We start from the raw sequence: 72,089 nt of genomic DNA, 5'->3' as shown, positions 1-72,089 counted from the left end.
CCCCTGGCACAGTGCAGCCAGTTTACTGGTAAAGCTTCAGGCTGCCTTTCTGTGCCCAGCCCAGTTATGGGTTGATTTCTAGAGTTCCCTTCTGCCAGCAGCCCTGTGGACACCCTTCCACATTCGCGGACTATGCTGGCCCCAACGGCTGTGGATTTTGTGGGGCGCAGACTTCCTCTGAATCTCTAGATCCTGCTGCGCGCGTTTCTCTCTTCAGCCTGGATCACAGACCTCATCTTTCTCTGGGCGAAATCTGACCTTTCTGTGAGAAGGTGCAGAGCTAGTCCAGGTCCCCGTATTCAGACTGCTTGAGACCCGGTGTTTGTGGGTTCGCTGCTGGTCCCTGGGTGTAGGGTCCAGTGAGGTATCCGATTCTTCCTGATTAAAGGTAAGGCTAGGCTTCCGATCACAGCCACTCTCCCCTTCAAGATGGCACAGTCTCTGCGCCAGAGCCGGTCACTCCAGGAGAGATTTCAGCAGCAGTGGAGGCTGTGCGGTCAGGGGAGCCCAGTCCAGCAATTCTCTAGTCCCTTGGAATATAGCTGTCCCTCACTCACAAATAGACACTCCCCATATGTCCACACACTCTCCTTTCATTCTCTCACTCACACACTATCTTGCAGCCTGCCTTCCCGTGGGCAGCCATCTCCCTGTCCCAAGAACTCTTCTTTTTAATAACTACAACTTCAATGCAATTATCACATCTTAAAAATTAATAAAAATTAACAAAATCGGTGTTCAGTTAATTTCAGTTAGGATCTATGTAAGGTCCCCATATATTGCAACTGATTGATACATCTTAATTATCTTTGGGTGCATAGATTATCTTTCTCTCATCCATTTTTACACAGTATACTTTTGGACTTTTATTATTATTGTGCTTGGAGTCACGGGAGCTTGTGGGAATGTACATGATACTAACAAAAAGGTCTTTTGAGGCCTTTTTATGATCCAGGCACTATGGCAAGTGCTTTGCATATTTTATCTCATTTAATCCTTAAAACAGCCCATTGAGTTAGGTATTATCAGCCCCATTTTACAAACAGAAAGCTGAGTGTTAGGGATATGAAATAATTCGCTTGGAAAAGAGCTGAGATTCAGAACCAGGTAATTCTTATTCCAAAGTACACGTTCTTCATTCATATCTAGGCTATACTGTCCAAGTAAATGCATTAGGAAAAATTAATGCCATCCCGAGTATGGGCTTTATTTAATTTTGAAAAAAAATATTTTTATTGATTTTAGAGAGGAAGGGAGGAGAGATAGAAACTTCAATGATGAGAGAGAATCATTGATTGGCTGCCCCCTGCATGTCCCCCACTGGGGATCGAGCCAGCAACCTGGGCATGTGCCCTGACCTGGAATTGAACCATGACCTGGTTCATAGGTCGATGCTCAACCACTGAGGCATGCTGGCCAGGCTGTGCTTTATTTTTATTGGTACCTTTATGGATGTTTGAGATATATCTCAGATTAACAAAGGAAATTGAATGCCATCATAAAATGTCCATGTTGCCATCTAAATAAACAGATATGTATTGAGCACCTTCTGTGTACAAAGAACTGGGTAGGAGCTAAGCAAAATCAGCAGAAAAATTATATTTGATCAATGCTTCCAAATGCTCACAACCCAGAGGTGAGCGTGAAGGAGACAGACAAATACACAAGCAGATGCAATGGAAAGAGGACTGTGGTGAGCGCCATCATAGAGCTACAGATAAAAAGTGATGCAGAACAGAGAGAGAGAGAAAAAGAATTCTAATTTGGGGGGATTAGAAGTTGTTGGAGAACATGGGAGCTGCAAGGCCCTTGAATGATAAATAGGATGCTAGCAAACAGAGCTTAGGTGGATGGGGAGTGATGATGATGAATATTAAAATGTAATGCCACATTCTGATGAGGTTTATTTGGGGCTTCTGTTTCCCCCTGTTGATTCTCTGGAAATGCACAAAATATTCTTTGCAGCTTTCTCCACAACTCAGCAGCTTCACCCACCCCCACCACCTTCCCAGCAGGATCCAGGTTGGGGTGGCATGTTGACCATCCATAACTGCCGATGGTCTCTTTGCCGGTCCCTTTTGAAGGCCTGGGGTTGCTTTTGGATCACTAGTGGCCATGGTCCCCGTGGTCCCTGCTGCCATTCACCTCACCAGCCTGCTTCTGACCTAACGCTTCCGTCGGCTTTGCCGAGGTCAGGCAGCTTGCCAGCTCCACCTTGGCAGGAGCCTCGGTTCCCGAGATAACTAGCTTTGTGCCTCTCTGATTACAACCTGATTACAACCCTGGATTGTTCTTGGTGAGCAGCGAGGGCTATCAGTGCAGGAGGCGGTCAAACCCTAGGTGCTTAGTGGAGATCCATCTGAGATTTCTCAGGTCTGTTACATTAAGAAAAGAAGCTCTTTTATTCAGTACTTTACAAGACTATTCCATTTTACATCTTTTTTAGAGACTCCTGTTTCTATGGTTTTCTGAGGTTAAGCAAAAAGGGAATGCTGAGTGGCAAATTTTTCATTTTTATTTTGTCACCCATCAGCAGCAAAAGCTTAACCTCTGGCTGCCTGAACCCTTTCCCTAAGACCAATTGTTTCCTTCCCATCTCTGTACACACACAGCAGTTATCGTGTTCTCAGAAAAGACAAATAGGCTTCAACATTAATAGAAGAAAAGCCTAACTGAAGAAGTAAATCTAATATTCACTGCTCCCCTCCACACCATATATGACAATAAATGTAAAAGCCAAAGGCAAAATATGTCAATTATCCATGCAACAGTTCTCACAACTAGGGAAGAAAGTTGGGTTAATAATACAGCCTACAGACCCTAACTTGGAAGATATCATGACAACTTCAACATCAGCATTTCTATATTATAATGACTTATTATTATTACATTGGTTGTATGTGGTAGTTACTAGGTCTATCCTTCAAATATTTCTGGTTTTCCTCCCGGATGCACCATAGTAGTATACATTTCAGAACTCTACAAGTTAGGTGTGGCCAAGTAATTTGCTTTAGTTAAAAAAATGTGTGTGCTGGTAGCAGATGCCACCTCCAGACAAGCTTTGGGAGCCAATGCGTGATGCCCCATGCTTCTCTTTCCCTCTGCTATGGTGACTGGTGACTGTGACTGGTGACTTTCAAGGTGGTCAACCTCGTTCCTCTAACGATAACAACACTGGGCAGAGGCCCCAGCCAACTATATGATGGACATGAAGCATGAGCTAGAAAACAAACTTCTGCTGTTTAAGTTACTGAAACTGAGGTTGTTACCACGGTATTGTCTTGACTTGCTTGACTGATACACAGGGTTTCTTAAAAGCTTCCGAGGATTAAAAAAATGAGCTTCCAGATAACCTTTTATATCTAAAATAACCTTTTATACCGTTTATACCTTTTTGGCTTGATGAGAGTGATAAAATATCCGCTGCAAATTTGAGGGACTAATGATAATTTTGCCAAACTTCCTTAAAAGCTCATTTTCCAATCTCCTGGTAACTAACATAATATCTAATATATTACATATAATATATGTAATACATCACCCTACAACAAGTTTGCTTTTCCCTCCGGAGAGTATTAACTAAAAGTTTTATAAAGTGACAAGGCAATATGAAGTGCCCTTGTATTTAAGATTTAATATTAAAAATTTCACATATTAAAAATTTTGGTTCTAAGACCTCCTATGCCCATATTGTACAAGACTAGTCCTTTTAAGATATATTTGCTATAAGAACTTGATGCTCAAGACTGAATAGGCGAATCTATTAACTATACAAATTTTTGCTAGGTTTCATTGTGCCAAATTTATATTTTAGCGCCCTCTGCTGGAAAATGTGCACCTCTGATAAATATAGGTGATTTTTTTGATGTGTGCTTTTCAAGTATAGACTCTGAAGAATGTCTTATTTATAATCTGTACTAAAAGAATTTTCTCCTTTAAGCAAATATCCTTTTGATAAACTATTAATCTACAAATGGTATTTGTCTATTGTAGATCCTATAGAAGAATACAGATGCACATGCATTTATGTATGTATAATTTACACATTCACAATGTTAAAAAGTACTAAGTAAAAATTAGAAATTTGTAAGACCATAATCCCCTGCCCCATGCCTACATATGCCTGTGCTTGCCAGTGTCCAACTCTCTACAATGTCTTCTGAGTTATGTACCAAATCTCAGTCAAAATATGTCATTCATTCCATAAACTATGTAACAAGCACCAGTGCTAAGGGCAGGAGTTCCATTCTGAGCTAAAAGGATGTTAAATCTGTCTTTAGGCAATTTATAGTCTTATTGGGCAGCAGAATTTCACCAAAAGAAAAGATCAATAAGTGTTTAATTACGAACTATTGTTACAGAGAACCGGAATAAATCAAGCAATGCTCAGAGAGTTGGGAGTCACACTTTATTCACCGCGGTGGGCTTAGAGAAAATGAATTCAAATTCTAAGCAAAGCTACAAGCAGAACTTCCCTTTTTATTAAAGAGCCAGCCCTGTGTGTGCTTAGTGGTTATCTCGCTGCTGGCCTTGAAAACAACACAGTTCTATCCAATTAAAAAATACACCTGGCATGGCATTGAGAGTATGGGTATATCTAGTCTCTGGCCTACAAGGTCAGACAGCTAAGTTTATCTTCCTCATTATTCAAGAAGGCTAAAGCAGGCTAGAAAGCAAAGTTATTTTTTATAGAATAAGCGGCCGTCTAAAAAATAGCAGAGAATTCCAAACAGTAGTTTTACAAAATAGGGATTAGCCTTCTCACTATGAGATGTGCTTTGAAAGAGTATGGTTTTCTGTGAATAACAATGAGAGCTAACTTAAGTTGATTAAGTCAGAAAGCAGTAACTGAGCTGAGATAAACTGTGTCCATGGACAGGTGCTAACCAGATAAAGAGCAGGATGGGTGGGAGGAGGAAGAGTCTGCTAGGCGCGAAAGCAACAAGTTGAGAGGAAGCCTGGGTGGTCCCCGGAGTAAAAGACAGGAAGGTTCGGGTGAAGAGATCAAGGGGAGAGGGGAGGGAGAGAAGGCAGAGCCAGACCAAAGGGCTTTGTGAGTCCTAGGAGGCAGTTTTGCGCTGGTACTTAAGAATTATGGGAGCTGGTGAAAAGGGGAACTGGAGGGTAGGGTAGATGCTATAGGCAGGACACCATCAGCTCTGTGTTTCTAAACAAAATTACTCCTCTGGGTTTTGGAGCAGAAATAACTAATTGGATATAACAAGAGTGGTTTCCTTTAGACCCTAGAATTGAACCTAGTGCCTGAGCCTGACATTGAGCTCTCTATAACTTGGCACTATCTATTCTTTCAATCTCACTCTCCCATAGATTCTATGTATTGGTGTTTATTGTTCCCTGAGAACATCATCATGCTCACTTGAAATGCCCTTTCTTTTTCTCCTCTCTCCTTTCTCCACCCACAGAAATGCCATTTGTTTTTAAAGACCAATGCAAAGCCACCTCCTTTGGGAACATTTCTCTGCGTCTCTCAAAATAAATTCTGCTTCCTTGACACGCTCTTAACATAGAATCTGCATTTGTACATGTTTTATCTCCACCCCATGACATTGTAAAAAAATCAAAAGGACAATATCCTCTTCATCTTTGTACCCCATCCCCATAATTCCTAGATCATTGGTTAAAACTAAATAAATGCATTTTAAAGTAATATTTCACTATGCATTTCACTGTATCCCCTAATAAATGTCATTAAATCTATCATAGACACAAACTATGAAGGATATATCCACACACATAAATCCATTTAGATGGGCACTCCTAAGAGCAGAAAGGGCAAAAGGTTAATGTTTTGCTTGGGTTGAGAGAGAGTATAGCAGAAAATATATAGAGAAAGAAAAAGGGCAGGGGGGGGGGAGTGAGAAGGAATAAGGAGGTGAATTACAGCAGATGGGCAAGCAGGTGAGAGACAGAGTAGTAGCTGACCAGAGAATGAAGACATAAATAATCATGCTTATCTATAAACTGAAGTCTTGCTTCACAAATCTTATATCTTTCTCATACATTTACACTGAGTTGGAAGAACGCATTTGTAATAGTCTCAAAGAAACTATTATACATATATACACACATATACACATACATACATATACTCATACATACATATACATAGGTATCTACAAATATGTACACCGATGCATATGTACACACACACACACACACACACACACACACACACACACACACACACAACTTTTACTTACTATTCTCCCTTGTCATTTTATAGTTTTGGGAAAAGCTCTATTAAATCTAAGTTGATGATGTTGTTCCCCTTGCTAATATCTAAAAGTCCTGATTGTAGGGAGGCAAAGGATGAGATCAGTGCGTAAGTATCAGCTATGGATCTTGCAGATCCTGATGAGTCGACCTGGGTGGAGCCTGAACTTCTCTTTGGTTGCTGCTGAGTCTGCTGGTCAGTGTACCACACTTTGAGTAGCAATAGACTGAGGATTTCTGGTAGTTCTTTGGCTAATTTTTTCGTTGGAAAAATTCTCCACTTTTGGAGGTATTCACCTGTAAATCACCTATAAATCACTTATGCTTAAGCTATATAGTTTTAGATGAAAACAAAACAAGACATTGCAAGGCCAAGGATTCAAAAGTTAAGTAGCAATCTTAAATATAATCTAGAGTTATTCTTAAGGCAACAAAAGCTGGCAAAGTAAGTTGTAAGTGCTAGACTTGAAATTCTAAGGGTGCACTTAAGACGAGATGTACAACCGTTGTTGAGTGAAGGTTTGGTCCCAGTCTCACTGGGATATAGACTAGATCAGTAGATATCAACGCTTTTTGTTTGCAACCTACAGTAAGAAATGTCTTTTAGGTTGTGATCATGTACAAAACAAAAGTTTCATAAGTAAGACAATATCTTACTCTATGAAATACACTTTGATGTTTTTTATTCTATTACATTCATTAAAAATGCTTCTCACAACTCATGAATGCATGGTGGCTTGAAGTTTGGAATATCTGACCTAGAGGACGCTTTCAGCTTTCTTTCTTTTTATTTTTGGTCACTATTCATCGGAAGAAAGTCATGAGACTATGTTGCATGGTCTTTCTTACGGTGAAGACGGAATGTTGGAAGGAGGGCTTCCAGGGTGGGCTGGATGGCAGAGAAGACCTGCTATGTCTTCCAGGAGCCATCTGTATTACAGGAGCCAGTTGTTTGATTCCCCCCAATGTACAACATAACTATGTGTGATTCTTGGAATTTTATGGAGGCAATCTGGAGTATCTCCCACCCCTTTCCCAACAATAACCACTTACCTTTTACTTGAGCAGGCAGAATAGGAGAAGGGTTAAGAACATGGTCTCGAGGCTGACTCTCTGGATCTGAATCTCCACTCCCTTTTTTTAGCTATGTAAATTTGGGTTAGTCATTTAACCTCTTGTGTTTCAGCTTCCTCATCTATAACATGGAAATAATAGCCCTGACTGGAGTGGGTCCGTTAGTTGGGCATCCTCCCGTGCACCAAAAAGCTGCCAGTTCAATTCCTGGTAAAGGCACATGCCTGGGTTGTAGGTTTGATCATCAGTTGGGGTACGTGGGGGAGGCAACCAATCGTTATCTACCTCTCTCTCTCTCTCTCTCTCTCTCTCTCTCTCTCTCTCTCTCTCTCTCTCTCTCTCTCCTTTCCTCTCTCTCTCCATCAATAAAAACATATTTTAAAAAACTGCTAAAATGGGAATAATAATAACTCCTACCTAACAGAATCAAGATGACAATTAAATGAGCTAACACAGTAGACAAGTTGTACTACAGGAATGTTATTAGCCACTGTTAGCCAGACTTTAATTAAGTTACAATGTAAACTTTGAGCTTAACTTTACATTTTCATGATAAGGAGGAAAGATACTCTATTGATAAGTACTTTCTAAGCAGTGGCCTGAAAATAGTGGCTTGAACTGCAATATTAAATACAATTAAAGTGTTTCTGATAATCCCCAAATGCAAGTTTTCTGCAGTCCTGATTCAAATGGATATGAAATAACTTAGTTACTGAACTGATTAACTTCCTAAAACTAAACTGGGGAACAAAGAAATTAAAATTTTTGTACTAGAAAATAAAGATCCAGTGAAGCATCACATTTCCTTAGAAATGTAAGAGGGTTTTATTGTTCAAAAGGAGGGAGGCAGATTCCATTCTGTGTATCACCAAGGAAAATATGACATGATTTAATAATTTTTTATTTTTTATTAGTGCCTCCCTTCCCCCATTGTTACTTATTATTATTTTTGTGTGTGTGTGAGTCAGAGGTTGCTATGGTACTTTAGAAATAAGATAGGTTGAGCTGCTAAAGGAAATAAATATGATTATGTTATAGACCAAATGTTTGCCTCCCCTAAGTTCATATGTTGAAATCCTAACCCTCAATATGATGGTATTAGGAGGTGAGGCCTTTGGAAATATTTAGGACATGAGGGTAGAGCCCTCATAAATGGGATTAGTGCCCTTGTAAAAGGAACCCCGAAAAACACACTCTCTCTTTTTTTTCTGCCATGTGAGGACACAATGAGACCATGGCCTTCTATAAACCAGGAAGTGTTTCTCACCAGACACTGAATCTGCTGGTGCCTTCATCTTGGACTTCCAGCCTTCAGAACTGTGAGAAATAAATGTTTGTTATTTAAGCCGCACAATTTATGGCATTTTTGTTGTAGCAGCTGCAACTGGCAGAGACAATATCCACTATAAATGTTCAACCTATTGTGAAAATAATAATATAGTTATCTCTTAAAATTCTTAATTAGTTTAGCTTTTCCTTATAAAACTAACAAACTAACCTAAACAGCTACAATAAAAAACTTTTACACATATGGTCTGCAATTAAATATTCTACCTGCTATGGGAATGGTTAGCCCAAGAAGGGAAATGTATGTGCTTTCTTGCTCATGACAGCTGTTGCTATCTGTGTAGATAAAAATCTGTTGATACAGTTATTTGTTTAAGTTGCTATTGGGAAAATGGTGTGTGTTCAGTGCTTAACTGTAATTTAATCAAACCACTTCCAAGACGTAAGCCATATTTTTGTGGATTTCCTTAAGTTTAAGATGAGAGTAGAGGATAGTCGTGTATTTGAAATAAAAATATTTTTCCAAATAAGGTCTAAAAGGAAAATTGAACTCTTCTCCCTGGTTTCTCATTCCTGTTAGGCAGAAAGCTCACCTTTCTTAGGGATATCTCTCTCCCTTCCATCCCTCTGCCCTCCCTGTGCCCTTGCCTAGGACTTTGTTAGCCTGCATCTGCACCCCTGTGGCCTCCTTAAGATCCCCTAGAGACTGTACAATTCTCCTCTACTCTCCAGCTGGGCCTAAGAGTTAAACTGACATAAGACAGTTTAACAGGAGAAAAGCATACACACTTTACTTAGTAATTTTTACATGCACATGGGAGGCTTCACAAGAAAAATGAAGACCTAAAGAAGCAGTTAGGGTCCAAGCTTATATTATAGGTTGAACAAGAAATAGTAAATTGTGAAAATTTGACAAGACAAAGGGGTTTGGACTAAGGCAGTTAATCATGGAGACGTGGCTGGGAAGATAAGGGTTACTGTAAGAAGGCTGGTTTGTACCGTTTTCTCTTGGCCTCGATTCCCCATCTGTGGTGATAGGAATGTCTTCCTTCCTCCTGGCACAGGAGGCACCTTTCCGGTGGCAGTTTTTATCTCCCGCTTTCAGGAAGGAAAGGGATGTCAGAGTGTCCTTCTTGCATATACTACTTTTCATCAATATGCCTAAGTGGCATATTTTGAGGTAACATGCTCAGAACCCCTATAAGACCTAAGATTTTCCCAACATATCCTCGACTCCACTGCTAGGCCTAATATTTTGTGTGTGTTCTTTTTGTTTTGTTTTGTTTTTTTGTTATTCCAAGATGTCTTTTTAGGCCTAATCTTTTTTAAATCCTCACCAAGGATATGTTTCATTGATTATTATTGTTATTATTATTATTATTATTTTAGGGAGAGGAAGGGAGAGGAAGAGAGAAAGAAAGAGAGAGAGAGATAAACATCCATCAGTTGCCTCCCACACACACCCCAACAAGGGATCTATCTTGCAACCTAGGTATGTGCCCTGATGGGGAATGAAACCAAGCTAGGCCTAATCTTTTTTAAACACTATTTCAATCTTGTTCTATTCTTACACTTCATCACTCCTTTAACTTTAACACTCCCAAATATGCAGATGGCTACTTGAGTCCTGACTGCTCTCTTGAACAACCTCCAGACACCCACTAAGATCTTTCTGCTGAACATCTTTATCCAGATGTCCCACCATCATGATCCAAATCTAACATGGCAGTATTACCTATTCCCTAACTCAAAGCTTTCTGTTCAGTATAATGACTTTCAATCAGTCACTGGGGCCAAGGATCTGGAAGTTATCATTGGCTCTCTCTGTGGCCTCAGGAGAACAGACAACTCATTGGTCCTGTCTTCATAGCGTTGTTCCCTCTGCCCTTCCTTTGCCACACTCAGTGTTTAGGTCTTGTGTCTTTTTGCCCAGATGAATAGAATGTGCAATATTATGCATGGAGAATGTTGACCTTTAATGAAGAGATAATAATATATCTAGCTAGCAAAAATAGGTTTATTTAAGAACAACAAAAATTTGCAATTCAGGATGCATGGTCTAATGGTGAACCTCTCAAAAGTCCAAAGAAACAAAGAAGATGAATGTTTTTTTTTTATGAACTTGGGGTGGGGAGCGCTATTGTAAACAAAGAGTTCATTGTAGGAAACCAAGTTTGAAGCATGTATAGTGACTTTTCATTGGCTGAGTTATGGCAATCTCCTGTTGGCTAAGCTGTTACTGCATGAGGAGGGATCGTTTCTTATTCCTGCTGAGTATCACTTCTTTTAGGAGGTGCAAGTATCACTTCTTTTAGAGTATGTCTTAACAATAAATGAGAAAATAATTGCTTTTTCCTGTTGGGGTGAGTAGTATGTATTGAGTGTCATGTGCATGAGAGTCCTCTTCTCCATTTTAAATGTGGTTTCTGTTTATTAATTTTCATATGAACATAACAAGGAAATATGAGAAAAAATGTACATTTTTGTTTTAAAAGGTAAGAGAACAAGCTTGCCTAACATTTACTATAGGGATTGACCCTGTGGCTCTCACTTGGTCCATGTGATATATGGTCATATGTGAAATAGAATAATAGGAAGTATCCCGAGGGCATAGTAAGAATTCCACTTTTGATGTATCACAATGCATTGCTGTTTCCTTGTTATGAGTTGATTCCAATGGGCTTAATTTTGTAAAAGCAAGACCTTAACATAGTAAACATAGTAAGTCATTACTAGACTGGCCAGGCAGTCCTTTTGTACCACCCAGGAGTTTTCTGTTTTGTTTTTTTCTTGGCAAAGCATGTACTAGTACAGACAAGTTACATTTTTTTTTTTCTCTTAAAAGATGGTGTTGCAGGTTGGGTTTCTGAGAAGGAAATTCTGAGACACAGCCTGCAAGATGATTATGAAGGCATGCCCTTGTTTCAACATGAGTAAAAGGAAGGAGAAGAAGGAAGCAGGACTGAGAAGAGGGAAAAGACAAGCTGCATTGCAGGCCAAAGGCCCCTTGGCTGACCCCACGGGAGCTCTGGGGCTAGATTGACCTTCCAAGTTGTGCTTAGGCTGAGCCGGCCAGATCTTTCTTCCCATGCATGGATCAATCCTGGTGGAGGCCGCCACAGGACGGGGTGTGGGTGAGGCAATCCCTGAAGTGCCACCAGCACTCCCTACAGGTAGAGCCACACTCTGACATTGAGGGGGGCACATAAGGATGGTCCACCCAAGAAGAGAACTATACAAGGTTTGCTGGCCTTTTCTGCAACAAAATGATAGAGTGGCTCTTTAAAGCATACTACATAGCAGGCAGTTCTGGGGGAAAAAACACATTTGATCTGTTTCCTCAAGATAAAGAGGATGGCTTAACAATAAATGAGAAAGTAGTTGCTTTTGAAAGAAATGAAGCCTATTGAGAGAATATTTTGAAAACACTTCCATTATTTTATGACTTAATTGTCAAAAAGTACACATTTATGTGCCTATCTGCACACACTCTTGGAGCCAGATTTTTTCACTTGTTTAAAAATTTTCCAAAGAAACAGTTCCCATGGATTTATTTTATTTTATTTTAGAGAGAGAGGAAGGGAAAGGGAAAGGGAGAAAGAACATTTGTTGTTCCATTTATGCATTCATTGGTTACTTCTTCTATGTGCCCTGACCTGGGATCCAACCCAAACCCTTGGTGTACCACGATGATGCTCTAACCAAGTGAGCTACACAGCCAGGGCTCCCATTGATTTTTAACCTATTTACAAAAGTAATAAAAATGCATCATCTTCCAATTAGTGTTTGAGAACAATTAACACAGGAGAGATGGAAATTTACTAGCTAAATATCAACAAAAACCTTTGTATAGTAAGTAGATTGGGATTGAAACAACTTGTATCACAATGTAGAAAGGTGGTCAGGAATGCCCTGCTTTAATTTGCATCCCTGGATATTTTGAGTAATTTTTTACAATCCTGACAAATATTAAAATTAAACATTAAGATAAACCAAACTTAGATCATTGAGCTGCTGAATTTCAAAGTATTAATCATCCTCAAAAGATTTTTTAAGTAATGGACACTATTTTGTGATTGTTATGGGTTGATCAGTGGAAATCCTCACCTTCAATGCTCCAAGATGAGTGACTTAGAAATAGGGTTGTTGCAATCATACAGGTATTGCCCCCTTTTCAAAATTTTGCCTTACCCCACAAAAGACCTACATTAGTGCCTGTTTTCACTATTTGGAAGAAATCCAAAGAGTCTTTTGCTTTTAAAAATAAAGGGGAAAAACAAAAATAGCATTCAATGTGTGTTTTGCAGCAAGCCCTCTCAGAGGCAGCTCGGGGCAGCCCACACCCCGAGCATCGAGGGTGGCACCTTCAAGCTCCTTCCCCACGAACCAAACTCAGCATTTCAGCAAACTCGCCAGGGCTGTGGACTGTATCTGTGACCACCTGCACTTTATCTCAGTTTACACTGTGCATCTATCTGTTAGCAAGATGTATCCTAAGGTATCAGAGCTCACAAGGTGTTATGCTTAGTGTAAAACGGGCGTAATTAAGGGTATTTGGTATAATTTGGTCCGTTATCTTTGGGGTCTGGGAACAATACAAATTTTTCCATATAAAGTAATAGTATTGCTTCTTCGTTTTTTTTGTTTATGAAAGGTGTCATAGGAACTATTCTAATTTCAGATAGTGTGGGAAACCTGTAATTAGTTAAAATAACGACTGTTGATCTTATAAAAAGAGAAGGCAGTGGCAAAGAGGGAAAATAGCCAGGTGAAGAGGAGGCAAAGATTGGGTGTATGCTGCCAAGGGTCAGGGCATGTTGGGGCTGGGGGAGGCAGTGTCCAGAAACTAAAAGGGCCAAGGGCATATCCTCCCCTAGAAGCTTTAGAGACGGCATGGCCCTGCCATCACTTTGATCTCGTACTTCCAGCCCCCAGAACTGTGAGAGAATACATTTCTGTCATTTTAAGTTACCCAGTGTGTGGTACTTGTTACCCTGGCAAACTAAACATGAGTATTAATATTGTTGCCTATCATTAAAAATAAAAACTTAAATACTTTATTTCATTTCTAGCTCTTTTTTTTGTAAGCAAAAAAGCATGTATTAATGTGTGTGCTCATAAAAACATTTTAACAAGAATGGCAAGCAATAAAAAACTGTTTGCTTTTGTGCTGAAAATTACTTTTGAAAGGTTATTTGTAGTAACAATTTGAGACCTAGGATGTTGAGCTTTTTCATTTGTTTCAGCCAAGCCTTGGAGCTGTAGTAATCCAGGATTCCCTTAATCCAATTTCAGGATTTGAACTTTTAGGGGTCAGGTAGATCAGGCAAAGCTGACCAGGCTGAAGGTTTATTTTTGGTTCCTCCTTCCTCCTGTGGTGCAGCCCTCTGGTGTCTCCAGGCACCCGAGCCTGGGCCAGCTTCACCAAAATCCCCAGCATGCTGGAAAGCACTGCTCAGCCTTCTCTTCAGGACCTTCCAGTGCTCCCCTGGGTAAATGAGCCCTCAAATGCCAGCTCACTAACATCGCTGGATTTCCATTTCTGCCTATTCCCCAATCTTGGCCCAGTTATCACTTATTATTTTACTAGAGGCCCAGTGCATGAAATTCGTGCATGGGGGTGTGTGTCCCTCAGCCTAGCCTGCACCCTCTCCAATATGGGACCTCTCAAGGGATGTCCGACTGCCCATTTAGGCCTGATCCCAGTAGGATCAGGCCTAAACGGGCAGTCGGACATCCCTCTCACAATCCAGGACTGCTGGCTCCCAACTGCCTTCCTGATTGCCCCTAGCCCAATGGTTCTCAACCTTTCTAATGCCATGACCCTTTAATATAGTTCCTCATGTTGTGGTGACCCCCAACCATAAAATTATTTTTGTTGCTACTTCATAACTGTAATTTTGCTACTGTTATGAATTGTAATGTAAATATCTGTGTTTCCCAATGGTCTTAGGCAACCCTGCTAGCGGTCGTGACCCACAGGTTGAGAACTGCTGCTGTAGAGCCTCCCCTGCTGGCCTGATCGTCCACAACTGCCCTCCCTTGCAGGCCTGGTCCCTCCCAACTGCCCTCCCCTGCTGACCATCTTGTGGCAGCCATCTTGTGTCTACATGGGGGCAGGATCTTTGAACACATAGGGGCAGCCATCTTGTGTTGGAGTGATGGTCAATTTGCATATTACTCTTTTATTAGATAGGATAAAGGCCTGGTGTATGGGAGGGGGCCGGCTGGTTTGCCCTGAAGGGTGTTCCAGATCAGGGTGGGGGTTCCCTTGGGGCATGGGGTGGCCTGGGCAAGGGGCCTGTGGTGGTTTGCAGGCCGGCCATGCCCCCCGGTGACCCAAGCAGATGCCCTGGGGTCTGGGATTTATTTATCTTCTATAATTGAAACTTTGTAGCCTTGAGTGGATGCCTGGGCCCGCCAGGGTGTGCAAAAAGCTTGGCTTCCTCCATTGCCAGAGAAACCCAAGCCTCCTGCTCTCTCTGTGGCCACAGCCATCTTGGTTGGGTTAATTTGCATACTCGCTCCTGATTGGCTGATGGGCATGGTTTGTGGCTGTAGTGGAGTGATGGCTAATTTGCATATTACTCTTTTATTAGATAGGATTAGTTCTTTGACACTTAGAAAGATTTATTTTATTATCCTATATAATAGAGACAGAATATGCAAATTGACCATCACTCCACCACAAAGATGGCTGTGCCCACAGTGGAGGGGGGCGGTTTCCATAACACAAGATGGCTGCACCCACAGCGGAAGCCAAATTCCCGTAATGAGCCTTAACGAGCAACCAGCAGGGACCTAAGGCTGTGGCCCCTCACTGCCCCCATGGGGCTTGACAGGATCCTCAGACCGCACCTCCCCACCCCCCACCCTGGCACAAGGCCAGGGGACCTTAGGCTGTGCCCCACACCTGGCAGAGCTTGATGGGGGACCTCAGGCCGTGTCCCCCACCCCGGCGCCAGGCCGGGGGACCTCAGGCCATGCACCCTGCCCTAGTGCCAGGCTGGGGGACCTCAGGCCGCACCCCCGCCCCGGCACTGGGCCAGGGGACCTGAGGTCGCATCTCCCACCCAGCAGGGCTTGACAGTGGACCTCAGGCCGCACCCCCATCTGGCGGGGCTTGACAGCGGACCTCAAGTTGCACCCCCCACCTGGCGGGGATTGATGGGGGACCTCAGGCCACGCCCCCGACCTGGCGGGGCTTGACAGGAGATCTCAGGCCGCATCCCCCCCCCCCCCCCCCGGTGGGGCTTGATGGGGTCCTCAAGGCACGCCCCCTGCCCCAGCGCTGGGCCAGGGGACCTGAAGTTGCACTCCCCGCCCGGCAGGGCTTGACAAGGGTGGGCCGGCCGGGTCTGGATCTAGCCCTATGCAGGGAGGGGCAGTCAGGTTTGGGTCTCCCACGATTTTGAGATACATCTTGTTGGGTGGGAACTTGACTCTGGGTCCTGTGGTGTGCCTCAGACTCTGACAGGAGGAGTATTTTGATATACATTTTACTAATTTTCTTTTATCTCTGACACTTCTATTATAGAGAAAAGGCAAATAGCAATATTAAAATATTTCCTCTAATTAATCCCCTTTTAATGTGCACAAATTCCGTGCACCTGGCCATTAGTATATATATTTAAATATATTTGTATTGGCTGGTCCGAGTGCAGTGGTGCCCACAATTAATTGATCACAGCCAGTTACAGATTTCTTTGTTCCTTCTCCACTCCCACTGCTTCACTTGACTAGCCTAAATATATATATATATTTGTATTGATTTCAGAGAGAAAGGGAGGAGAGAGAGATAGAAATATCAATGATGAGAGAGAATCATTGATTGGCTGCCTCCAGATGCTGCACACTTGGGATTGAGCCCGAAACCCAGGCATGTGCCCTGAACGGGAATCGAACCTTGACCTCCTGGTTCGTAGGTCGACGCTCAACCACTGAGCTATGCTGGCCAGGCTAGAAAGATTTTTTAAATTTAGATTTTTAAGTTGTATTCAGCCAGAGGCTTGGCCCCACTTATCTAGTCTACCTTTACCAAAAGCACAATAAAAAAAGGTCCAGAGACCACTCTTCTGGACTATGCCAATGATCTCTTTACGTCTCCAATCTTTCCTCACCCCCAATCTCACCTCTACTCTGCTGACAGATCTATGTTTTAAAAACATTTCCATCAAGTCATTTCCTTGTTCAAAAAAAAAAAAAAAGAAAGAAAGAAAGAAAGAAAGAAAAGAAAAGAAATAAAAAAGTCTTAGTGACTCTCACTGTGTGGTGGCTTTTACTATGTCAACTTATCCTGTGTGGTTCTGGATCAGTTAGCCATTAGAGACATTTTGGATGCTATTTGGGAGATAGAAATGAAGCAACTGCTAATTATTTTTTCATTGTTTTAATGGCTGGTGGAATGTGCCAGGCACATTGTCTCTGATCTGCAGCTAGCCCACCTCGTGCGAGCAGCTCCATGGTGAAGGGTTCCAGCATCGTCACCCAAAGAATCAAGGTTGGAGGTGAGGCGAGGCAGACGTGGGTTCCAGTTAGTAGGTAATAGTTGCCTCCTTGGTCCTAGTTCACCCTTGCCCTTGTCCACATCCAACTTTCCTTCCCCAATTCCAGTATAGCCACTATAGGCTCGGCACTAGACCTGGAGGCAATTGCCTGCATGGACTGCCCTGCCTTTATTCTTATAATAATTGCTGTTAATTCTTATAATAATTTATTTTAATTCACACAATTGCCTTTGATTTTTACAACAATTCCCCTATTACCTTATTCCATGTGCACATGGTGGTTCTGCTTCTCTGATCAAACCCTAACAGCCTGTATTCCAAACGAAGTAAAAATGAATTGAATAACACCAATCCTGCTACCCAGTTCCTCCATTGTATATTAGAATATATTAGGTTATTGAGATTTGTAGCTAACATTTATTGAAGACCTCCTAGGTGCAGGGTGCTTGTTAAGTAAGCTTTTTATAGCATCTTATTAAATTCTCAAAACAATCCTCTGAAGAAGATACTAGTATTATACCTATTATACAAATGTTTACAAATGTCACAGAGGCTTAGTAATTCAATCAAGTCAGAAGTCACAGCCACAGCCTAATTATAGAACAGGAGTTCTCAACCACCTGTACTCCAAATTCATTAGAACTGAAAGAAATTGTCTTTTCCATGGACTCTTAAGGACGCTCACCCTTTCTCCACATACATACACAAAATGCATTTTCATGACTTTAAGACTTTTCCCTTAATCTTCCCCTTTTCTCAAGAACTTTCCTAATGTCATAGCCAGTCTTGTGGTAAAACAGAGACAAAATTTCAAGCCAAACTGACCAGGGTTTGAATGTCATATCTATCCATTACCTACTACCAACTTTTTTAGATTCCCTAAGCCTCGATCTCATCTATAAAATTTCTATGATATATGTGTAAAATAAGATTTAATATTGTCACTTATGTACATACCTGGATCCCCCTGCTGGAGTATGGATTTTCAACTTTTAAAAACTATAACCCACAGTAAGAATATATTTTGCATTGCAACTGAATTTACACACTCACATTCACACACAGATAACTGAAACAAGTTTCATGAGTACTGCTTGCCTTTACTACTTGTACTACACAGTGATCTATTCTACTCTACTCTATTCTATTCTATTCTATTCTATTCTATTCTATTCTATTCTATTCTATTCTATTCTATTCCACTAGAGGCCCGATGTGCAATAATTCATGCAAGAGTAGGCCTTCCTTCCCCCAGCTGCTGGCACTGGCTTCCCTCAGCTCCCGGGACCCAGGCTTCCCTCCTCTAGCCACCGGCAGGCACCCGGGACCCGGGCAAGATTCCCTCTGCCCTGGCTTCGTCAGGAAGGATGTCTGGAAGACATCTGGTCTAATTAGCATATTACCCTTTTATTATTATAGATTCTATTCCATTAGTGGCTGGTCGTGACTCACTAAATTGATTTCATGAAGCACAGATGGGTCAACATTGAAAAAATGCTGGGCCAGTTTGGATTCTTTTACGTAGGTGGCATATTTTGTTTATTTTTTTATTAGTTTTGGCACAGAGTAGGCATTTGGTAAATACTTGCCATAGAACTGGGTTTTCTTGAGAACAGGAGTCTTGTCTTAGTTACCTTGTATGTATCCCACATTTAGTATAATTCTCCCCACAGTACTTAGAGAACAAATGTCTAAAATTCAGGCCTATTTCCAGGCTTTAGAGATCAAACGTTTGGATCAATCAATATGTGACAAGCACCTACTATGTGGCAATATGTAAATGCCAAATTCCTGGCTCCTTCCCTTAATTATCTTTTTTTTTTTTTTTTTAAATTTCTTTATTGATTAAGGTGTCACATATTTGTCCTCATCCCCCCATTCCCATCCCACCCCTCTCCCCACGCATGCCCCAATCCCCTGTTGAACTAAACCGTTGGATAGGCTTATATGCATGCATACAGGTCCTTTGGTTGAACTCTCCCCCTCCCCCCCACCCTCCCCCTACCCTCCCCTATCCTCCCTCTGAGGCCCGATAGTCCGATCGATGCCTCCTTGCTTCTGGTTCTGTTCTTGTTCCTCAGTCTATGTTGTTCATCATTTCCCCTAGATGAGCGAGATCATATGTCACTAGATATATACTAATAAGAACTGAATGTGAGACGAGCAATAATAGTTATGTTGACAGGCAAATGAATCAATCTGTAGCGAGCTTCCCCCTGGACCAACAGTTCTTTTGAGACCCAATATCGATGTCCAGTAGTTCCTTATGTGTACATGTCAGCACTGACCCCTCAGCTCTGGATGGTGGACAAATGGTGGTAATGGAGGTCCGACTCCCTCTGGTTTGGTCTCGGCCGAACCCAGGGGCACGGCGTCACCCGGACTAAGGGGCACGTGGCCTCACCCATACCCAAGGGGCGCGTGGTCTCACCCGGGCCTGGGACCCAGCCTCACCCGGATGGATCCAGGGGCGCACGGCCTCACCCGGACCCAGGATCTGGCTTCACCCGTACCCAGGGACGCTTGGCCTCTCCCAGACCCAGGGGCACGTGGCCTCACCCGGGCTTAGTTGCACAAGGCCTCACCTGGATCCAGGGACACATGGTCTCTCCCGGACCCAGGGACGCTTGGCCTCTCCCAGACCCAGGGCCACTTGGGCTCACCCGGGCCTAGGTGCACGAGGCCTCATCCGGATCCAGGGAAGCATGGTCTCACCCGGACCCAGGGACGCTTGGCCTCTCCCAGACCCAGGGGCACGTGGCCTCACCCGGGCCTAGGTGCACGAGGCCTCACCCGGATCCAGGGACACATGGTCTCACCCAGACCCAGGAACGTTTGGCCACTCCCAGACCCAGGGCCACTTGGGCTCACCCGGGCCTAGGTGCACGAGGCCTCACCCGGATCCAGGGACACATGGTCTCACCCGGACCCAGGGACGCTTAGCCTCTCCCAGATCCAGGGGCACGTGGCCTCACCCGGGCCTAGGTGCACGAGGCCTCATCCGGATCCAGGGACACATGGTCGCACCCGGACCCAGGGACGCTTGGCCTCTCCCAGACCCAGGGCCACTTAGGCTCACCCGGGCCTAGGTGTACGAGGCCTCACCCGGATCCAGGGACACATGGTCTCACCCTGACCCAGGGACGCTTGGCCTCTCCCAGACCCAGGGCCACTTGGGCTCACCCGGGCCTAGGTGCACGAGGCCTCATCCGGATCCAGGGACGCATGGTCTCACCCGGACCCAGGGAAGCTTGGCCTCTCCCAGACCCAGGGGCACGTGGCCTCACCCGGGCCTAGGTGCACGAGGCCTCACCCGGATCCAGGGACACATGGTCTCACCCGGACCCAGGGATGCTTGGCCTCTCCCAGACCCAGGGCCACTTGGGCTCACCCGGGCCTAGGTGCACGAGGCCTCACCCGGATCCTGGGACACATGGTCTCACCCGGACCCAGGGACGCTTGGCCTCTCCCAGACCCAGGGCCACTTGGGCTCACCCGGGCCTAGGTGCACGAGGCCTCACCCGGATCCAGGGACACATGGTCTCACCCGGACCCAGGGACGCTTGGCCTCTCCCAGACCCAGGGCCACTTGGGCTCATCCGGGCCTAGGTGCACGAGGCCTCACCCGGATCCTGGGACACATGGTCTCACCCGGACCCAGGGACGCTTGGCCTCTCCCAGACCCAGGGCCATTTGGGCTCACCCGGGCCTAGGTGCACGAGGCCTCATCCGGATCCAGGGAAGCATGGTCTCACCCGGACCCAGGGACGCTTGGCCTCTCCCAGACCCAGGGGCACGTGGCCTCACCCGGGCCTAGGTGCACGAGGCCTCATCCGGCTCCAGGGACACATGGTCGCACCCAGACCCAGGGACGCTTGGCCTCTCCCAGACCCAGGGCCACTTGGGCTCACCCGGGCCTAGGTGCACGCGGCCTCACCCGGATCCAGGGACACATGGTCTCGCCTGGACCCAGGGGTGTGTGGGCTCTCCCAGACCCAGGGGCGCTTGGCCTCTCCCGGGCACGGGATCCAGCGTCATCCGGGTCCAGGGGCACATGGCCTCACCCGGACCCGGAGTCCGGCCTCACCTGGACCCAGGGGCATGTGGCCTCACCTAGACCCAGGGACGTGAGGCCTCACTTATACCCAGAGGCGTGTGACCACACCCGAGCCCAGAGGCGCGCAACCCCGCCCGCACCCGGGTCTCAGCGGGGCCCCGTCTTCCCGATCCCAATTCCTGCCGGTCAATCCCCCCTCAGCAATTCCCCTGGCCATCCTTCCAGAGCTCCAGTATGGCTGCTGCAGAACTCGTCGGGCGGCGGCTCGGCGAAGCTCCGGTGCACCCGGTGCATGGCGGTGGGCCGGTCTGGCATCGCTGCGTCGGCCCTTGGGTCTGCATCGGTGGCCGGTCGCCGAGCATGCGCACCTGGCCGCTTCCGGGGCGTTGAGATTCTTGACGGACTCGGAGGTCAGCAAGCGCGGAGTCTCCCACCCCATGTCTCATAGGGGCTCGTCTGTCCGTGCTTGGCTGCCAGTGGAGCCGTCCCCTCAGCCGGAGACTGCCGGGGGAACTGCGCCGAGCACGTTTCAGGCCGCTGTTGTATCGCCTGAGCCATAGTTCTTTTGTGTCGCCTGAGCCGTAGTTCTTAAAGTGTGGTCTTTGGGTCACCGGCATCAGCATCATCCCTCATACCCCTCTTTTATTCTAGTTGTAGAGCATCTACTCAGCCAGCCCTATGGTGGTCTTGGATGGTGTCTGCTCTGCTCTCTTGTCGTAGTCTCAAAGTTGTTGTGGTAGGCAACAATCAGGCTTCCGCCCTATGCCTCCATCTTGGTCCTCCTTTGTATAGTTAAGTCTTGATTGTTGTTGGTGTCACTGGGGGGGCTCTCTTTGTCTATAAAGGAAGAGTTGCTGTGCAGGAGACACGTTTATGGGCCGGGTCTTGGTGCAGCAAAGCTTTGGCGCTCACTGAATATTCCTGTTGAATGTGTCCCTTATGCACGTGGTTGAAATCTGGTGTCATCTCCCACAGACCACTAGATGCCCTCGTTTCTGTGTCTCCAATGGGGTGTAGATCAGCTACTGCCTTAGGCACTCAGCAAGGATTACAGCAAAAACTGTAGTTTCTTCCTCCTGTCTGAGTGGCCCTGGAGCAGTCCGACTAGAACAGCAGTTCATCTGGTCCGCTGCCAGAGGGCAGGCCACCCACATGCATAAGCCGTTGCTTGGGGCGCAGGTGTGCCTGCAAGACTTGCGGGGCAGGTCTTCAAAACGTGCGGGGCGGGTCCCAGGGCGGGGCGGGGTCTCAGGGCGCCAACAGGCCATGGTGCGGTGAGCCGCGATGGCTGTGAGTCTGGTCCTTCTGCCTTCCACGTATCTAAGTCCCCTCGTTCCGCACTCCAGCGCAGCAAACACTGATTGCTGGGCGCACCTCCGCAAGAGTCCCGCCTCTCCCCGCAGGCATCTGGGTCTCCCGGGGTTCGCCAGAAGATGGATTTCAGGGTGATGGAGAGCTAATCTCCCCTAGGTTTGGAACAAAAGCCCCTTTCCCCCGCCACCAGCCAGACCCACGCGCCTCCACACCTCATCCCCTCCGATTTCGCTGGGTGCGAGGCAACAGAACAGCCTTTAACCTCCGCCGCCATCTTTTTCAAACTTCCCAATTTTTACTTCTTAATCCCTTCATTTCAGTCAACTCTACTGAAGTCTAGCGCCGCCGGGAGGTGCACGGAAAGGGCGCCCGGGCCTCCGTCCGGTGCGCGGTGCGCGCGTCCCGCGGAACCAGGCGCACGAGGGCCGCGCGGCTGGGACGGGCGCTGGGCGGCCGCCTAGCTCCAGGCACCGCCATCGCCGCGTTCCGGACGTCGCCGCCACGGCATCCCCCCAATTTGTACTTCTTAATCCCTTGAAATCAGTCAACTCTACTGAAGTCTAGCGCCGCCGGGAGGTGCACGGAGAGGGCGCCCGGGCCTCCGTCCGGTGTGCGGGGCGCGCGGCCCGCGGCACCAGGCGCGCGGGGGCTGTGCGGCGGGGACGGGTGCTGGGAGGCCGCCGGGCTCCGGGCGCCGCCGCTGCGGCGGTGTCCCCAGCGTCCCGGGCCGGGCGGCCTGCGGGGGCGGCGGAGTTGCGAAAGTGAGTGAGTTTCCCAGGGTTTCGCCCGGAATGGGGTTCAGTGCAATCGGAGCCGGCGCTCAGCGCACTCCGGAGCCTTTATCTCCTTCCTGCCAGTGAACGCCGGCCAGGTCATCAGCCGCCCCTTCCTCTCCGGTTCCATCCTCCCCGCAGGCGCGTGTGCTCGTGTCTCCGCCCGTTTCTCCATACCTCAGGCTTTTACGGCTTCCCCGACTGTCCCCGTGGCCTTCTCCTTCCCCCCAGCTGTGGGCATTTCAGTCCACCAACTTTCCTGTGGTTCTGGACGATGTCCGTTCTGACCTCTAGTTGTATTTTTGAAATTGTTGTGCCCGGCTGCAGGTTAGGTGTTTAACCTATGGCGCCATCTTGGTTCCCCCCCTTAATTATCTTAAAAGCAGTGTGGGGTCGTTGAGGGGGAACAAAGAATACATGTTGCCCAAATGAAAAATTTAAAAAATGAGTAAGACATATGGAGGCCATAATATCACCTTTATTAATAATGAAGACTAAGTCAGAGAATAATGTGAGAGCCAGTCAGGCCTGTTAATTAACCCCTAATTTGAGGCATTGCTGAAGTGGGGTGGCCCTCCCTCATGCCCAAGAAGAATGTGGGAGGAAAGGAGCTCAGCAAACCTAGTTTGTTTTTTCTAAATGTACTAATTAGATAAGTCACTCCTCCCCTGATCAGTGACAGAGGGAGTAAAAGCATAGAGAGACTAGATATATTATTACCAATTGAGCTTCCTCCTTAATGGAAGGAAATAGCAGAGGAGTAGATGTTCCCTTTAAAAAAATCATATTTTGAAAACGACATATATAGGTGAAATGCTAAATAATATATATGTATATGTATATGTATATATAAATTACTACATAATATAAAACAACCCAAGGAATATCAAAGGTGGATACCTAATTAATTTTTAAATATATTTGGCACTAGTGTTTCTCAAGTCTGACTGTTTATCAAAACCTGGAGGACACTATCAACAATAAAAAATATATATAAAGTGTGTCGGGGTGTGTGAGTGTGCACATTCTGAGTGTGTGTGTATTTGTGCATCAGCAGTCCTGCAGGTCCTGGATGTTGCGGACAGTATGAGGCGAGTGCAGTTTAAATATACACACACACACACACACACACACACACACACACTAGAGGCCTGATGCACGAAGATTTGTGCGAGAATAGGCCTTTGGCATCACTTTCGCTCTAACCGGAGCCGCCTTTCTGCCTTTGCTCCAGCCAGAGCTGCCTTCTGCCTCTCGCCTTGTCACGTCAATTTGCATATTCCCTCCTTATTGGCTGTGGGTGCTGCCATCTTTGTCGCGGAGTTATGATCAATTTGCATATTCTGTCTTTAATAGATAGGATCCTATATAATAAAGGGCTAATATGCAAATCGGCCAAACAGTGGAACGACTGGTTGCTGTGACATGCACTGACCACCAGGGGGCAGATGCTCAACACAGGAGTTGCGCCCTGGTGGCCAGAAGCTGGGCTCAAGGCTGGTGAGCGCAGTGGTGGTGGCTGAAACCTCTTCCACCTCTGCGGCAGCGCTAACGATGTCCGACTGCCGGGTTAGGCCCGCCCCCCATGGGGACAACCCCCAAGGGCTCCTGGACTGTGAGAGGGCACAGGCCGGGCTGAGGGAACCCCCCTCCAGTGCACAAATTTCGTCCACTGGGCCTCTAATATATATTAAATTATTATTATATTTTAAAAATTATTTTATTATGTATTAAATTAAATTAATATATATATTTTAAAAACAACAAAACAAAACACCCGGAGGACATTAAATAAAACAGACCATTTATTCCCTCTTCCCCACCTTTAGTATGCCCAGCATGAAACCTGTGATCTGTTTTTTAAGCTACCTGGGTAATCCAAGTGTACAGGTAAGGCTGAAAGCCATTGCCTTAGATGAGCTAGACAGACAAACGAACAGGAATTGAGAGGTTTTCTTTTTTTTTTTCTTAATAATATATTTTATTGAATTTTTACAGAGAGGAAAGAGAGGGATAGAGAGTTAGAAACTTCGATGATAGAGAAACATCGATTAGCTGCCTCTTGCACAACCCGTACTGGGGATGTGCCCGCAACCAAGTACATGCCCTTGACCGGAATCGAACTGGGACCTTTCAGTCCGCAGGCTGACGCTCTATCCACTGAGCCAAACCGGTTTCGGCTGAGAGGTTTTCTTAATGAGGAAGTTGGACAGACATTGCAGGATAAGAATTGAGGTGGTTAGAAAGGAAGGGGCAGAGCATTTTATGCAGGAGTGAGAACAGTAAGTAGAAGGATTCCAGAAATAACTGTGGCTAGAGTTACCTCAAATCTTATTCTTGAAAACCCTTACAAAATTTATCTTTAGAAAAATGATCTACGCTAATATAACAACTGATAAGACATATAGCAACACAGTTTAATAGAAAAGATCTTGGACTTGTGAGAGTTAGGAGACTTTGTTTCCTGGTTGTGTGAATTTGTCCCAAACACAACGTCTTCATAGTTAAGATAGTTAAGACTCATTTGTAAAGACAGGAGTTCCTAAAGCAGTCTGGGGAGATGGCTGCAGTCTTCCCCATTTCAGGAAATGGCACTGCCATTCATTTAGAAGCTTTGGCTAAAAAAACCTGACAGTCATTTTTTATTTCTGGTGAGAACCAGTCCCCACTAATCCTGATAATTTTCCTTTCAAAAAACATATCCCTAATTTTGTCCACTGTTCACCTCATTGACTATGACCCCAATCCAAGACACCTTTTACTTGGATTGCTCCAGAGTAGGGCCTGAGAACTTGTGTTTCTAACAAGTTCTCAGATGCTGCGGATTCTGTTGGTCGGGAGGCCATTCTTTGAGAAGCACTGCTTTAGAGCAATGGTTCTCAACCATGATTCACAACAGAATCATCTGATCTTTTAAAAACAACTGAGCTTGCGCCTGACCTCCACTGATTCTGATTTATTTGGTATGGGGATGAGGGCTGGCCATTTGTAAGTTTTAAATCTCTGTGGGTGACTCCAAATGGGCATCCAGGGTTGAGAAACACCACCAAGGCTAAGTTTGTTTGCTCCTCGTGCCTTTTGCACTAGCTGCTCCCATTACCTGGTGCACTCTTCCTCCTAGGTCTTTCCATGGCTGAATCCTTCCTGTCATTTAGGTCTCAGGTTAAATGTCACTTTGTCAGGTAGGCTTTCCTTGATCCTCTAATCTAAAACAACACCCCTGTCTTTATCACATCGTCTTGCTTGTTTTCAATATAGGAATTAGCAGTTCCTGAGATTTCCTTATTTACACTTATTGTCTGTATCTTCCAACTATAATAATAATCTTGAGCATAAACACCTTTGCTTGTCTTACTGACTGCTGTCCTCCTGGCACTTACAACAGTTAGTTACGTTAGGCATCTGTTAGGTATTCAACATATGTGAAGAATAGAGAGAAAAGCCTTTAAAATAATTTCTTCCAGTTCTGTTTCTTCAACTAGATTTTAATTAAATGTGTTTTATTTATGCAACAGAATTGAACCATCTATTAAAAAGGCATCAGTTGATTAAAAAATACATCTTAGTTGCACAGGGCTCATTCTCTCCTCATAGAAAATTGTATTAAATCTTCTGCAAAGTCATTATCCCTTGATATTTTCATATATAGTATGGATTTGTTCATAATACTGTTGTGTAGGGAATTCACAAACATTTTCAAATATATCCTGACATGGTGAGGATATATTTAATAAATCCAGAGATTGGTGCATAGATTCTGTTTGCCTTTTTTTTTTTTTTTTTGAGAGAGAGAGAGATTGGAGAGGGTAAAGGAATTTGTAGAATGGAAAGGTATTGCAGGGAGCAAGAGAGTCGTAGGCAAACATGAAGGCTCTATCTGGTTCTTTCTAAAAGTGGACTACACATTTATTCTCCCTTTGGGGGGCACCTCCTTAATGAATGAATGTAATCTGGCGGAATTGAAGACTTTTTAATTTCAGGTGGAGAGAGAAAACTTGAGATTATGAAAGTGTCCTGTTTCATAGTGGTTTGTTCAAGCCAGTGCGGCAAAATCTTCAGTTGTGGGTCATCTGTCGCTTGGTCTCAAGGGAGCAGCATGGATTAAACTGACAACTGAGGTGCATTAAGGGCAAAGCAGATGTCCTTAAGTCCACCGCGGACCATTTCTAAAATACATTATCTTTGGAAACATACATTTGTTACAGGGAGAAAAGGAAGATTCCGAGCCTCAGGCCGGTGTCTCCGGCAGGGATGTGAGTACTTGCTCAAAAGTCCCAAGTAGACAACCAGCGCCCCCAGCTATACAGCTCGGTTCACAGGCAACCAGTTTTTCAGGCAGCTGCCACCCCTTTCTTTCCTCTCCGTGCTTCGTCAGTCATGGTTTTAAACAAAACGGCTTTGTATGTGGAGTAATGGCTCAACTAACTCTGGCGCTTTGGCACAGACAACTGCGCGGGTATTGGGAACACAAAACCCGCAGTCTGAAGACAGAGGTTGTGGCTTGAGAAAAACCAAAGGCAGAGAGGGGGAAAGAGGGAGGGAGAAGCAAAGCTGCTGAATCGGTGGTGTATTCTGGGAGTTGTAGTCCCTGTGGGACAGCTTTCTCCAGCCTCCACCGGGCTCTGGACTTCATCTCCCAGCCGCCCCTGCGCCACGGAGGAGGCCAGGGGTGGGGACTACGGGGGTTGAGCTGCCGCAGGGGGAGGGGGCCAGGGGCTGAGAAGCAGCTGTTAGCGGCTGCCGGGAGACGTTATCTGCCGTTCGTTAGGGCCGAGGAAACCCTCGGGAGGGCGGCGACGAGGGCCGTGCGATCGCCGCGCGTCCCTGTGCCTGTGCTCTCCTTCCACAGGCGCGTGGTGTCCGCCATGGAAGCGCATCCGGTCGCCGCCGGGGTCTCCCGGCACCGCGTCCCAGGCTCTCGGGAGCGGTGAGGGGGTAGCGGCATTCCTCGACACGCCTCTGCCCGCGCTCCGCCCGCCGCGGCGTGAAGAAGGGTCGGCCGGGTTGGCCCGCCGGCCGCGGTGTCTGCCCCGCGCCGCCCCGCCCCGCCCCCTGGGGGCGCCCGCCTCCCATGCCGCCCCGGCGCCGCGCTGCGCCCGGAGCCCGCCGCTGAAGCCGGGGACTCGCGCGCCCACCGCCCCGCCGCTCGGAGCCGGACGCCCCTCCGCCCCCAAGATGTGGCACAACGTCGGGCTGACCCTGCTGGTGTTCGTGGCCACGCTGCTGATCGTCCTGCTGCTGATGGTGTGCGGTGAGTGGGCATCCGCCGTGGGGCAGTTGCACGCTGCGGGACACACGCCAGCTCTCCTCGTGTTGCTGACTGGCTTGTTCGGTCCGGTTTAAAAAAAAACACACACAAATTAAGGCGTGAATGAACAAGTGTCTGAAAATCATCTGTTGTCCGGTTACCTCTCAGGAGTGAGCTCAGCGGAGATGTGCCCCTGACCTGGGACAGCCGCTGGCATCCTGGAGAGGGAGAGAACCGGACCCAGGTCTGGGCATCTTCACTCGGGGTTAAACCAGATATTGCTTCACCGGCAGCGGCTGCTCTTGATTGCCATTCTTACCACACTCTGCCCAGATTTTAACCTTGGCCTGTATTCGAAGGTGAAGTGATTGGTTACTCCTTTTTCTTTCTTTCTTTCTTTCTTTTACAGATTCTGACCCTAAAGATAAAGAGAGGTTCCACTACCTTCATTCAATCAGGAGTAGGATCAGAGTTGGCTTTGAAGCACAGGAGAAATTGTTTGTTTACTTGGAGTTCAGGCTTAAACTAAATTCCAAACAGAAATGTTGAGACTAGGCAGAACTTAAAAACACTGGTTATATTAAACTCCCAGGGTCGGGTAACCCAACTCTTAGTTCTGTAATAATGGTGCTATTTTGTTTGCTGTGAGTTTTTTCCTTCTTGGAAGGACTTGGACATAAAACTTTCTTCTCAAGGTACTGTTAGCTCAGTTTTAGATCTTTTTGAGTGTTTTTTTTATACACAGTGATTGATAACCACAAATATTTTAGCAGAGTGGCTCGACAACTGTGAAAATTTGGGAGGTATTTCAATGTCATCGAGTTTATTTTTTCATAATTGCATTGAAGTATGGGTTCAGATTAATGCAATAATTGGTCAGAATTCAAAATAAATACTATAGGGTGTATTCATTACATGAAAAATGTACTAACTGAGTTGGGTTTGGAGAGGATATGGATGTGTTTGTGCATATGCATATATATACATATATATATATATATACACACATATATATGTATATATATGTTTGTATTTACATACTTGTATGTATAATTTTTAATTTTCTTGCTTTACTAAGGCACCAGAGTAAAGTTTCTAACTTACAGCCTTTCTTTTCTGATGATAAAACAATTGAAAAGACTTTCTTAATTTCCTGCATTTGAAGTCAAGATTTTGGGCTAGTTGGAGGTGTTTAGGATACTTGAAGTAAGGAAAACCAGACCTTTGTTATTTGGATATGAAGAAGGAAGAAAGCATATACTTTCTTTTCTAATTTGAAGATGCAGGCTACCTGGAGATGGCAGTGAAACGTATAGACTGTGTGATGTGTGACAACACCCTTGGTAGAATATTTGCCAAACTTGCCTTTGGGACATTAAAATTCCTAATTGCTACAAATATCAGACTTTCTCTTGAGACAGACTAGTAAGCCCAGGACAAGTGAAATAGGGAAACTGAGACAGATAGTTAAAAAATCTTGATGCCAAGCAGTTTGTAGACATCTAGCAGATCATGTCTTCCCTAAACCAAGGACACTTAAGGGTAGTTTGCACTTCTCCTCCCCAAATAAAGGGTAAATAGCTTAAATCACTCTACTCAGGGAGACAGATAGTGGAAATCCAATTAGTGCTATTTGCCAACCACACCCAAGGACAGATGAAGTTAAGAGAATAAACCTCATTTTGGTACATCAGCATTAATCTGATGAATAATCTATTGAGACCCTCCCCTAAGATTGTCCCTAAACACCCAGCCTTTTCTTTTTTCAATTTAAATTATTTTTTATTTTATTTTTAAAAATTATTTATTGTTTAAAGTATTACATATGTCTCCTTTTCCCCACATTGACCTCTCCCCGGCTGTTCCAACCCCCAACACATGCCCTCACCCCCTTACTCTCTGTGTCCAAGGGTTATGCTTATATGCATGCATACAAGTCCTTTGGTTGATCTCTTACACCTCCTCCCCCTCTCTCCCACCTCCCTTCTGAGGTTCAAAGGTCTATTCTATGCTTCTGTGTCTCTGGATCTATTTGTTTTTGTTAATCAGTTTATGTTGTTCATTATATTCCACAAATGAGTGCGATCACGTGATATTTATTTTTCTCTGGCTTATTTCGATTAGCATAATGCTCTCCAGGTCCTCCATGCTGTTGCAAATGGTAAACGGTCCTTTTTTATAGCAGCGTAGTATTCCATTGTGCAGATGTACCATAGTTTTTTTAAAATATATATATTTTATTGATTTTAGAGAGGAAGGGAGAGGGAGAGAGAGATAGCAACATCAATGATGAGAGAGAATTATTGACTGGCTGCCTCCTGCACGACCCCTACTCCGGTATGCAACCCAGCATGTGCCCTTGGCAGGAATTGAACCTGGGACTCTTCAGTCCGCAGGCCGATGCCCTATCCTTTGAGCCAAACCAGCCAGGGCAGTACCACAGTTTTTTAATCCACTCATCTGCAGATGGGCACTTAGGCTGTTTCCAAATCTTAGTTATTGTAAATTGTGTTGCTATGAACATAAGGGTGTAAATATTCTTTCTGATTGGTGTTTCTGATTTTTTGGGATGTATTCCTAGAAGTGGGATTATTGGGTCAAATGAGAGTTCCATTTTTAATTTTTTGAGGAAACTCCATACTGTTTACAACAATGGCTGCACCAGTCTGCATTCTCACCAGCAGTGCACAAGGGCTCCTTTTTCTCCACATCCTCACCAGCACTTGTCATTTGTTGATTTGTTGATGATAGCCATTCTGACAGATGTGAGATGGTATCACATTGTCATTGTGATTTGTATCTCTTGTATGATTAGTGACTTTGTGCAGGTTTTCATATGTCCCTTGGCCTTCTGTATGACCTTTTTCGAAAAGTGTCTGTTTAGGTCCTTTGCCCATTTTTTGATTGGGTTGTTTATCTTACTTTTGTTAAGATGTAGGAGTTCCCTATAAATTTTGGAGATTAAACCCTTAATCTCCAAAGGCAATAACCTTGCCAATATGTTTTCCCATGCAGTGGGCTCTCTTGTTGTTTTGTTGATGGTTTCTTTTACAGTGCAGAAGCTTTTTATTTTTATGTAGTCCTATTTGTTTATTTTCTCCTTAGTTTCCATTGTCCTTGGAGCTGTAGTGGTAAAGATATTGCTACAACATACGTTTGATATTTTGCTGCCTATGGATTCTTCTAAGACTTTAATGGTTTTCCGTCTTACCTTGAAATCTTTTATCCATTTTGAGTTTACTTTTGTGTATGGTGTAAGTTAATGGTCTAGTTTCATTTTTTTCCATGTATCTGTTCAATTTTCCCAACACCATTTATTGAAGAGACTGTCTTCACTCCATTGTATGCTCTTGCCTCCTTTGTCAATATTAATTGAGCATAATGGCTTGGGTCAATTTCTGGTTTCTCTGTTCTGTTCCATTGTTCTATATGTCTGTTCTTTTGTCAGTAACAGGCAGTTTTGAGAACAGTGGCTTTGTAATACAGCTTGAAATCTGGTATTGTTATCCCTCCAACTTTGTTTTTCTTTCTTAAGATTGGTGCAGCTATCTTTTTTTATTCCAGATGAATTTTCGGAGAGTTTGTTCTAGGTCTGTGAAATATGCCATTGGTATTTTAATGGGAATTGCATTGAATCTATAGATTGCTTTGGGTAGTGTGGACATTTTAATGATGTTGATTCTACCAATCCATGAACATGGTATATTCTTCAACTTGTTTATATCTTCCTCTCTTTTTTCAGTGTCCTGTAGTTTTCAGAGTACAGGTGTTTTACCTTCTTAGTTAAGTTTATTCCTAGGTATCTTAATTTTTTTGGTGCAATGGTAAATGGGATTATTTTTTTAGTTTCTCTTTCTGTGAGTTCATTATTGGTATATAAAAATGCTGTAGATTTCTGAGTGTTAATTTTGTATCCTCCTATGTTGCTGAATTCATTTATTTAATCTAGTAGTTTTTTGATGGAGTCTTTAGGGTTTTTTTTTTTTTTTTATGTACAATATCATGTCACCTGAGAATAATGACAGTTTTACGTCTTCTTTTCCAATTTGGATACCTTTTGTTTCTTCTTATCTGATTGCTATGGCTAGCACTTCCAATACTATGTCGAACAGGAGTGGTGAAAGTGGGCATCCCTGTTCTTAGGGGAAATGGTTTTAGTATTTGCCTGTTGAGTATGATGTTGGCTATAGTTTGTCATATAAGGCTTTTATTGTGTTGAGGAATGATCCCTTTTTATCCCATCCATTCAACCATCTTTTGTCTTTTGATTGGAGTATTTAGTCCATTTACATTTAAGGTTATTGATAGGTACTTGTTTGTTCCCATTTTTATTCTGCAAACCTATGTTCCTTCTTCCCTTTCTATTTCTTCTTTTTACAACAGTCTCTTTAGCATTTCTTGCATTGCTGGGTTGGTGGTAATAAATTCCCTTAGCCTTTATTTGTCTGCGAAGCTCCTGATTTCATCTTCAATTTTGATTCATAGCCTTGCTGGATATAGAGTATTCTTGGATTCAGTCCCTTGCTTTGTATTACTTTGTATACTTCATTCCATTCCCTTCTGACCTCATGTGTTTCTGTTGAGAAATCATTTGATAGTGTAATGGGAGATCCCTTGTAGGTAACTTTCTGTCTCTTGCAGCCCTTAAGATTCTTTCTTTGTCATTAACATTTGCCATTGTAATATCGTGTCTTGGTGTGGGTCCTTTGGGTTCATCTTGTTTGGGCCTCTCTGTGCTTGTGTGACTTTTCTTCCCCAAGTCAGGTAAATTTTCTGTCATTATTTCTTCAAATAGGTTTTCTATTCCTTGCTCCTCTTTTTTACCTTCTGGCACACCTAGTATGCAGATGTTGCTTCGTTTCATGTTGTCCCAATTCTCCCTTAAACTTTCCTCCTGCTTTTAATTTTTTTTTTTCCTATTTGCTGTTCAGATTGAGTGTGTTTTTCTGCCCTGTCTTCTAACTCGCTGATTTGGTCCTCTGCTTCTTCTAGTCTACTGTTGTAACCTTCCATTGTGTTTTTTATTGCCACTATATCATTCTTCATTTCCTCTTGATTTTTACATATGTGGTTGATTTTCTCATCCAGCCAGTTTAGGAACTTTATGACCCTTACTGTGAACACTTTCTCTGACATATTGTTTGCCTCCACTTTCATTTAGTTCCCTTTCTGGTGATTCCTCCTTTTCTTTCCTTGGGGGATTGTTGTTGTTTTTTTGTCTCCCCATTTTTGCTGTCTCTTTCTGGCCCTGGGCACCCTGCTTGAGGTTTGAGAGGTTGAAGACCCTGTCTGGCCAATGGTCCAGAAATCGTTAGCCCAGAGGCTTTATTGTCTCTGCTCTGAGTTGTATCTCCTTCTCCCATGGATCTGGTCCCTCAGTTATCTGCTTCAGATGCTCGGGGTGGTGGGAGCGCGTGCACAGTTCCTCTCATGTGCGACTCTCTGTGAGGACCCAGAGCCCTCTGGCATGCAATTTGCTGTGTAGCCCAGCACTTGTGGCAGGGTGGCGCCCTAAGTCCCTCTGGCAACATGCTTGCAGCATGGTCCTGTTGCCCCTGGCTGGGCACACTGTGTTGCTCTGGACTGCCCTGGCAGCACTCTCCTGTGGCCCGGAGTGGGACGTGTGCTAGGTTGCTCCGGGTGGCCCAAGCAGCAAGTCCCTGGGCCCAGGGTGGATCGTGCATGGGTTGCTCTGGGTCACACAGTCCTTGCTTTCCTGTGGGCAGAGTGAAGCGTGAGCTGTGTTGTTCCAGGTTGCCCCTCCCCAGTGTAGAGTGGGCGCAGGTTGCTCTGGGTCACAGTCCGCGGTCTTCTTGGCCCAAAACACCCAGCCTTTTTAAAACCCCTCAAAATGAAGGTCCAGTGCGTTCTCCCTCCACGAGAATCCCTTGCATTTTGCCTCCTCTCCCCCTCCTCTTGCTACACAGGCATGCACCTCCTAAACTCTAAGGCTTGCAACCAGGGCATCAATGGGCAGTGGCAGTTCATCCTGGGCAAACCCCCTGACTCTGTCTCAAGATCCCCTTTTCTCTGACTTCTTAAGTGAGCCAAAGCAGTCTCATTTCCCCAGCCCTTCCTTGTTTCATTGTCCCCAGTTATAATAAACATTCTCTAAAATTCACCTGGACTTGTATTGTGAATTTTTTCCTGCACAAAGTCCAGAACCCACACACTCCTAGCTGGCCCTAGGCAGACCCACTCAGGGCCAGGTCCTCTTCCTGGTAACACTCTCAGCTCTCATTAGCTATTTGACTTTGGAGAAGTAATCCAAGATTTTCTGTTGGAAGAACTAATGATGGTGGTGTAGGTGGCAGAAATGGCACTGGATGTTAGACCCATGGGGTCAGACTGGACCTGGGTTCAGCAATCTCAGTACTTGAGTTCTGGCTAGGAAAGAATTCAGAGCCAAGACTCAAACTGTAAGAGGACATTTATTTATAAAATCACAGAGGTGGTTATAGAGGTAGAGGAAGGGCCCTTGGAGCTTGGGAGTGAGGAAGCTGATGGTAGCCTTGTGTGTCTATGTGGGGGGAGGTGAGGGAGGGGAAAAGGAAAGGGAAAGGCCAGGCTGGCTCCCAGGAGGGAGAGCAAGCTAGGTCCTCCCTCCTAAGGGTTTTAAGGGTGGAAATTTTAGGGGAGGTCCCAGGAGAATATCTCAATAGAATATTCAGCAGTTTTCTAGGTTGTCCTTTTAGGGTTGTGGTCTCCATTGATTAATTGGCTGGCATTAGGGGAGGGGGTCATTATTCAATGCAGCTGGTCCTGAGTATAGCTCTGGCTGGTTTTGTTGCTTATCTGGGCCTCAAGCTACAATACAACTGAGGCCTAGGTGTTATCTCTAGGATACAAAGGTCAGAGGGTCCAAACTGCATGACCAGTGATATGCTAGGGGAGGAAAGGCCACTCTGGGGGTTTTGGCGGGGAGATACCACCTTACAATTGTCCATTGCTAGGCACCCAGGGCTTTCCGTCCCGGTGACCTTCTGTACCTGGCCCATCATCCTTGCTCTGCTCATGTTTATCTAACTGCCTACCACAATGGGGTAGCTTTGTGTTTTGACTAGGGTGGGCCTGGGGCTTGTGGAGAGGCGGGAAGGATCCACCCAGACTTGAGGGAGAAACTAAGGCCTTGTATTAGTTTGCTAGGGCTGCCATAACAAAATACCACAGACATGAAACAACAGAAATTTATTTTCTCACAGTTCTAGAGGCCAGAAATCTGAGATCAAGGCGTCAGTAGGGTTAGTTTCTTCTGAGGCCTCTCTCCTTGGCTTATAGATGGCTGCCTCCTCCCTGTGTCCTCACATGGTCTTTTCTCTGTGTGTCTGTGTCCTAATCTTCTCTAATAAGGACAACAGTTATATTGGATTAGGGTCCCATCCTTATTAATTTATTTCACCTTAATTAACTCTTTAAAGGCTCTATCTCCAAATACAGAAATACCGTTGACTTTGGGGGTTAGGCATCTATGACACAGGTCTGCCCCATGGAAATCATAGCAAGTTTATTTTAGAACTCTGATTAGTCTCTTTTACCCAGTGAATTGATTTTCAAATTTCAAATTCCTGGGGAGGTTTTCCTTCTGTCTCTATTGATTGTGTCTACTTTGTCAGTCTCTCATTCATTCTAAAATGTTTTGCATTCTCACCATTCACTGAAGTGCCTTTGTCAAGGTCAGTAACAAATGGCTTCCATATTGCCAAGTCTGTGGTCACTTATTAGTCCCAGTTGTACTCAACCTTTTACACAAGTGAGCATTCTTTCCATGAAACATTTCTCTTGGCTTTGTACATATACTTTCATGGTGTTCTTTCTACCTTTGTGGCTAATTATTTGTCTTTTCCTGGCTTCTCATCCTGTAGAATTTTTAATTTTTTTTTTTATCACAACTTACGATAGGAAATACATTTTATGTTATTCCCAGTACATTCATAAGTATGTAAATTATATATATGTATGTATATATATCCATCAATTTATATATACATCTATCTACCTGTCATCTCTATGAAATAAAAATTTATTGCCCTTTCTCCATGAGATGCATGGTATTTTGTATTATATTCTATAATATACTATGTTGTAATGCAAACATATTTCTGTTTCCAATTTCTTTCCTTTCGTTCTCTATCTATATAATATGCTAGAGGCCCTATGCATAAAATTTGTGCAAGATTAGGCCTTTGTAGCCCCGGCTGCCTCGGCCCTTGCAGCCCTGGTTTTGTCCAGAAAGTTGTTCCACTGTTCAGCCATGCGGTCGATTTGCATATTATGTTATTATTATCGATTATCTAGTCCTAGAGACTTAAATATAAACTAACTCTAACTAATGACTAAAGTTAATAACTTCAGCTTTCACTTCTCTCCTCCATCCCAGGCATGTGCATTAAACTTTTTTCTTTTTTTTCCTTTAAGAGAGAGAGAGAAAATTGATTTATTGTTCTGCTTATTTATGTATTCATTGGTTGCTTCTAGTATGTGCCCTGACCAGGGATCAAACCCACAGCCTTGGCATATCAGGATCATGGTCTGATCAACTGAGCTGCCTGTCCAGGAAAATGTTTTTTATTTTTTTAATATCCCCACTTGGAGATCTAATAAGCATCTCAAATGTAATACAGGTGGTCCCTAACTTACAATGATGGTTCAATTTAGGATTTTTTGACTTTTTGCATTTACAGTGGTGCAAAAGCCATATGCATTCAGTAGAGACTGTATTTTAGATTTTGAATTTTGATCTTTTCCTGGGCTAGCAATATGCAGTTGTATACTCTTGTGAAGTTGGGCAGCACAGTGAGCTGAAGCTCCCAGTCAGCCACAAGAGCATGAGTGTAAAAGCTGATCACAAGGGTAAACACCACTGGTACTCTACAAGTGTACTGTGTTGCGTTTTTTGGATATTGTGTTTTGACATCCCGTCATTTCTACAAAACGCCATTTGTGTCTCCTGTTACTGGTGAGAATAGGAAGGCAATTACCCTTGATCACATTTAAGGTAGGCTAGGCTAAGCTATGATGTTTGGTAGGTTTAGTTTATTAAATGCATTTTCAACTTGTGATGTTTGTGTGTGTGTGTATGTGTGTGTGTTTGCATAACCCCATTGTAAGTCGAGGAGCATCTGTATATCTAAAACAGAACTCTTGATTTATACCACCTGTCCCTCCTGTCCATCTCAGATGTTACCGGCAGCCAAGGATTTGGGTGTAAATCTAGGTTTTACCTTTTATTTACTTTCTATCCATCTTCCCTTACAAACAGCCACTCCAACTGGTAGTCCAATTTTATCTTTTTAAAAAATCTGATATGGGTCAGGAGCATGGTGCAGGACGCGGGCTGAGAACAGCAGCCTCAGTGGCCAATAGAGTGCTTCTGATTTCATGTATTTTTGCTGAATTCGTAAAAGAGGCACGTCGATGATGGATTAACAAGAACATTGAAATTCTATGCACAGTTTCAAATTGGAGCATATTGAATTTTTACCCTAGTTCAGCAGCTTTGCTGCTCACTTAAATGCAGATGAATGAAGACCCCATTTGGGAAGACACCTGGCCAGCGGTCCAGAGCTGGTGCAGGCCATGCTGGTGTATCTGCAAGCAAGATGAAGCAAAGGACGTCCCACAAAAAACACTGGAGCAGCGTGGGGCCGAGTAAGCCCATGTCCCAGCCTCAGCAGAACATCGTAGGCTGCAGGATTCAGCATGGGTGGAAGGAGGGCAGTGGCCCTGTCACCCAGTGGCAAGGACCTGTAAACCCTTCTGTATCTTATAAAATAAGATGGATTTGACTGTGTTTATGGACTAGAACTTAATAAAGATGAGTTTCTGCACTGGATGTCCTCGCTGATAGAGTTGCAACATCTCGAGTCAGTGATGTACACTTAGCTGACACAATGATTGGCAAAGCTGTAGAGCACATGTTTGAGACCGAGGATGGCTCTAAAGACGAATGGAGGGGAATGATCTTAGCACGTGCCCCTATAACGAACACATGGTTTTACATCACTTATGAGAAAGACCCTGTCTTGTACATGTACCAGCTCTTAGATGATTATCAAGAAGGTGACCTTCACATTATGCCTGATTCTAATGATTCACCTCCAGCAGAAAGGGAACCAGGAGAAGTTGTGGACAGCCTTGTAGGCAAACAAGTGGAATATGCCAAAGAAGATGGCTCTAAAAGGACTGGCGTGGTCATTTCATCAAGTAGAAGCCAAACCATCTGTCTATTTAATCAAGTTTGATGATGATTTCCATATTTATGTCTACGATTTGGTGAAAATATCCTAGATGTCATCATGAACTTTGCCGAATTTGTGGAACAATTAATTTGTAGACATAAAGACTCTGCTTTCTAGTTTAATGAAAGCTTAAATGACCCTGCGAACCCACAATCTCTGCCAGCAGAACAGGTTTTGTTCTGAATAGTACAGATTTATGTGAACACAAAGCATTTTGTGTAAGGAACTCCTTCCTCTTAAAAGAAGTCTCTCTGTTTGGAGGGGAGTTACAGGTAAAAGTTAAGCTAGTATCATTGTCAATCAAAAGTGTAATAGATTTAAAAAATCTGATATGTTTTCTTCTCCATGTCTACCATCACCACCACCTTAATTTTTGGCTTGTCTTGGTTTCCTAACTAGTGTTTTACCACTCCCTCTTTTCTATATAACCTACTTTTCACATGCTGGTCAGATATTTTTATTCAGAAAACATTTTCTCAAAAGTTTTGAACAAGCCCGCTGGCGTGGCTCAGTGGTTGAGCATTGACCTATGAACCAGGAGGCCACAGTTCGATTCCCAGACAGGACACATGCCCTGCCCAGGTTGTGGGCTCTATCCCCAGTGGTGGGCATGCAGGAGGAAGCCAACGAATGATTCTCTCTCATCATTGATGTTTCTATCTCTCCCTCTCCCTTCTCTGAAATAAATAAATAAATATATATTTTTAAAAAGGTTTGAAGAAAAGAAATCGAGTTAAAAAGTCAATAGTGTTACTGGAGAGGGGAACTGGCCTGAGTGGGTCTGCCTAGGGCCGGCAGGTAGTGTGGGGTTCTTGAGTTCATGCAGGAAAAATTTCACATGAGTCCCGGTGAATTTTAGAGCAGCGGTCGCCAACTGGCGGTCTGCGGACCACTGGTAGTCCATGAGGCCCGAAAGGTTGGTAACTGCTGTTTTAGAGGACGTCTGTTAAAGCCGGGGACAATGAAACAGGGGGGACTGGGGAAATGAGCCTCGGCTGGGGTGCTTTGACTCACTATGAAGTCAGAGAAAGGGGGGCCTTGGGGACAGAGTCAGGGGTTTGCCTGGGATGAACTGCCACTGCCCACTGTTGCCCTGGTTGCAAGCCTCACGGGCAAGAGTGTAGGAAAGGCATGCCTGTGGGGAAAGATGCTGGCATGCACCTGGAAGGGAGAGCACGTGCTAGGACCTGCGTTCTGGAGGTTTTTAAAGGCTGGGCGCTTAGGGGAGGATCTCAATAGAATATTCATCAGATTTAGGCTGATGTACCAAAATGAGGTTTATTCTCTTAACTTCATCTGACCTTGGGTGTGGTTGACAAATGGCACTAATTGGATTTCTGCTCTCTGTCTCCCTGAGTAGGGTGATTTAAGCTATTTACCTCTGGGTGGGGAGAAGTGCAAATCATTTACTCTTAAGTGTCCTTGGTTAGGGAAGACATGATTTGCTAGATGGCTGCAAACTGCTTGGCATGTAGATTTTCTAGATGGCTGCAGACTGCTGTTTAACTGTTTCAGTTTCCCTATTTGGCTTGTCCTGGCTTACTGGCCTGTCTCAATAGTACTAGGGAAAATGCAGTTCCCTTCAACTCTCAGTTTGTTTCCCCTAGTTAATTATTTTCATATTCCTGAATAATTTATTCATAGTTAATTTTTGATTTTTGCAGTTTTAGACATTACTAACCATGGTAAAGACCCAATTTCTTCTCCTGCATCCCATTAATAATGATAATTTTGGGCTAACTTGATAGTCAAAAATTATTTTGACTGTGTAAATTGTCCCTGCTGGTCAAATAGTATAGTTTGACTACACTTCCTTTCTTATATGGTTCTCTCCCTCTCTCAGGAACTCCAATTATAAGGGAAAGTTTATTTAGAAGATTGCAGAGGTAGTAGATGGGCGCTTGGAGCTTAGGAGAAAGAGGGATAGAGATACACCCTTTGAGGGATGAAAGAGGAAGGAGAGGCCCAGGTGTGCTCCAGCAAAGAGAGGGAGAGCTCGTGATTCTCCATTTTTCCTGAGGTTAATAATTGAATTTTTAATTTACCTTGTATTACTGTTTTGTATATACACATTATTTGTCCCCCTCCCCTAGGTTCCATAATCTTACACACATCCATTAGTAATATTTGCCATATGTTCAAAGAAATTGTTCCTTTCCTCCCCTGTTCCTACCTCCAACTCTCCCACCCAGTCCCAAAGCCCTTCTTCCTTCTCAACAGCTTTTATTCTCTGCCCACCCTTACCCTCTCTGCTGGAAACTGCTTCCAGATCTCATGTCACCATCTTTCTCCGTTTACACTCTTGTTTTGCTGGAGCACATTTTTCAGTAGCTTTCTAACAAAGAATTCATGGAAAATAATTGTTGAGCTAATGTCTGCCTGAAAATGTCTCTTTATTTATTTTATTTTCTACCTTTATACTTGATTAATAATTTGAATAGATCTCATGATGCAAATAATTTCATCCAGAATTTTAAAATATTACTCCATTGATTTCTAGCTTCCTAGGTCTGATTTTGAGAAATGTAATACCTTCTGTTCCTTTGTCCTTATTGCTATTCTGAAACATCATAATGATATGCTTAGGTATGTTTTTTCATTTTTCTGGTTCCTTTGATTCAGGTTTATTCTGCATTTCTGGGAAATTTTTCTGTTATATTTTTGATAATTTTCTCCCTTCGTTTTCTTTATCCTTTCTGAAACTTCCATTGGTTGGATTTTGGGTTTCTTGGGCTGATTGTTTAATTTTATCTAAAGCTTTTATTTTCTACCTTACCTTCTTCCTCTCCCTTTCTTTTGGAAGATATTTGGGGTTTTATTTTCTACCTCTTAATTTTTTGTTTTAGCTACCTAATTTTTAATTTTAGAGCTTTCTTGTTTTCTGATTACTCCTTTTATGGCAGCTGTTCTTGCTTCATGTATGTAATATCTTATCTCTATAAACATATTAGTTATAATTGTTTTGTTGTTTTTAATAAAGTATTTTTCTTTTCCTTGTATTGCTCTTGTTTTTATCATATATTTCTTTTTGCTTGTTCACTTTGGATTCTTTTTGTGATTGGAGGTTTTCTGCAAATGTCTAGTGATCTGTTTTCTGTTCATGTTTAAGGATAAGGCAGTAAAAGATGGTGACACATTCTCAGTGTCTGCTTCAGGCTCACTGCAGGATGATAGGGTTTCTTCTTTAGAGGAATCTCCAGTTGTAAGTGTCTGGAGGTCTGTTCTCTGGATATTCCATCTCTCCAGAGAGGCGTCCTCTTATTTCCCTCTTGGCTGTTGTAAACTGGGCTGCCTGCAAGATAGTTCTGTAAGTGGACTTGAAACTCATCCTTTTTTTCTTCCCTCCCCTCCCCTCCCCTCTTCCCATCTCAGGTCTTTTCTATGGGTCCTTATAGAATTTTGGTTCCAATTAGTCTCCTCCTTTCCTGCCATCTAGAGTTTTCTTTCTTTTGCTTTGATGGATCAGTTGCCACTCTTAAAAATATCACTCTGTTAATGGACAGGGCCTGGGCCCGGAGCCCGTCTACCGTGGGCCGGCCTGAAGTGTGTGGGTTCTTGACTTTGTGGAGGAAAGATTTCACAACAGGAACCCAGGTAATTTTGAGAGTACATTTATTAAGGCTGGGGACAGGGAAACAAGGGAGGGCTAAGGACACAAGAAGCAACAGGGGAGAGACTAGGTGGGACTGCTTTGGCTCTCTAGAAATGTTGTGGGAAAGAAGTGAGCAAAGGTGGGACTGCTGTCAACTCAGTGGAAAGTCAGAAAAGGGGCCTTGAGGAGCTGCTGCCCATTGCTCCCTTGGTTGCAAGTCTCATGAGGTCCCTTAGAGTTTAGGAGATTGGTGCCTAAGGTGAAGAAGACGGGGAAGGGAAAGTACCTTTGTTCTCTTGGGAAGCATTCTGTGTCCTTTGTCTTGAGGGTGTTAAAGGCTGGGGGTTCAGGGAGGTCTTAGGGGAGGATCTCAATAGAATATTCATCAGCTTTATGTTGATGTACCAAAATGAGATTTATTCCTTTACCTTTATCTGTCCTTGGGTGTGGTTGGCAAATGGCATTATTAGATTTCTACTATGTATCTCTCTGAGTAGGGTGATTTAAGCTATTTTACCCTCTAATGGGCAGCAGCTCCTCCTCTGGTTGTGGAGGAGAAGTGTAAATCATTTACTCTTAAGTGTCCTTGGTTATGGAAGATAGGATTTTCGATTTACTAGATGGCTGTAAACTGCTTGGCCATTTAACTGTCTGTCTCAGTTTTCCCATTCCATTTGCCAAGGAATATTCTTAGCTTTTTACTGTTCTGCCTCAACTCCTTGCTTAAAATCTATTCTCCAATGGTTTCTAATTTCTCTCTAAATCAGTGGTTCTCAACCTTTCTAATGCCTCGACCCTTTAATACAGTTCCTCATGTTGTGGTGACCCCCAGCCATAAAATTATTTTCGTTGCTACTTCATAACTGTAATTTTGCTACTGTTAATGAATCGTAATGTAAATATCTGTGTTTTCCTGTCGCGACCCACAGGTTGAGAACCGCTAGCAGGGTCGCCTAAGACCATCGGAAAACACAGATATTTACATTACGATTCATTAACAGTAGCAAAATTACAGTTACGAAGTAGCAACGAAAATAATTTTATGGTTGGGGGTCACCACAACATGAGGAACTGTATTAAAGGGTGGCGGCATTAGGAAGGTTGAGAACCACTGCTCTAAATACAGTACAGCTTAAATTTCTTACTGTGGCCTTCAAGGATCTGTGTGATGCAGCCCTCTGCTCCATGCATCTTTTCTTTCTTCTTCCCACTACTCTCAACAGTCCACCAACAGGCCGACCTTGTACTTTTCCTGGGTTTTCTATTGGCTCTTCACATGGCCAGTTCCTCTCATCGTTCAGATTTTCACATCAACTGATCACATAGGTAGTCCAGCCAGTCACTCTATCTCATGTAACCTTAGTTTTCAGAGCTCTTCGCACTCTCTGAAATAAGCAGTTTCATTTATATGTTTCCCCAGTTTTGTGAGTCTTATTTGTCAATTTTGTTTTGTTTTGTATTTAATGTTTTTTTGAGTCCTAAGAAATAATTACTTATCTCAAAGGTCACAAAGATTTTTCTTCTACAATTTTTTTCAAGGAGTTTTATATTTTAGGTTTACTTATAGGTCTGCTATCTACTTTGAGATCATTTTTGTGTTTGGTTTGAGTTAAGGATTGGGGTTCTTAATTTTACATAATTATATCCAACTGTTTTTATTGAAAAGGCAATTGTTGCAAATCAATTCACTCTATATGTATAGGTTTATTTCTGGACTATTCTGTTCCATTGACCTGTATATGTCTATTTTTATGTCAACTGTGTAGATTATATAGTGTTATTAATTTCAAAATGTTTGGGCTATTTTAGGTTCTTTGCATTTCCTTATAAACTTCAGAATCAGCTTGTCAAAATTGATATATTGACTCTATAGGTCAAGTTGGAGAGAATTGACATTTAATGTTGAGGTCCATGACCATATTATATCTCCATTTCTTAAAGGACTTTAATAATTTATCTTAGCAACATTTTGCATTTTGATATGTAGTCTAGTTCTTGCACTAATTTTGTCTAATTTAACTGTAAAGGTTTCATATTCTTGATGCTATTGTAAATGGTATTCTTTTAATGTTTTCTGCTAATATGTAGAAACAAATGATTTTTGTATATTGACAATGTATTCTGCAAAACTGCTAAATTCATTCAAATCATTGTCATGCATTCATGTATTTGCGTATTGCCTTTATATCCTGCAATCTTGTCAAATTTCACTGTTCTGTAAGATTTGGGGAGGGGAGAAGAAGCAGAGAGAATTCCTTTACTTTTTTTTTTTTAATTCCACAGGATTTTTAACCCAGAGTCATGTGAACTGTAAATGAAGATTGTTGTACCTATTGTTTTTAATTTGTATGTCTTTTAATTTTTGCCTCATTGCACCTCCAGTACAGTTTTGAAAGAAAGGGTTATCAACTGATGGTTCTTAGCACCAATTCAGTGCCAATAGGAACCCCCAATTTTGGGTATGGTGTAAGAAGAAAACTGTATTATTCATTGTAAATAACTCATTTGTGATTCACCATGGTTGTGAGGACAGCATGGCTGTGAGGTGGCCCTGGAGTTAGGTCCCTCTCTGGCTAGACAGCTCTGCTCTGCTCCACTTGCTCAGGTCTGGTCTGCCCCACTTTGCCCTGCCCACTCTGCTCCGCAGATACTAGGAAAGTAATCTTCAGTCTTTGATAGGAAGGGAAAGTGAGTGTCCTCTTGGAGCCAGAGGGGCCTCTAGTTTTCAGTAACAGCATTAGTAGCCTCATGTCTGGAGCCGAGGAGATAATAACTGTGACTAACATTTGATGAGTGTTTACTATGTGCCAGGCATTCTTTTTAGCGTGTTACATGTATTAATTTTTTTGTTAACATATTGACTCTTTGAACGTGGGTACTGTTATCTCTGATAGAAGAAGAAACTGAGACACATAGATGTTAACCTTCCCAAATTGCAAGTAAGTTGTTGAGTTAGGATTCATGGCCAAGCAGTGTGGTTCCAACATGCTTCTGAGATGTAAGAGGTTATGGTGATAATCTAGTTGACAGATAATAAGGATTTGATCTAGGATAGAGAAAGACACTAGGAACGTACTGAAGGAAACAGATGGGAGATGGTTTATTAAGGTGCAATCTGTAGCACTGAGGGGGAGGGGCAATGTGCCCACTAGAGAGATGGGGAGAGGATACAGTCCCTAGTACATAAATACAAAATCAAAAGAAGGAGCTAGAAGGTATGGATGAAAAATTTGGTTGTTATTTGTAATAGAGGTAATATTTGGATCCATGGGAGTATTGTGACCACCAAAGGGAAGAGAAAATTGAGAAGAGGAGAGGTTTTAAAAGGCAACTTTAAAAATGTCTTACAGGTTTTGGATAAAAGAGTTTTGGATGTGGAGGTATTATGGTTCCACATTGTGTTGATTCAGTAATGGTATCTCCAGGGGCTTATCTTCTGGTGTTGCCCAGTGTGTCATTAAGAGCGGACAGTAGAGGGAGCAATAGAGGGAGCGTTGTGGTAGGAATTGGAAGAGCATGGCTCTATTTTTACTTAGCTTATATTGTCTTAGAAGTGAACCTTAGCTGCCTTTAGAGTAAAATGAAAATAAGGTAATAGGATTGAAAATGGGAAAGAGCTTTATACAAATTGAGATTGATAGTGTGCCAGTTAGTTAACCATTTAGATACCATCATGAAGGTGGGATTATGTAAAACTCCATTGGGAAGATTCCACAAAGATAAGAATTTGTGATTATTCTGCATCTAGGCTTTTGACCTAAAAAAATCTTGGGTAATGAAATCAAATTCTCATTCCCTAATTACCTTACTTTCACCATGAAAATGTAAGAAATTGGATACAATTTTAAAATTCATTGCTTTGTTTTGCCTGGCTGGCCTTCTTCAGTGGTTATGAGTCACTTTTGAGCCTTTATTTTATCTAGAAATTGGGGATGATTCTGAGTCCTATTTATTCAGAGGCTTAAATGGAATGTTGAATGTACCAGTAAGAGCACTTTGTGAACTGTGAACTCTGTTAGAACTATTCCTCTGTTCGTGGTGTGTTGATGGTGAGGATTCATCACTCAAGTTCATTACTACCCTCCTGCTGCCAGCCTATTTATCTTGCCTAGAAAAACAAAGTATAGTGTAATTCATTTTTTGAGCCAACTCTTAGTTATTGGCATACACAAGTGAATGCTCCTTTGCTTATCCCAGAATACATACCCTTTGTTACAAGCCAATTTTTCTGATATACAGTGCTTATTCGGTATGAGACTGGAGCAAGGCACAGACTTGCCTTAATTTAACTATAAAAAAACTGCAATACTTATTTTAACAGTCAGCATAAATTTCTGATTAATTGTGGACAGTCCTTCCTCACACCTACACACTTCTCCTTTTTTTTTCTCTCTTGCCATGTTTTCGTACTAAATCCCAAGACAAGCTATAAGACACATGCCTCATAGAATAAGGATAAGGAAGGAGTTTCTGGTCTGCATATTAGGTTTGGGTGGGAGGAATTTTATGAGCCATACTTCGATAAGAGGTTCTCTCTGCTATAGGCATGTAGGGTACACCAGGCAGGTCCCTTTTAGTAGCCTGAGTTTAATTTAGTGGTATTATTTCTCCTATCCTGCTGTCCCCTAAAGACGCATATACACACCTGGGAAAAGTTAGTCATTAAAGCCCAGAGTCCAAGTTAGGTTGGTCTATTCTTATGTTAAAGTAAGAGCGAACTGGTGATTCTATCCCTTGGGTCTGTGGTGCCTCTCCCCCTCCCACACTCCACTGCATATTCCTCTGTCCTTAATTTGATGATCTCTTATAACCAATAACGTGTAGATAGAATGTGATGCTTCATTTTCTATTATGTAACTTTCCACTTGTTTTCTCTTATATTCATAGTATACAAAAGAATGAACTCTGACTACATAAATGTTATAATAAACCATTCTGTTTAACCAGACAATACAATTTTACTTGGAACAAAGATATTCTTTTTTTTTTTAAATATTTTCATTGATTTCAGAGAGGAAGGGAGAGGGAGAGAGAGATAGAAACATCAATAATGAGAGAGAATCATTGATCGGCTGCCTCCTGCACACCCTCTACTGGGGATTGAGCCTGCAATCTGGGCATGTGCCCTTGACTGGAATTGAACCCAGGACCCTTTAGTCCGCAGGCCAATGCTCTATCCACTGAGCAAAACTAGTTAGGGTGGAACAGAGATATTCTTTATGTCCAACTTCTGACCATCTATTGCATCATTCATCGCACATCCATTATCTTCTTGCAGCATTGCCCCACCCATCAGCAATATCTGGGCAGTGTCTTTATAGCTCCCCTTTATATACTCTGTCCAATTACTAATACTAAGGTGGCTTTTCCTGCCTTTCTGAAGTAGAATCTTCTCAAATAGTTGATCTGGTCAATTGTTGTTTCATCTCTTCCCCACTGGTGCTCCATTGCTAATCCTTTCGTCCTTTTCCTTGGCCAACCTTAGCATAATTGATCTGCAAAAGTACTCAGGTATCTTCTTCACTCCATTTGTCTTTTCCAAATCTGTGTGTGCATCAGAATCATCTAGGGAACTAAAAAAATGAGTAAGTACAATCTCTGGAGATTAATTTGGGAATTCAGGAAGAAGTTGCTGGGAATCTGTAGTTTTTCAAAGCTCTGTAGTAGAATAAGATGAGTACCCAGTCTGAGTGATTCTTCTTGTGAATGACTGTAATGTGGTAACCACATTATCTCCAACTGGGGTCATTTTGCTGGATATTAAATGCTTTTGAACTTTCTTTGCATTTACATGTGCCCTTTTCTCTAAAAGGGACATGTGACTCTCATCTGATGCCATCTCCACCTCTACCCTAAGTAGTTCTTCTGCTACAGAGGTTGAGGACCTCTTGCCGTGTGAATATTCATCAAAGGTCACATATGTGTTGAGATTTTAAAGGAATTGAGGCAGATCCCAAGAAAATTGAAGGTTTGGGTTACATTTTATCCAATAAAAGAATTGCCTGCCCGCTCAGGGATTTTGGGGTGTGAGTCCCTTAGTGGAGACCATCCTTCAGGAACCTGTTACCTAATAAAAGTAGAGGAGACATTTTACTTGAGTTTTTTCTATCCACTCCTCTCCAATCTCTAAAATCACTTGAACTTTTAGGGGTAGGCCCTACAGCCATGTTCACAATACCTAACCCAGGTAATGCACATTGGTCTTGGGGCTTACACTTGACCCAAGTTGGGACAGAGATTCCAAGTTGCTTTTTTGAAGATATGAACTGAAAAGTCATATAGAGCTGGGAAAAAGCAGCTATGTGCAAGAGAAGCCTAGTAGAAAATGAAGCAAGCTTGTAGAGAAACACACAATGCTGAGAGAATGGTGTCAGTTCACAATGGCCTAGTACAAGTGCTTCCTTCCATGTGTTCTATGAGACACTTCTGTAAGCTATAATAGTTTTGCCCTTTTTGGTTAAGCTAAGACAGGGTTTCTGTTACTTGAACTAAAAGCTATTTTATTAAAGTAACAGGAGATGGACTATGTCTGCAATGTTCTGCTTTGTGTTTATCATAAGACTAGAGGCCTGGTGCATGAAATTTGTGCACGGGGCAGGGGGTGGTCCCCTCAGCCCAGCATGCACCCTCTCCAATCCGGGACATCCCTCTCACAATCCTGGACTGCTGGCTCCTAATCGCTCACCTGCCTGCTGGCCTGATCGCTCCTCACTGCCTCTGTGTGCCAGCCTGATTGCCTCTAACTGCCCCCCCCTGCCAGCCTGGTCTCCCCTAACTGCCCACCAGGTCGCCCCCAGCTGCCCCCTCCCTGCCTGCCTGGTTGCTGCTAACTGCCCCCACCACTGGCCTGGTCGCCCCCAACTACCCCCCTCTGCTGGCCTGGTCACCCTCAACTGCCCCCCTGCCGGCCTGGTCGCCTCTTAGTGGCCCCCCTGCCGGCCTGGTTGCCCCCAACTGCACACCCCGCGCCCCCCCCCCCCCGCTGGCCTGGTCATCCCCAACTGCCCCCTTCCCCCACTGGCTTGGTCGCCTCTTACTGCCCCACCCCTGCCAGCCTGTTTGCCCCTCATGGCTCCCCTGCCAGCCTGGTCGCCCCACGCAGCCTGCTTGTTCAGTTGTTTGGTCGTCCCTCACTAACCCCCCTGCCAGCCTGGTCGCCCCATGCAGCCTGCTTGTTCAGTTGTTTGGTCGTCCCTCACTAACCCCCCTGCCAGCCTGGTCGCTCCATGCAGCCTGCTTGTTCAGTCATTTGGTTGTCCCTCGGGCCAGCCCTGGGCGGCTGGGCAGTCGCCATCCGAGGCTTGCTTGCACCTCAGGCTGGCCCTGGACGACTGGGGGGTTGAGGGGACTGTGTACCGCCATCTTGTGGCTGTGGGCACTGCCATCTTTGAGGGTGTGACAGTCAATTAGCATATTAGCATATTTCCTCTTTATTAGATAGGATCAGAACAATAAAATACTGTAGGTGAATAAGTCAAGGCCCTACTAATTAGACAAAGGGAGTGTGACATACCAGGCATATGTGAAGGGATGTTAGTTAAATTACAATTTGGTCATTAAATGGTATGTACAAAAAATTTCCTCACAGTACCTGTCCCAAAGTTAGCTATTATTATATTTCCATGTCTAATTAACATAGCCTGTGAATCTTTTATTAGTAGTTTTACCTGGTGCTGTACTATATCCTTTGTGTTTTTTTTTTCTAAGTCATGCTTTTCCTGGTATATACCCACTGGAGTTTTAGAAATGGTACTTTTTCCAAAATACAGGGTGGGGCAAAAGTAGGTTAAAGTTGTTCATATGGAAAATAATACAAGAATTAATAAGTAAAATATAAGAATAAATAGTTTCACATACTTACAACTGTAAACCTACTTTTGACCCACCCTGTACATATGTAGTGTGTGTTTCTTCCATTCAAACTGCCTGGCATTTTTAGTATTGTTCCTAGTTCAGACTCTTAACACTGATAAAGAATCTGTTGTAGAAGCATTAGATTTTACTAAATCTGGATACTGTGATATGGAAATCCCCCTCCCCCACATCTTCCTCCCACCTCTCTCCCCCAAATTACAGCTATGTAAGAACTTAGTCATTTTACTTAGAGGACAACTTGTTGAACTTCCCTTAATGTAGTGAACACTACAGCAGTTCTTATCAACACTACAATTTATCCCTTAACGTTGCCCTCCCAGCCTATCATTATAGTAGCCATTGTACAAACCAAGCACAGTGGGTATTTGTTCTTTGTGGCTGCCCAGCAGATGAACTTCATATGTATATTAGGGGAATTCTCTATGATGATTTTTTTTGTGTGGGAAACAGTGTCACTATCCACATGCTCCCCCTCCACCCTACCCTTGCCCACCTTATGCCCAGGGAGAACAGGGGAAAATAAGCATACTTTTCAGGGTTGCTTAGCCCCATATTTGGGGGTAAAAGTGAAAGAGATGTGGAGTCGAGCGGTGTAACTGGTGTGGAGGGCAGTGGTAAGTGTGGAGGTAGTGGTCTTAACACGCTGCTCTACAGAGGAGTTTCTCTCACTGGCCATCATGTTCTCAATTTTGACTTTACAATTGAATCCCTTTATTGTTTGGTTGTTACAGTGATTTTAAAAATTGGGGGGTTGTTTTATTAAAATTGGGAAAGAGAGTTTGTGATCTAGTTGAATGCTCTTATGTCTCCCTAAACTGACTCCTACAGCTATCCTCAGTTCCTTGTTTTTATAGATTTCCATGCTGGGAGACTTTGCTTTCTCATAATCATCCCAAGGGCACTACGGTATTTTATGGTGGGAACTCCATGGTGACAGCCCTTCGCCATAGTTTCTTTTTAGTCAAAAGACCTTTAGTAACCTCCCTTACTTTTCTTTGTGGTCATTTTATGCCTTGTAGCCACTTTTGCAATCTTTCATCTTTATGAGGTTAAGACTCTCATCTTTGAACTTGACTATAATTTCCTTCATGGTAAATTCACTTTCATGATCTCTATGTATAGCACAGCACCTTGGGCAAATGAGTTCTTTTAACTTTTAGATTGGGTTCTCAAAACTAACCTAAGAGTTAAGGGTTTTCCTTAGTATATGTTGATATTAATTGGCTTTATTAATTTAAGCCACTTAATGGCTTTGGGCTATTTAAAACATATTATAAGCCTATAGAGTATTTATTATTTAGTTATCAATTTCTCCTGATTTTCCTGATTATCAAAACCACATGTGTCCATTGTGGAAAAATTTGGTAAGTACAGAGAAGTATTAAAAAAAAGTGTAGATCCCTACATTGATCTACAGATTCAGTGCAATTCCCTTTAGAATTCTTGCTGTTTTTTTTTTGTTTGTTTTTTTTTTTTTTTGCAGAAATTGACAACATAATTCTGAAATTCACATTGAAATGCAAGGGACTCAGATTAGTCAAAATAGTGTAGAAAAGAACAAAGTTGGTGGGCTTATACTAGATTTCAAAACTTAACACAAAGCTACTGTAATCAAGATGGTGTGGTACTGGTAATAAGGATAGACATTCAGATCAATGGAGTAGAATTGAGAGTCCAGAAATAAACTGTAACATTTATTGTCATTTGATTTCTGACAAAGTTTCTAAGAGAATTTAATGGGGTTGGGAGGAAGAACAGTGTTTTCAGCAAATCATTTGGGAACGACTTGATATCTGTGGGGAAGCACGGGACTTGGTTGGAATGTTTGTAAGGAGAATTCTCTGAAAGGTCGGGGGTCTCTGAAGAGACCTTGCCGAAGGCAGCAGCCCCTACCTTGACTTTTCCCAACAAGTCTGATCCCCCGGGCTGTTTCTCTAGAATTTCAGTGTTTAGTCTTTAAAGACCTGACCTTGTAGAAGCATATACTTTCTCAAGGATGTTTATCCTGCTAATTATATCTAAAGATTAATTTTAGTTCAAGCTGTTATGACAATAAAAGCCAAAGAAGACAGGCGAACAGGGCTACTTGGAGGCGACAGCCAAGTAGTGCCTCAGCCCTCTCTGTCACAGAAACGTGTGTTAGAGTCATCATTCATCCGTCGTTCAGGGCCTGCTGGTCAGCCCCGGCAATACCCACACGCAAAATAATGAATTTGGAACTCTCTCTCACACAGTGTTAACTAAAATAGATCAGAGACCTAAATGTAAGAGCTGAAACTCTTAGAATACATAGGTATTCATGACCTAGGTTTAGTCAGTGGTTCCCTACATATGGCACAAGCAACCAAAGAAAAAAATAGATAAATTGGATTTCATCAAAAAAGAACTGATAAATTATGCTTTATCATAATTTAAATCTTTTGTAGTTCCAAGGACGTTATCAAGACAATGAAAAGACAGCCCACAGAATGACAGAAAATATTTGCAAAATCATACATTTGTTAAGGGTCTAGTGTCAAGAATGTATAAAGAACCCTTACAACTTAATTATAAAAGAAAAACAACCCAATTTTTAAAAATGGGCAAAGGAAGTAAATAGACATTTCTCTAAGAAAATAAATAACCAATAAACACATGAAAAAATGTTCAAATCCCTAGTCATTAAGGAAATGCAAATAAAAGCCACAAGGATAAACAATTCACATCAAGCAGGATGGCTATGATATAAAATGGTGGACAATAAAAGTCTTGGTGAGGATGTAGAGAAATTGGAACTTCACATTTTGCTCGTGGGAATGTAAAATGATGCAGCTGTTTTGAAAAACAGTTTCACAAATGGTTAAGCATAAAGTTACCATATGATCCAGCAGTTCTCATAGATATATACCTGAAAGAAATGAAAACATGTCCCTGTGAAAACTTGTACACAAATTGTTATTGCAGCCAAAAGGTGGAAACTTTGTTTTTTATAAAACCCCCAACTAGAAACTAGCCTTATGTTCATTAATTGGTGAATGAATTAAAAAAAAAAAAGTGATTTATCCATACAACGGAATAATATTCAGCAATAAAAATGAAGTAATGCAAGCAATAACATGGTTGAAGAATCTTAATGATCTGTTCTCAGTGAAAGAAGCCAGACACAAAAGAAAACATTGTAGTTCCATGTATAGGCATACATCAGAGATATTGCGGGTTTGGTTCCAGACCACCGCAATAAAGTGAGTACTGTATTAAAGCGAGTGACACACATTTTTGGTTTTCCAGTGCATATGAAAGTTAGTTTACAGTATACTGTAGTCTCTTATGTGTGCAATAGCATTATATCTAATAAAACAATGTACATACCTTAATTGTAAAATACTTTATTGCTAAGAAATGCTAACCATCATTTGAGCCTTCAGCAAGTCATAATCTTTTACTGCTGGAAGGTCTTTCCTCTATGTTGATAAGCTGCTAACTGATCACAGCAGAGGTTGCTGAAGGTTGGGTGGCTGTGGCAGTTTCCTAAGATAACAATGGAGTTTGCCACATCAATTGACTCTTCCTCTCATGTGCGATTTCTCTAGAGTGTGATGCTGTTTGATAGCATTTTACCCACAATAGAATTTACTTCAGAATTGGAGTCAGTGCTCTCAGACATGCTGCTGCTTTGTCAACTAAGTTCATGTGATATTCTAAGTCCTTTGTTGTCATGAGAAAGAAACACCGATCGGTTTCCTCCTGTACGTGCCCTGCCTGGGAATGGAACCCAAATCCTTTTGGTGTTTGGGACGATACCCCAACTGAGCCACACTGGCCAGGGCTGTTTCTTTTGTATTCTCATTGAAGAAAACTTACTTTTAGTCAATATTAGCATTGAGATATGAATTTCCAAGTGAATAGCAAAGTGTATTATTTATTCCCAAGAAAAATGCTCTCAAATATTTTATTTTAATATAATAAACACTTTTACTTAGGTATCAAAGCTCATTATAATTTTAATGTAGATGGACTAAGCTTGGATTCTAAATTCTGTTAAGGTAGAAACTGTTCTGCCATCCCTTTATAAATTCAGAGTTTATCTGTATACCTTGTCCATAGTAAATGCTTAGAAAATACTTGTTTTATAAGTGTATATTTGTAATCACTTATGGATAATAATGTTTTGTAATATACGCCCCACAATTAACTGGAATGTTGTTAATTAATAACATATAATAATCTTAATGTTTTTGTCTCTCTTTAGGTTGGTATTTTGTGTGGCATCTTTTTCTATCGAAATTCAAGTTTCTGCGGGAACTGGTGGGAGACACAGGATCCCAGGAGGGAGATCATGAACCTTCAGGGTCTGAAACCGAAGAAGACGCTTCCTCCTCTCCACACAGGATCAGATCTGCTCGCCACAGGAGGGTGCCTGCTGAGGAAGGCCACTGACCCCACCGTCACCCTGTGGGAGTGACTGATGGAAGGCAGCGATCCTCGGTCTTTGCAGTTGCTAAAATATTGAAGAGCATTTGTAGTTGGACTTCAAGTCCCATTCAAAACAAAGATTTACATGTAAGCCATATGAACATAAAGGGAATTTAAACCAAATTGGACCATTACAAATTTTATGTTAAAGATAATCTTTTGCTTTACTAGCTTTTACTTATATACTTATTCCTTGGCTCTTGGTCTTATTGTTTTTGCACTTATGTGAATCTGTTAAACATTACAGGCTTGAACACTGTATTTTATTAGTTCTATAATGTACTCTTTCCCCTCCCCACACACACATTTTAACTTTTCTGAACTTGGGATGCATCTCACTCACTATTCCTGTCAACCAGGCAATAGCTAGCTGATAAATAGCCTGTGTGTGTGTGTGAGTTCACAGCTTGTCATAGTGTCATCACTGTGTCATTGCTATCAAATGTGTCAGATTTCATTGGCATTTAAAAATGTCTCCTGAAAGATTTCACTGTGATTCAGCACTGAAATGAAGTTGTGTATGCAGATAAGCATGGAAGCAGAGCAGTGGGGCATACATTTGATAGTAGCGAAGAAAATATCCGTCGCTGGAGAAATGACTGCAATTCCATATTTTCTTGTAAAGCAACAAAATGCTTTCCAGGCCCTAAGAAGGGAAGATAACCACAAGTAAAGTTGTACTACATTTTGTCACTGAGACACATGCGGAAGGATTGCCTGTCACACGCTAAGTGATGCAGTGAAGGTGGGAGAAATTGCCAAAACCTTGGAATAGATGAAACACAACTCAAAGCAGTGAGAGGCTGGTTCGATCGATTCCTGTCAGGCAGGACCGTCGTCATTAAGGCGTCAAACATGTTTGTCCAAAGCTTCTGCTGTCATTAAGCAGAAGACAGTGGTAGAGCACCCTTTCCAGAAATGCTTTTGATGACGCCAAGGGGGCCGCTGTGAGGAGAGGCAGGTATCGGTGACTGATGTAAGAAGTGATTCATAAAAGTTGCACTCAGAGTATGAAGTTATAGTATAACTTAACCAGTTTATTTCATAACACTTACATATGCACAAGACTGTGATAAAAGTCTGTTTAATTCAAAAAGTTCTGTTTCAGTAAATATAAAATAAACATTCTACGTGATACGAAAGCATTGTGTCATAATTTGATGGCCTGTGTTTTTTCCTTAGTGATACATATGGTGCATCTGACAAGTGATGGTATCTTAGCTTAAATAAGAAATAGTTTGTACATTTATTTTTTTCTAGGATAACTATTACTAACTTAATTCTAACTCTTATAATGTTAAAATAGTTATCCTCTATGAGACATTTTTTTGGCAACCTATTCAAGACTTTAGTAGCTTTGGAATCTGAGAACTGTCTTCTACTTTGGGGAGGTAGGATTAGTCACTCCCTTTGTATGGAAGGACTTCATGCTCAAGGCATGTGTCGTGGAGAAAACACTTCTTCACAAATAGCAGTTCAGTGGCAAGATCCCAGAGACAGGATTGGGGGAAAATGGAGAGTGGGTGAAAATGCCTGCTTCGCTGTAAACTGACTTGCCAGGTCTGCATATTTGTCCTCATTGAACTTTGGACTGAGTGTTTACTGGGGAAGAGATATGGATTAAAGAACCTTTCTGTTTACTGTTACCTGCTTTGTACAAGAGTGAATTGTAAAGCCAACTTATTTTACTAATTCAAGTTCTTTTTATATGTTTAATCTTCGTTTCTAAAGAACTGGTCACCACTATTTTCTGACGGTGTGTAATTATGTTTGGTACCTCATACTTCATGCTGACAGTTTTGTTAATAGTTCACTTGCTCTGACCCAAGTGGTATTCCTGGTGCACACTTCTGTTGTCATTGTAGCCCTTTGTATATACGGAAAGGGAATTCACAGAGCATAACTTCAATTTTAGATATGTGCTACAGGCAGATCCCCAGCAGCTGAGAGTGGGGCATAATCTTTCTATTTTCGTTTCTTTATTGGATGCCATTTTCTATTTTTATGTGACTGTAGGAATTAAAAACAATGACACAAATTTCATGCATTAATTTTAGTGCTTCCTACTAGCTAAGTATTGCATTAAAATGATCATCAGTTAGAAAAAAAGCCTAAAAATCTTCTTGGTACTGGGAGGATTCAATTAGATCTTTCATACTCTAGTATTTTGAACTGTGGATTCTGCTTTATAGTGGACTAGAGGCCTGGTGCATGGATTCGTACACCAGTGGGGTCCCTCAGCCTGGCCTGCGGGGATCAGTGGACCTCCACACCGCCACAGCCTGGCCTTACCTGCCAGCTTGTTAGGCTCCAGCCCGCTGTCTGCATCGATCCCGCACAGCACGAAGTAGTGGGAGAAGCGGCAGACAGCAGGGGAGGAGCCTGAGCCCAGGCTGGGCGCTGCGTCGCTCCCGCTCATCCTGGCCCTGCTGTGCCCACCACCGTGGCCACACTCAGGCGTGCAGGGGGAGTGTCCACGGGAGAGGCTCACGCCGCCACAGCTGCGCTCGCCAGCTGTGAGCCTGGCATCTGGCACCCGTTTGTCAGCTGAGCGGCGCTCCCGCTGTGGGAGTGCACTGACCACCAGGGGGCAGCTCCTGCATTGAGTGTCTTCCCCCTGGTGGTCCGTGCATGTCATAGTTACCAGCCGGTCGTCTGGTCACTTAGGCTTTTATATATATAGATATCTTAGGTTTAGAGAATAATTGCTGACAGCTTTTAAGTAGCTGGCCGAGCTTCCATACTGTTACCAGTATTAAAAACATGGCCGATGTAATCCCTCAAAATCTACAAGTGTCATCCACAAATTAAACAATTTAATCCATGTAAAGGTATATATGTTGGTATTATTTATTAATATTTATGCTTCAAAAATGTCTTTTTAAAAATAATTGTAAGAAATGTTCTGCTTTATTTTTTGGGAAAATATAGTCAAAAGCATTTTAACAGCTCACACCCTACCATGTTTTAACTCTCAAGAGAGTTAAATCCCTGATGCCAATATGAAAATCCTCCAAACTAATTCCTTTGTTTAAAACCTTTTTTCTCCTCTGTACTCCTCTGCCCTCAATATTCTCACTATAGCACATATTTCTAAGGCCACTGAAAGAGACAAGAGAAATACTTGTTAGAATTATTTGTGTGGTGTAGTGTTTCTGTTTTTTACCCGTTTTAGAGCTTTTGTAGCTGAACTTAGCGGAACTTCATAAGGGCATTTTCAGTTTCTCAGTAGGAGATGGACTAGCCTGTGGTTAATTTTAAAGTTCAGAAGTTCTGAGCATTAAAAATGCGGTCAAGTGTTAGTCGTGTCTAAATACTCATTAACAATGATGTTGATCAGGTATACCATCTTTTGAGGAGTAATTTTAAAATTGAGGACTCGTCAGTTGTTTTTATTACCTTCCCAACTAACCATTCCCAAGTCTTTCTCTTTGCCTCTGAAACTCTTGTGAAAATTTCAGGTATCAAATATATTGGTAGCATTACTCTGACTTAAATGCCAAAAAACACTAAATATTTGTGTAGCACTGTTAAGTGAGGTTTTTAATATTTATGTCCAGTTAAAAATAGAATGCATTCAGTGGATTTTATAGTGTTTTCATGGTGGAAACATAAATATGTTATTTGGAGGATAGCCAATTCACAGGTGTGCCGACCCATTTCTTTAGATATTTTTAGGTTTTAAAACAGCTTCAAACTGTTACTTTGTTGAAAGTTGAGAATATATTAAATAATGGTTTCACAAATATGGCATTTTAAACCAAAACATGTTAAATGATTTGAAAGTAGTAATTTTTACTTTTAAAAGCAACATTTAAAAAATTATTTTAAGTCAGTGATGCAGTATTTTTTGAAGTCAGTTTTTCTGAAGTTATATTTTAATGTAACATGTAACCAATGTAACTTCAGACTTTCACTGTAAACTTTTATATTTGAAGTTCACTTAAAAAGCCAGTGAAGCCCAATTGGTGTGGCTCCAGTGGTTGAGCATTGACCTATAAACCCAGAAGGTCATGGTTCCATTCCTATTCAGGGCACATGCCTGGGTTATGGGCTCCATCCTCAGTGTGGGACGTGCAGGAGACAGCCAATCAATGATTCTCATCATTGATGTTTCTCTCTCTCCCTCTTCCTTTCTTTCTGAAATCAATAAAAATATATTTTAAAAAAGCCAATGAACAATACTAATATATTATAGACTCAAGCAGCTAATGGAATAGTATTTTGTTATGGAGTCTAGAATGAAAGCACCTTGTATTGTCTGCTTCTAAAGTATCTTACAGCTTCTACAGCATATAGAGTAACATTTTATCTTAATAAAAGTTACATTTTCCATGTGTTAATGTACATGTGCTTCCTGTTTTATGGCCAATGTTGAATATTACCCTCCAAGTCAGTTGTATGCATAACCACTCACCAAATACTGCTCCTGTGGTTTCTTAAAGGAGACATTCTGTGCTGTGCTATGACGCATTGTCATCTCACTGCTTGACAAATAGGTTTATAAGGAATTAAAATTGTGTGTTAATAGTTCTTTGTATAATAATATGTAAAATTAGAGATGAGGAGTGATCATTCACTGTTTTTGTTTTAAAACTGGTCAATACTATACCTAAAGCCTCTGTGGTTTGTTTGTATGATGTTTTAACTGTTACTTTAAACCGCACAGAATAAATTAAAATGAACACAAACAAAAGTTGTGTATGTTTCATTGACAAAGTATAATAAGTATGAAGGGTACCTTGAACATAAAGAGATTTGAAAGCAGCCATTATTCCCAGTTGTCCATTTTTCAAACTCCAAGAAGCTCTAGGAATTAAGACAGCAGTAGTATTCTGAGTGTCATGAAAGTAATTGACTTAGCATTAGAGCTAAATTACATTTACCATGTTTAGCCTTTTTGTTTCTTCTCATAATATCATAGATCATGCCTTATATTTTTATTAGTATTAACCACCAGGAAGACTGAGTGAGAAAACTGACCAAAACCAAGAAAAAAGATTGAGGAATACCTTTGAAAACTAGTTTGTGATAAGAAACTGTTAGTTGCAGTGGCTGGAGGCCAACTTTTGCTTTTTCTCCAGCAGTGCTGAGCTGCCAAGAATGAAGGATGGGGAAAAACAGATTGTGCCAGGATCAGTCTTTGTAAGGTAGGAGTGTCTAAAGGGCAGGTCATTTGAGATTGCTGGAGAGTGGCTTTGGGATTTGGGCTGGGTTGTATGTAAGAGAAGTCGGATCATTAAGGCACTGATAAATTGGATGAATGGGAAGGGGTAGAGATGAAGGAAAAAATGAGTAACATTTGTGTATAATGGATAGAAGGAAGTTGGGGGCACAGACTAGGATTTTACAGGTGAAGCAGTTCTGAATAGTTGACACTACAGCCAGAGAAAAGAGGAATCTGAGAACCACTCACTCTATAGCCATGGTGTGGACTGTCTGCATGGCCACTGATACGTGATAGCTGAAGTTAAGATGGAGAAGATGACCATGACCTGGAAACCACGTTAGGGACTTGAAGACTTACCTCAAGGTCGTGGGATGACGGAGGAAAGAGCCACAGTCATTCTGGCTCAGTGGATAGAACGTTGGCCTGCGGACCGAAGGGTCCTGTGTTCGATTTTGGTCAAGGGCACGTACCGCAGTTGCAGGCTCCTCTCTGGCCCAGGCCCTGGTCAGGGTGCGTGCAGGAGGCAACCAGTTGATGTGTTTTTCTCACATCAGTGTTTCTCTCTGCCTTCCCCTCTCTCTAAAAATCAGTGGAAAAATATCATCAGGTGAGGATTAAAGAAAAAAAAAAAAAGTTTCCTGAAAATGAAAGAGGAATGTTGGGGAGCTCTGAGAATATTTTCAGCTTGCCATCCAACCCCAGCTCTATAGGCCAGTGTATGATTGTTAGGTACAAATAAGTACTTCAGTTATAAAAATTATGCTATTTATGGAGAACTTTGTTGGGGGGAGAAGAAAAAGAGGGAAGAACAGCAAAAGTTGCTCTAAAAATCTTAAAGGGAGAAGCAGGAGTTTTTCTGGTAGAGATGAGGATTCCAGAGGGAAGAAAGAGCATGTGCAAAGTCAGTGTCATAGGAAGGTGACTTGTCTGGAGAACTGTAGATAGTTGATTATTCCTGGAATAGTGATGTTATGGGAGACAATGGTTTGAGGCTGGAAAGATCTAATGTACAATGGCAAAAGTTGTGAAGTGCTTGCCATGTGTGATGTAGAGCATTGCAATATTTTAAACTGAGTGAGAGCATTGAATCACTTGTTTAACATGTATTGAGTGGCTACTCATGCAGGCATCTGGACTAGGTGCAGATGGCTTAGAAAGCTCACAATAACTGCAGCAAAGAGGATTGATTTGTAGGCTCTCACTGTAGTCCAAGCAAGAAAGTAGCTAGTGGCAGACTGGAAATGAGTGACAACCATGGGAAATTTGAAGACATGAAGAATCAGTAAGACTTGAGATTGGATTGTGAAGGAGAAGGATAGGTGAAGGATGATTTTAACATCACTTTCAGATTGATAACATTGAGGAATGCATAGACAAGAAGTAGGTTTGAGGTTGGTCCTGGGGATTGAAGGTGGAGAGTTCAGTTTGGGGCATATCTACTTGAATTTGAGGTGCTTCTAGGCCACTAGGTAGAAATACTAAACGGTTGCAAAGTTAATGAGGGGCATGGTTGAAAGCAGATTTGGTGAGCATCAGGACGTGAATGTAGTTGAAGCTGTCGGCAAAAAATAGGATCTGCTGAGAGAGGCTAGACTAAGAGACCTAAGGAGTGGCCCCTAAGGAGCATGGAAATTTAAGAGGCTGGTAAAAGAAAAACAGGCTATTAAGGACATTGAGAAGAACAAGAAAGAGAACCAGGGACTTACGTGGAAGCAAGGTACTGGGAGCAAAATGAAAAAAGAACGTGAAGGAGGAGCCAAGTGTCCAACTGAAACATAGTGAAGAACGATGCTGCTCAGGTCTGACTGTGTAAGAAATGTGGCAACAGGAACTTTGCAGTAGTCCATGCAAAAGATGATGCGAATCTGTGCAAGGCTGGCAGTGAGGGCAAACTGAATAGATATTGATGGAAGTCAATTTGACAGATTCGGTGATTGATTAGATATGGGAGGTGAAGGACAAGGATGAATCATGGATGGGTGGCTGGGGGAGGACATGGAGGTGGAACATGTTTGAGGATAAGTCCAAGTGTACGTAAGACTAGTGGAAATGGCCAGTTTAGATATGAGGATAATAAATGTCAGGAAAACTGAATTTATACCCAAGTTCTAGAACTTGGTAGTTGGTAATTTATTTAACCTCTCTGTTTCTTGGTCTGCTAAAGGAGAATGATAACGCCTAGGGTTGTTATAAGGAGTAAAATTTAAAAAATACCTGTCAAATAGCAAATTTCTTACTATAGGTAGGCAACCCATAATTAATCTCCCTCTCTTCTTTCCTTCTTTTTTTAAAATATTTTTATTGATTTCAGAGAGGAAGGGAGAGGGAGAGAGAGATAGAAACATCAATGATGAGAATCACTGATCAGCTGCCTCCTATACGCTCCCTACTGGGAATTGAGCCCACAGCCCGGGAATGTGCCCTGACCAGGAATCGAACCGTGACCTCCTGGTTCATGGGTTGATGCCTTTTATAAAATTTTCCCAAAACCTTCAACCTAAATTTTCATAGAAACAGCAGTCCTTTTTTAATACTCATACTTCATTGTAATGTTTAATTATGTATTTATAATATCAGGGACCACTAAAATAAGCAATTCTGGGAACCATTTCATTTAAACAAGTGATTTGGTGAGGACAGAAATACATGAGCATAGGAGGGAGCAATCTCTGCCCTTGGTTATGCTCCCCACCCGGGCAGGTACTGTGCATCTTATCACAGAGCAAATGGAAGCCCCAGCCTGGAGTCCCCTCCCGCTTCTGCAGAACTTGCCCTGCTGATGCGTTAGAGGGTAGGCCCAACTGCCTGTCTATTCACTCTGTCAATTGGATAATTCTCTTCAACATTAAAAAAATCTCATTAAATATATTCTATCTTGAAAGAAAGACTTCCTTCTACTCTGCCACCTCAGCTGCCCTCAACTCTTCACTTCACACCAGACTTCTCTAAGTAAGTATTTCTGTGACTCCTGACACACACTTTGAAGGACATTTCCCTGTCCTCACCTTTGCCTCTCCCCTGACAGCATTTGTCGTGGTTGCTCAACCCTTCCTTGAAACATTCTTTTCCTTTGGATTTAATGATACTAACTTCTGGCTTTACTGGTTTTAATCCTGTCTGTCTGGCCACACCTCATTTGCAGGCTTATCCTGCAATTAAATGCCAGAGTTTCCAGGGAGGCAATCCTATTTGTGACTTACCCACCCTCGCTCTTCACCAGTGGGGCCCCATTCCTATCTCTTAAGACAATAGTCTCCTCAGTTTCTCCTCTTGGTTGAGTTTGACACACCGCTCAAACTCAACATCTGCAAAGACAAATATGTAATTCATTCTGAACCTGATTTTCTTCCAGTGTCCCTGTATGGTTGCTAAAGTCTCATATTCAACACATCATCTTGTTAATTTTACTTCAAAAAAGCTCTTGAATCCACTTTCTTCATTTTTAAATGACCACCTGCAGGCAACGTAGTATAGTGGTCATGAGGGTGGCCTCTGGAATTAGACTTCTGGGTGCTTCGATTTCCATCTGTAAAATAGGTGTGAAATAGTACCTATCTCATAGGGTTTGTGTAAGGATTAAATGGATGAACACACATGCACAGCATTTAGAATAGTGCCCAGCATATCGAGCATTCCGTACCATTCCATTCACCTGGATGACTGCAGCAGCGACTATCTCAGATCTGGTAGAGCCCCTTCCAGTCTTTTCTACTCATTGTTGCCAGAATGATCTTTTTGAAACTCAAATATGACCCTGTCATCTCCTTATAACATATGAATGGGTGCCCAGTGACATGCCACAGGATTTTGTTTCCCAGCCTCTCCAGCTCATTCATACCACAGCACCCCCACGCCAGCAACGTGAGCACCCCCAGTCACACGGACCTGTGGTGCTCACCCCGCACTCCCCATCACTGGTTCTTCCCCCTGACTTGAACACTTGCCATCCTCCTCCCCTTATCAGATTTCAGCTCACAAGTCACAAGTCAGGGAAGCTTTTCTGAACCCACTCCACCCCTTTCCCAAGCTGTTCCTTTGTTACATTGCTCACAGCCTTCTTTCCTTCAGTGGTGTGATCCCCAGACAAGAATCAAACATTTGTTGGTGGATTTATTTTATCAAGCACCATCATCCCCACTATACTGAATTAATATTTCAATGTAAGATAGAATTTATGTCAAATAACATTCTAATCCACAAAACTACTAGTACATATATTTGACCTTTTAGTCAGAATCTGAGTCTCAAATCAGAGTCCTTATCAGCATCTCCAGAAAATGGTTACCATTTTATTTGATCAATGAACACAAAAGTGTATGTTAATGAGATACTTAACTTTGCAAGCACCTCAGTCTTTCTGTGTATTTTGTGTCCCTTATTCCATTCTGTCTGAAAAGATGAAAAGATCCTGTGAGATCCTGTCAGAACAGCAGCTCGTAACCACTAGATGGCGACAGATTTCAAGAGTTAGCAGGTGAGCAGCTAGGGTGAGCATATCAATCATTGATCAAACTGGACTATTTTGAGAGTGAAGGGTGGGGGTAGATTATTCATCATTGGGCCAGGACAACAGGGCTGTTCTGGCCACACGGGGAAGTTGTTCCCCTTCATCTGAAGCTTAGGTGAGCCAGATGATACTATTTGTAGTCCTTCTAATTCCTGCTGATGTGGATTTCAAGTCAGAAAAAGGAGTGCTCACACACAAAAAAAAGACACTGGATAGCCACAGCAAACTTGAGAAAGAAGAACAAAGTTGGAGGGATCACAATACCAGGTATCAAGCTATACTACAAAGCCACTGTTCTCAAAACAGCCTGGTATTGGCACAAGAACAGGCATATAGACCAATGGAACAGAACAGAGAACTCAGAAATTGACCCAAGCCATTACGCTCAATTAATATTTGACAAAGGAGGCAAGAACATACAATGGAGTGAAGACAGTCTCTCTGTATTTTTAATGTTTTCTCCCAGGTGATTACTACCCTTTTTTTTTTTTTTTTTACCCCTTGTACTGGGTTGCATAGTGTCCCTCCAAAATTCAAAATTCATGTTCACCTGGAACCTGCAAATGAGACCTTATTTGGAAATAGAGTCATTGCAGATGTAATCATATTAGAATGAGGTCCCACTAGATGAAGTTGGGCCCTAATTCAGTAATTGGTGCCCTTGTAAGAAGACACACAGAGACACAGAGGCAGCACCATGTGAAGGTGGAGGCAGACACTGGAGCGATGCATCTACCAGATGTAGGATCCAAGGATTGCCGGCAGCCAGCAGGAGCTGGGAGAAGGGCCTGGAACAAATTCTCCCTCAGAGCCTCCAAAAAGGAATCGAGCTGCCGACATCTTGATCTCATACTTGTAGCCCCCAGAGCTGTGAGAGAATACATTTCTGTTGTTTGAAGCCATTCGGTTTAGGATACTTTATACTGCAGCCCTAGGAAGCTAGTGACCCCCACCCCTTTCCTGCTTCTATTGTCTTAGGTTATCTTTCTTTCCCCCTCCCTTCCACAGGAAGTATAACTTCCTATTTGAATTCTTTTAGTGTTCTAGTGCACATATGTACACTTTTGTAGTGGTCCAGTGGATGAACTCATTGGGGTGTTCCCTACTACCTCTTGCATCTTTGGGAAGCTGAGCCTGCTTCTCTCTGTAAAAGTGAAAAAACTCGCTGCTTCCTGTGACCTTTTGAGGCTTTAGGAGGGTGCCCAGGGAGCCCTGCTCTGGCTCCACAGCACTAGCTGCAGGGTCTGATTCCGGGGCAGCTCTGGCAAGGGTTCTGGGGTGGCCTGTCTGATGCCATGGCCCATGAGGGCGGTGCAAGCTGCGCGGGCAGCGGTGTCCTCACCAAGCCAGCCCTTTCCTGCTTAAATCAGCGCGTTAGCTTCTGTCAACAGCTACTAAAAAGCCTCCTTGTCATGGGTGGGCTGCTTTTTCTTCTTTTTAAAACAAAGATGCTCGTTCAACAAAATGTAATGTTCCATCCTCAGTGCCAGGACCTCATGAGATAGTAGTATTCCATGCTGTCCATCTTTTATTTTATTAGAGTTGAGGATTTTTTTTCCCCACCTTAATTTTAACGAAGTCATTAATTATTCTGCATTATCATTATTATAGTATTTGAAGTTTATGCTTCTTTAGTTATACCAACATATTTACTGATTTTTTTGCTCTCTTTGTTTCTTGAGATTCAGTTCTTCCTTCTGGCTTCAATTTCTTTTTCACCAAGTTAGTAGTTCTTTTTTTCACGTGCCAGAGGTTGAAGCTATAACCCAGGTACATGCTCTTGACCAGGAATCAAACCCGAAACCCTTCATTGTGCAGGCCAACGCTCTAACCATTGAGCAACACTAACAAAGCTAGTAGTTCTTTTGGTGCAGATTTTCACTGGGTGTACTTTCAGTCTTGGTCTGAACATATCTTTTCCTTGCCTGCTCTCGTGGGATGAGCTGGTTATAGAATTTTTGAATGTAGTTATTTTTCCTTAGCATTTTAAAAAATTAAATCGTCATTGTTGAAAGTATTACATATGTCCCCTCTTTTCTCCCATTGACCCCTATAGCCCACCCCTGCCCCCCACCCCAGGCCTTCACCACCCTGTTGTCTGTGATACATGTTCTTTGGTTGATCTCGTCCCACCTACCCATCCACCCCCATCTTCCCTCTGAGATTCAACAGTCTGTTCTATGCTTCTGTGTCTCTGGATCTATTTTGCTCATCAGTTTATCGTGTTCATTAGATTCCACATATGAGTGCGATCATGTGATACTTGTCTTTCTCTGACTGGCTTATTTCACTTAGCATGATACTCTCCAGGTCCCTCCATGCTGTCTCAAAGAGTAAGAGATCCTTCTTTTTTACTGCCACTTAGTTTTCCATGATGTAAATGTACCACAGCTTTTTAATCCACTCATCTATTGATGGGCACACGGACTGTTTCTGGATCTTAGCTATTGTAAATTGTGCTGCTATGAACATAGGGGTGCATACATTCTTTCTGATTGATGTTTTGAATTTCTTAGGATATATTCCTAGAAGTGGTATTGCTGGGTCAAATGGCAGTTTCATATTTAATTTTTTGAGGAAACTCCATATTGTTTTCCATAATGGCTGCACTAGGCTGCATTCACACCACAGTGTACTGGGTTCCCTTTTCTCCACATCCTCGCCAGCACCTGTCATTTGTTGATTTGTTGATGGTAGCCATTCTGACAGGTGTGAGGTGATATCTCATGGTCGTTTTAATTTGCATCTCTCTGATGATCAGTAACTTTGAGCATTTTTTCATATGTCTCTTGGCCATCTGTATGTCTGCTTTGGAGAAGTGTCTATTTAGGTCCTTTGCCCATGTTTTAATTGGATTTTTTTGTCTTCCTTTTGTTAAATTGTATGAGTTCCTTATATATTTTGGATATAAACCCTTTATCAGATGTATCACTGCCAAATATATTCTCCTATGCAGTGGGCTCCCTTTTTATTTTGTTGATGGTTTCTTTTTTTTTTAAATATATTTTATTGATTTTTCACAGAGAGGAAGAGAGAGGGATAGAGAGCTAGAAACATTGATGAGAGAGAAACATCGATCAGCTGCCTCTTGCACACCCCCTACTGGGGATGTGCCCGCAACCAAGGTACATGCCCTTGACCGGAATCGAACCTGGGACCCTTGAGTCCGCAGGCCAATGCTCTATCCACTGAGCCAAACCGGTTTTGGCTGTTGATGGTTTCTTTTGCTGTGCAGAAGGTTTTTATTTTGATGTAGTCTCATTTATTTATTTTCTCCTTAGTTTCCTTTGCCCTAGGAGATGTATCCACAAACATATTGCTACTTGAGATGTATGAGATTTTGCTGCCTATGGTTTCTTCTAGGATTTTATGGTTTCACAACTTACATTTAAGTCTTTTATCCATTTTGAGTTTGTTCTTGTTTATGGTGTAAGTTTGTGGTCTAGTTTCATTATTTTGCATGTATCTGTCCAATTTTCCCAACATCATTTATTGAAGAGACTGTCTTGATTCTATTCTATGTTCTTGCCTCCTTTGTCAAATATTAATTGAGCGTAATGACTTGTGTCAGCCACTTGAATTTTATATCTTCTGTGAGTTATCTCCATGTCATTTGTCCATTTCCTATTTTATGTTCACTTGTTGTCAATGAAAGGAATCCTATATAATAAAAGCCTAATAAGCTAAGTGTCAGGTCATCTGGTCATCTGTTCAACCAATCAAAGCATAATATGCTAATGATATGGTAAGGCCGCTCAACTGCTTACTATGATGTGCACTGACCACCATGGAGCAGATGCTCCAACCGGTAGGTTAGCTTGCTGCTGGATCTGGCCGATTGGGTCTGAGTGAGATGGGCCAGACACGCCCTGGAGCCCTCCCACAATCCCTCCCTGGCTGGCCAACCTCCCGTGTACCTCCCCGGCCCTGGTCATGCACTGGTGGGTTCCCTCAGCCTGGCCTGCATCCTCTCACAATCTGGGACCCCTCGGGGGATGTCGGAGAGCCAGTTTGGGCCCAATCCTGCAGGCCAGGCCCAGGGACCCCACTGGTGCATGAATTCGTGCACTGGGCCGCTAGTATTTATACACTACATATACAAACATTTGCTCTATTCTCTACATTGACACTATTTTTCTGAATAATTTTTGTTTATGGTATCTTTTGACATGAAGCTTTTAAAAAGACTCTTTATAGAGGCAAATATATCAATCTTTCTTACATAGCTTCTAGGTTTTCAGTCTTGGTTAAGAAAGTTCCCCCTTCTTACTCTAAATGCATCATTTCCTAGATTTTCTTGCAGAATTTTGATGTTATTTTAATATTTAATTCTTTAATCCATTTGACTTTATGTTTTATGTGATATAAGGTAGTGATCTGGATTTATATTCTTTCATTCTCCCATATGGCAGATGCCTAAGGTTTTGATTTCACAAGGATAATTTTTTTCTCCCCTACCTAAGATGCATAGATAACCAAATCTCTTGTCTCTTTCTTGGGCCAGTGCATAGAACTTTCTAAACATGGCTCATTGATTCATGCCTGGGCTTGGTTCCAGTTCCTCTGCCCCCTGCGGTGTGGAGGCCATGTCCCCTGCCCACGAGGGGCCTTCATTCTCTGGTCCCAGCCCCAGCGCATTGAAAAGAGCCCAGCCTCAGCACTGCACCCTAGTGGTGCCTCAGCTCCCTCTTTCTGCTCTAGTTTTTATTTCTCTCTTTCTTCCTGGCCCCTGGTCATTTCCCATTCTTTTTTTTTTTTTTTTTTCAGCTGGATTATAAAATATTGCAATGAGAAAAACTGCTTTACATCCAACTCTTCTATGTGTTTGCAATTGAAAGGAAGGCCTGTCTGCATTACCTTAGCCTGTTGTGTTGCTGGAAGAGATCCCTAATAATGGGTATTGTGCTTGAACATTGGAAATCAAATACTGCACTTCTGGGCCCCCCATGGAATGGGCCCACCTCACCATCATTCCTGAGATTCTCTAAAGTTGCCACCTTCAGGTGCTGTTTCAGCACTGCCAATTCCCATTAAATCTCACATTCTGTTCCAAATATATTAGCCAGACACCTGCCCAGGGGACTCACAATCTCCTTTTTAAACCGTAACAAAAGTAGTTGGTTCAAATTCTTAAGTACTCTTGTTAAACCTATGAGGCATGCTTTTGAGTGACCTTCATGTGCATGAAAGAAATTAGATTGCATAACTTTGGGAAAGAGTCCCGTAAAAGTGTATGGTGCAGTGAAAACTCTCACATCATATTGGGTTTGGTGTGATGATAAAGACGCCTCAAGCGTTTTCTTTAAGTAAAAAAATAGAAGTGCCATATGCTTTTAAAATTTCTTTTGTAGTTTTGTTATTTATTTATTTATTTATTTATTTATTTATTTATTTATTTATTTTATGTTTTTGCTTGTGTGTGTGAGGAGAAAGAGTTCCCTGGGAAAAAATTGCTTAGGCAACAGGTAAGAATCAAGGAATATAACTTAGCATTTTCCTAGGAGAGAATAACATTTTCTGTGCCATAAAGAAAATCCTAGGAAAGTTTAGATAATATACAGGGTGTCCTCAAAACATGTCTACACACTCTAACAGTTGATAGCTCAATTGATGTTTCTTTCTTTTCAGCCAGACTAAGCTTTGAACAAAGGAAATTCATCCTAAAATGCTACTGGAAGTTTGAAAACGCAGTTGAAGTACAGACACTGCCTTTATAATTACTCAAACTCTGTATACATTTTTTGGGGGATACAATATCCCCCCAAAGTATACACACTTTAACAGCTGACAACTCACTTAATTTTGACATGGGCGGTTGGCCGGCCTGCCTGTAGGTTTAACTCATTTGAAATAATGGGTGAAGCCAGACTAAGCTTTGAACAAAGAAAATTTATCCTAAAGTGCCACTAGATTTTTTTTTTATGGGAATACATAAAAGACAAAGTTCACAGTACAAAATTGGCAACAGTCGAAGAATTGAGGGCATACAAATACTGAACGAAATGATCCTTGATGTTTCAATTCCATTGCTTTGCATTATCAGCAGTGCCTGGACCAGAATGGTCAACAGTTTGAACATTGGCATTTGATACCTGGCCTGTTTGGCTAAGTGTTTGAAAAGTGTTGACCTATGAACCAAGAGGTCCCTGATTCGATTTTCTGGTCTGGGATCCCCAGTGGGGAGGTATGAAGGAGGCAGCAGATCAATGTATCTCTCTCATCTCTCTCTCTCTCTCTCTCTCTCTCTCTCTCTCTCTCTCTCTCTCTCTCTCTCTCATTGATGTTTCTCTCTATCCCTCTCTCTTCCTCTCTCTCTAAAAATCAATAACAACACATTAAAAAGAAGAATATGGCATTGATAAAAAATTACTCATTTCTGGAGATTCTTTTAAATTTTGAAAATGAACTGTATGTTAATAAACACTGACTTCATAATTATTCAAAGTGTGTACACAATTTTTGGGACTCCCCATATATACTGGGTAAAATGTCAAGATGTGACTATAAAATTATGCTACTTTGCGGGGGCATATGGAAATAAACTTCATTATTTTTATTACTTTTTAGTCATAAGAAGTTTATGCTGTTACCTATTTGTGGAGAAGTACCTGTTTCTGAATGATAGTTCAAACATCTGGAAATCTTCAAACATTGAAAAATGTGACTTCAAAAAGTCTGCTTCTTTTCTTTGTTCTCTTTATTGATTTTTAAATTTATCTTTAATCCATTGTCATCAAATAGGAATGCTGCTTTTGGTAACAGAAGGCCAGGTGATTTAGACCAACCCTCTTGCTAAAAATAAATCTAAAGCAAAACTGGATAAAACATAAAATTCAGTTTTTAAAATCATCAAATAATTAACAAGGTAATGAGAAATTACTGGTCAAGGTCTGGGAGAAGACAGAAATAAGAGAGTGAGCCTAGAATTTGGGGCTGCCCTTGTCTGGGGAACATTTGCAGGTCTTAAAAGGGGAACTGGATCATTGAGCTGTACTTTTAAAAATCTCTGAGGCTAGAGAGAGAAAGCTATGGTCCAAACCTGCTAAGGTTGGGGGCCTGGGATGCACCCCAACTTGGGATTGGAACCCTAAACACAAGAGTGGTCTAGAACTAAATGAGTCCTCCTCTGAACTGCAGCCTCTCTTCAAGAAATTTGAAAGGCCTAGAAAATCTAAAACCTTAATATTAGAGTAGGATTAGTCTGGGTTGTTAATAGCGTCCCCATGATTATGACATAAGCAGCAAACTTCTTCTCTGGAGAAAGATATGTCATCCAGGCCTCTATTTCTACAAATAGTTTTTCAAATACAAATGTATAGCGTAATATGAAAAAATTAACATGGAAATGCTTTTTTAACCTAATAAAATGTGTGTGTGTGTGTGTGTGTATGTGTGTGTGTGTGTATCAGTCCAAAGCCTGCATCTTCTCTGATTGTCAAATCTCAGACACTTTAGGGAGCCATTCCCCTGAAGTCAGGAATAAGACAAGGATGACCTTTACCTCTGCAGTTATTTCACATTACATTGGAATGTTTGCTAATGGAATTAAACAAGAGAAAACAATTAGACTTGTAAGCATTGGAAAGGAAGAGGCAAACTTTGTTGATAATATCTTTGTATATCTGAAAAAAACAAAAGAATCAATGGAAAAGTATGACAAACCATAAGATAATAAAATAGCAGGACATAAAATTAGCATCCTAAAATTGTTAGCCTTCATATATATAAACTACAAGCAGTTTGAAGATATAATGGAAGAGA

At 42.5% G+C, this 72,089-nt stretch overlaps 1 protein-coding gene and 1 pseudogene across 1 annotated transcript; both read left to right on the top strand.

Moving 5' to 3' along the window:
- Positions 1-27,983: 27,983 nt before the first annotated feature.
- SMIM13 (small integral membrane protein 13) lies at positions 27,984-59,347 on the top strand. Its single transcript, XM_008146114.3, has 2 exons — positions 27,984-28,497; positions 54,428-59,347. Exons 1-2 carry the CDS (start codon positions 28,422-28,424, stop codon positions 54,613-54,615), a joined length of 264 nt encoding a protein of 87 aa, XP_008144336.2. The 5' UTR covers positions 27,984-28,421; the 3' UTR covers positions 54,616-59,347.
- On the top strand, positions 38,016-38,781 carry LOC103290198 (spindlin-1-like; annotated as a pseudogene).
- Positions 59,348-72,089: the final 12,742 nt, after the last annotated feature.

The sequence above is a fragment of the Eptesicus fuscus genome, chromosome 9, assembly GCF_027574615.1.
Source record: "Eptesicus fuscus isolate TK198812 chromosome 9, DD_ASM_mEF_20220401, whole genome shotgun sequence".
Lineage (NCBI taxonomy): Eukaryota > Metazoa > Chordata > Mammalia > Chiroptera > Vespertilionidae > Eptesicus > Eptesicus fuscus.
The sequence above is the reverse complement of the archived record's forward strand: the minus strand, read 5'-3'. Positions and strand labels throughout refer to the sequence as shown.

Excerpts from the sequence above, each read along its gene's own strand:
- SMIM13 (XM_008146114.3), top strand. The coding sequence starts at position 28,422 with ATGTGGCACAACGTCGGGCTGACCCTGCTGGTGTTCGTGGCCACGCTG. Across the intron at positions 28,498-54,427 it reads CCTGCTGCTGATGGTGTGCG|GTTGGTATTTTGTGTGGCAT; the intron begins GTGAGTGGGCAT and ends GTCTCTCTTTAG.